The 68073-nt window shown below is 43.2% G+C and overlaps 1 protein-coding gene and 1 pseudogene across 2 annotated transcripts; both read right to left on the bottom strand.

The window, feature by feature from the left end:
• Nucleotides 1-822: 822 nt before the first annotated feature.
• On the bottom strand, nucleotides 823-22938 carry GPRC5A (G protein-coupled receptor class C group 5 member A). 2 transcript variants are annotated; one of them, XM_025455143.3, is made up of 5 exons: nucleotides 22726-22938; nucleotides 22446-22552; nucleotides 7089-8017; nucleotides 4833-4891; nucleotides 823-4509 (listed from the first exon to the last, which is right to left on the bottom strand). In XM_025455143.3, the coding sequence occupies exons 3-5, from the start codon at nucleotides 8008-8010 to the stop codon at nucleotides 4417-4419; spliced, it is 1074 nt and encodes a 357-aa protein (XP_025310928.1). In that variant the 5' UTR covers nucleotides 8011-8017; nucleotides 22446-22552; nucleotides 22726-22938; the 3' UTR covers nucleotides 823-4416. The 2 variants fall into 2 exon arrangements, with proteins under 2 accessions (XP_025310928.1, XP_048958350.1); XM_049102393.1 differs by lacking the exon at nucleotides 22446-22552.
• An 8955-nt stretch (nucleotides 22939-31893) lies between these two features.
• LOC125753795 (U6 snRNA-associated Sm-like protein LSm5) lies at nucleotides 31894-36692 on the bottom strand (annotated as a pseudogene).
• Nucleotides 36693-68073: the final 31381 nt, after the last annotated feature.

Here is a 68073-nt window from a genome sequence, read left to right on the forward strand (position 1 = left end):
TTGCACAGGTGGTAACCAAATTCCATTAAAGTTTCACCTTCTTTTCTGTTGAAGATCATGTTTGGATCTGGTGCTTGAGCCCCAAGGCTCAGGCGGTGACAATAGAAGGGTTACTCGCAAAGATTTTTCAAGGATTGCTCCCTGAAATCTGCCCTCAGGAACTACACAGGGAGGGAGAGATGCTGAGGGCTGTGGCAAAGCCCCCTGAGGGGAACAATGACTCCATCCAACAAAGGAGAATGGGAGGTGCTGGGTATGGGTTTGGACTTGATGTGGGACTCGGGGAAGTTAAAGGATTATCACGCTGGCAGGGAAAATGAAGAACTCCCCCCCACACATACACACACACCCTTTTTTTGAGAGAGAGAACAGGTGAGCAGGGAAAGGGCAGAGGGAGAGGGAGAAAGAGAATCCCAAGCAGGCTCCCATGCCCAATGTGGAGATGTCACAGGGCTTGATCCCACAACCCCTCGATCATGACCCGAGCCCAAATCAAGAGTCCAATGCTTCACTCACTGAGCCACCAGGTGCCCCCTTTTTAACTTTGTGGGTTTTTTTTTTTTTTTTTTTTTTTTTTTTTTAGAATTCTGCCTAGTCTTACAATTCCTCCTTTGACAGTCTACTTTCCCAAGAGGAAAATGTTCATTCAGCTTGGGGCTCATGGGAATGTGACCTGGGGTTAACCAGAATATGCCCATCTCCACCCCATCCTTCTCTCCACAGATTACATGCAGGAGGGAGAGAAAACGACTAGAGAGGAAATCAGGGGAAGAAAAGGCAATTGGGAGAGGGAAAAGGAAAATGAAAGGAGAGCTTAAAGTATAGAGTGACCATGGTCATTTTATTTGATTCTTGACTCCAACACCCACTTTGGGGAAAAAACATTTAAAACTGACCACATAGGTATTGGCAGTAGACAGAACCAGAAATTTGACCCCAGTTGTATTAACTCCATTAAGCCTGAGTTCTTTCCTCTGCAAAACAAAGGCCATGAGGCACCAACCAAAGAAGCTCTGTGACCGTCTCAAATGCCAACATTTTGGGCACTGGATTGTTCCATTCTGAAGGATCAAGAAAGTTCTAGCAATCTGGGAGTTGCAGAACTGAGGGTAGGGCACTTTGATACCCTGCCACACAGACCCATCTGCATACTTGGTACATCCTGAAACCAAGGGGGACTATAAAACATCATCTGCCCAGATGGAAGGGATTCTAGAATATGACCACAGGTTGGACCACAGAACGTGCAAAGGCCCACAGTGTACAACCTAGAAGCTGACTGCCCAGATCTTGGATCTGGAGAAAGTTGGCACTGGAGAAAGATGTTTCTAACGCCTCCACCTCCACTTCTGAAATAATTCCATGTTTCAGATGGGGGCTGGAATGGTGGCAAATCTGCAAACCCTGATAGCAACAGAAGGAAGCAGACCAGGAAGGAAAAGATCAGCTGGGCACAGTTCAGTTCTCAGCAATAATGACAAGTCTAGAAATGAAGGAAGGAAACCCAGAATGCATGGGCAGGGGGGAGCGGCTGGGGGTGTATTTTACTGCTGCATTTCCAGGGCCAGGCTGTACTCTTTGTTTTGGCACACTTTTCCTGCCAGAAAGCAAATGTTCTCACCACATAAATACCCGTCGACATTAATAACAACAGCATTGGAGACCGTTGTCTGTAAAGATGCCAGATTGCCTGCAAATAGGCTGCAAATACCTGGGAGACTTTCACGAAAAACAAGACACCAGGCAATGAAAGTCTGGCAGAGGAGATGGGGCTTCTGATGATGGTGGGAGGGAGCACACGAACAGCTCTAGCATGCAGGCTTTTTTAAATGCGACACTTTTGCCTTGAACCCATGGAACGCCTGCAGGTCTGACCCGGTGCCCTTTACCAAAAAGCAGCTTTAAGAGGTTTGCTTTGCAAAGGCAGGGCTCCCCGGGGGTGATCGCTGAGGTTTTACTGCCATCAAGTGGAAGCATGGAGTATGGCATCTGCCAAACAGCCCCAGCCTGAAGTGGCAGGCAGAGAGGAAGGAGACACAGCCTATTTCCCACCAGACAATGAAAGATGAGGGGAAGGTTGTTGAGCTTCATTTCATTATCACCCATTTAGTTCAAAGGAGATGCCATTTTGGTTCCCAGCCATCAATCAACTGGCATCACTCAAGGACCAGGCTGGGCTAAATTTGCACATTCTATTTCAGCCCAGTGAAAATGGAGATCTATGGGAAATCTCCAAAACCCTCTTCTCCAATATCAGAGCTCATCAGGTGCCAAAACTTCCAGTCCCTGCAATGTCCCTATTCTAACAGAAGAGTTTGATTATGTCCTGAACACATAAGACCTGAAGACAGGGTGGCAGCTGTGGGGGTGACAAGGCTGTTCGAATGGGAAGAAGCATTTATCTACCTCCTGGCAAGATAAAGAGTTCAGTGAGGGGATGATCTCCTTGTCCAAACCCTATACTTCTTAGAAGAGAAGCCAGCAATGGGTGCCACTTCCATGTTTTCTTCTGTTTTCAAAGAGGTTAACAGGAAGACTGCAGTCATGGGAATACAAAGGCCTGGCAGATCCTCTTCCCTAACAAGAAAGAAGATCCAGGGTATTCTGTGGCTTTACCTTTCACTCAGCCCCCTTTGCTTGATCGGTGGGCTAAAGACCAGAGGAGGAAAGAAAAGAGGGAAGGGAATATTTATTTCTTGAGTTACCTACACTGTGACAGATGATATGCACGAAATTATATTGTGTTCCCCTCACAACAACCTCACTGGCCTCTTAAGAAAGACTAGAATGGTCTAAAAGGATCCAAATCATGATTTGTAATTTCTGTTTGCAATACAAAACTAGACCAATGTTAGTGCAAAGCCATGTGAAAAACAACCAAATCTTTGTGGAACGGAAATTCAGAGTCTCATTCAGTTCACCTCTGGCCTCACCTCAATCTTCTTCCCACACCAGGTTTTCCTTTTGTTGAAAAGTAGAGTGTCTTAGGAGGTAACTCCCTAACTCAGCAACAAATTTTTCAATGCCATTTGGTTTCTGTACCTGGGGATTCTACCCCCCTTCACCAAAGAGTGTTTCCTATTGCCCTGCCCCGCGAGCTGTTTCTGGAATTAAGTAAATAATAATTGTTAGGTACTAGGTCTTTCCCAAGGGATATTATGAACCAATTCTGTCAAATAGGGATCTGAATGTATTCCCTCCTACAATTAAACCTCCTGAGAATTGTGAAGCCGGCTTTGAGGTCTCCTCCCCGGCCTACTTGGCCTGCCACACTCCATTCCAAAATTGCCACTCAACTCTGCCGTCCTGTAGCAAAACATCAGTCTGTGGCCCTTCTTGGCTCCCCCCGGCCCCCTTGCCACTCATCTCAGCAACTGGAGAAAACACACGTGTTTTAGACAAAAGGAAGAGAAGGAGAAACTCATGGAAGTGCACCCCCAGTGGAACTGAACATTGTCTTCAGCTCCATGTGAAGACAAGAGCCCGCCATCTCTCCTTCGGGCTCAGTGCCCTCCCCTCGTCCTGCCTCTGCCACAGAGAAAGCTTGCCAGCACATCTTTATTGTGTCTCCAGGTGAGGTGTGGTGAATAACTTATTACAGAAGGAACACTCCCCATTTGTAGACAATGCCCACTTACAGAATGCTGGTGGTGAACATGGTGTGAAGCTATTTACGGGAGCTGAGGAGCAAGGGGATGACAGAAGAATCAGTGCCAGGAATTTAGGGCAAGAACAGTGCACAAATGTCTCCTGGCAGAGGGAAATCAGGCTTGTCCCTGCTAGGGAGATATAGAAGAGGAATTTCTGGTAATGCATATGGGGGGGGGGGTTGCGTATTTCTGGAGATGGACAGCAAGTTTGGGAATGGTGACCTGTGAATTGGTGCTGGGGACCCTCAAGGGCTCTGTGCTAGCACCACATGTGGGTGACCTTTGGCCTCTCCTACCCAGACAAGATGTGTGGGTGCCAGTAAGTTGGCTTCCAGTGTAGATATTGGCAAGGACAGGCCTTTGCTGTTTTTGCTCAGATCTGCAGATCTGCTCTGGGCCAAGCGATCCTCACAAAACCAGCCTTGAGTCAGAAGAGCTAGCTCCTGAAATGAACTGAGCCAGTAAGGGGTCTGATGACCAGAGCTTTAGTCACTTGTGGAATGACTGGGCATAGTAATGGGCACACCCTGAGTTGCCTGAGACTCCCTCCCATTTAAAAGAAGTATCCTAAGTACGGGACAAAGGAAAAACACTAGAGTGCTAGGACCTGGAGTCTTGTTAGCCCCCAACAACTCCAGAAGGGAAGGCAAGTTCTTTCCAAAAGGTTCTGTACAGTTTCCTTGGGCAACTTGGGATTCAGCCCAGATCCCTTTGAACTCCCCGCTGGTGGGCTGACTTGCTGTGCTCGTCCTGCTCTTCAGAACAGCTAACTGCCGTCTTTCCTTCCTTCATAGTCATTGTAAGGGCTAGTCCGAGTCTGGGCCCGTGGAATGGAGAAATCCCTTTGGGCGGTTCGATTCTGAAAAGGAAGCCACCATATTGTTAAACCCATTCCAATTTCCAATTCCCAGGTATTTCAACAGAGCTCCAATCTGGAGCAGGAATCAACTCTCTTTCCTCTCCCACCTCTCCCCGTGAAGCGCTCCTCCCTTTGCCCTGCACTCCAGTCTCCTGTGCTGACCCAGGAGGCAGATCACAGGAAAGGAGATATGGCGTCCTTTCAAGGTGGCCGTCTAGGGGCCTTCAGAATGGCTACATCCTGTTCCCCAAGGACAAGCATTCCTTGCTAGCAGAGCTAACACTGCTGATGAAAAAGGAGAAAAAAAAAAAAAAAACATTTACCTGCAGCTGAAAATGGGTGGAATAAGGAGCATAGAGTGTACCACTTAGCTCTTCAAGACCTGAAAGAGAGGGAGAGGAGAGGTTCCAGCATTAGGGCTCCACCCCACTTCGTGCTCCTGCCTGTTCTCACCCCAATTCAGTCAATTATCAAAGTGTGACATCTATCTGTCTGTCTCTTCGGTAGACCAGAAGTTTCCTGTAGGGAGAGACCGTCCCAAGCCCAGGGCCAGGCACAAAGTAAGCACGGTATTGGATGAATAAATGAATAACTACCAACATAGGATCACTAGGGAAGCACCTTCCAGAAAACTTCACTGGTGGCACAACTCATCCCAGAACCACTTCTAAAGCACATTTGAAACCAGTTTTTTCGAACTAGGGGTGGTAGAAGGGGAGGAGGGCGGGGGGTGGGAGTGAATGGGTGACGGGCACTGGGTATTATTCTGTATGTTAGTAAATTGAACACCAATAAAAAAAAATAAAAAAAATAAAAAAAAAAAAAAAAAAAGAAACCAGTTTTTTCAGATATGGATCCGGCCAGAAGGTGTCGCCTAGAGCGAATCTCACTGAGGATTTACCTACTTCCTTAACTGCCCACCAGGAAAGAAAAAAAAAATTTTTTTTTTCTTTTTACTTTCTTTGGGAGGGGGCAAAACTTATGAGCAACAGTTTTCTGTGTATTTGAGGGAAATTCGAGGGATTTAAACTCTGGAACAGAAAAGCAAATCCATACAATCATCATGGATACCATACAAAGCAATCCATCGATTTCCCACCAAATGTACCTGTTCAGTTTATTCCACACACACCTCAGGTACTTTCTCTATGTAAGGTGCTGTGGAGAAGCTGAGGATTAACCAGAATGATTCCTGGCCTGAGGCTGACACTGGGGAACGAGGGATATATGACAGCTATACAAATAGCAATGGAATGAGACACCCTCTGATAAGAGCGTTTCAAAGTTTTACAGCTTGCAGGCAAAGTGCATGAGAGACTAGGGATTGCATGACTCTAGAAGAGGGCAAAGGCAGGCAGAAGGACATGTCTGGAGCCTGGACACACAGGCGGGGAAAGGTAGTGGCTGGTTACTTTGGACTGAGAGCACAGTTTCCATCCACGGTTGTTGGGTCCTGGCCATGAAAAGCCTCCCTATGTAAATACGGTGGGTACTGGGGAGCCAGCAAGGTATGTGAACAGGAAAATGTGGTAGTCGAAGAGGTATTTTTAGGGAGAGGAAGGTGACAGTGGTCCATAAAATGAATGCAAAGAAAGAAGAAAGGGAAGAATAGTAGTTAGGGAATGAGTCCTAACAGAGTCCAAGAGTATGGGGACAGGCTGAAGCCCTGAGAGTGGATGGGAGTGGACAGGTGCTAAAGTATCCCCTCCAGCCGTCCCTGCTTCCCTTCAGGCTTCCAAGTGTCCAGAAGAGGGACCACAGCCACTGTGAAAAGCACCAGGAGGCTTTGCACCTCGGATTTCAAGGGCAGAGAAAATTGTTAACTAAAGCTAAGAACCTCACCTTGGAGGTCCCTCCCTCCTGTCCCAGACCTGTCCTCTCCCTTGATTAGCCCCAGAGACCAATGAATAGATTCCTTTTGGCAAGAAGTCTCTAGCTATCAGTTTAGCCTCTTTTTGGTTATGAGAACAACATAATACCTGGTTATTCACAACTTTAGGCAAGAGCAAAATCATTTGATTCTTTTATGTCAGGTACCATCTCTTCCCTCTCATGGGACCAGAGACATGCAGTAAGATGTGGCTCTTCGGGATAAATCAGAATCCTCAGTAACTTTATGGAAATACCTGCTGATTTATGATGAAAGGGCTTTCTCCCTTCTCTGTGACCACTGCAAGAAATCATGGCTTGCTTTCTATATTCAAATCTACAAAGGGCTCCACATTTCTGGAAGGAACACTTAGTTATCTGTTATAAAGAACATAATCTCACCTACTTGTCTCTAGAGATTTTTTTTTTTAGTCATTCCTTTGCCATTCCTTTGCCCTATCTTATTTTGGCTTGAGAAACCCATAAGGTATTGTGTAGAAAGTACTAGATTAAGACTCCAGAGGCTGGTTTCTACTTCTACTAGAACTCTAGTTAGCTGGATGATTTTAAGCAACATCTGAGCCTGCGGGACCTTATCTATTCTATCAGAGGTATGACTTGGATCATCTTGAGTGCTCCTCAGAGTTATAATATCCTATGATTCTCCCCCATCTTTCTACAAGGGATTCCCACCCAGCCATCCTCTGTACCTTGAGTGATTTCCTCTTGAGAGTAGGCTCTGTTCTCTACACCATAGCTCTGCCTCATGAGTTGAGGTTTACAAAATGTGTCCTCCACAGGGTAATCCATGGGGTTCCGTTGCTTTGTGAGCAGCTGAAACTCAGGTGCAGCATAGGCCAACAGGAAAACCCAGCCATTGGCAACCAAGGCTGAGCTGAGGACAGTATCATCCCACTCAGGGCCAAAGGTAGAAATCAGGAGCAAGGTGATCCATGTCACCCAGATGCCAATGGAGAGGAGCATGGTGAGGAAGATGTGGGTGCCATGTCTCTTCCAGCCAATGAAAGATCCACAGAAGATGAAGCAGGACATGAGGAAGGTCAGTGCCATCAAGGAGAGGACATAGATGAGCAACATGACAAAATCTTCATTCCGCCGAGGGGCAGAAAGCTCGGAAAAGATGGCAACATTGGTCCTATTCATGGTGAGGATGATGTACTCTGCAGCAATGATGTCCTGCACCAAGCTGAGGCCCACGGCCAGGCTCAGCATCACCATCAAGGATAGGGGCTTCCTTCCATGCACCAGCTTTGTTAGATTGAAAGCATGAGCCAGGAGGCAGGAGAAGCAGAGGGAGAAGAGGACACCAAAGAGGAAGAAGCGGGTGGGCCCTGTGCTGCCATCAAGTTGGATGATGAAAGCGAATGTAAGGCCAAAGATCCCCAGAACACCCAGGAGGAAGAGAAACTGGGTCGGGAGCACTTTTCGCCTGTTGGAGTCTTGCACCTTGCAGATGAGGATCAGAAGAGCAAACATGAAGGCCATCGAGGTCACAGCCCCAACTGCAGCCACTGCTTCTAGGACGATGCCCCAAATTTTAGTGGTATCACAAAGTCTGTGGTACCTGGCATCCAGGTTTGAGCGGCAACCACTAGGGGATGTTGTGGCCATTCTGGTCCTGCATAAAAGCAAGTTGTGGGGAGGAAGAGGTGAATCTCCTAACAAATTCAGCCACAGGACACCCAAAAAGATTAGAAAAAAATCTTTGTATGTTTGGCCAGGATGTTGCCCCTAAACTTGCTACTTAGATAAAGCTACTAACTTTTCTCCACCTTTTGTGGCAAATTCTAAAGGAAAAAAACAAATCTTCCCACAATTAAGTTATAAATATGTACCCTGATGCCAGAGGACTCAGTGCTCTGTTGAAGGGTTCCAGGTTTCATTTTAAAAAACAATTTATAGGGATCCCTGGGTGGCGCAGCGGTTTGGCGCCTGCCTTTGGCCCAGGGCGCGATCCTGGAGACCCGGGATCGAATCCCACGTCGGGCTCCCGGTGCATGGAGCCTGCTTCTCCCTCTGCCTGTGTCTCTGCCTCAATCTCTCTCTCTCTCTCTGTGACTATCATAAATAAATAAAAATTGAAAAAAAATATTTAAAAAAAAAAACAATTTATAAATAAATAAATTTAAAAAAAAAAAAAAGGGATCCCTGGCTGGCGCAGCGGTTTAGCGCCTGCCTTTGGCCCAGGGCGCGATCCTGGAGACCCGGGATCGAATCCCACGTCAGGCTCCCGGCACATGGAACCTGCTTCTCCCTCTGCCTGTGTCTCTGCCCCCGCCCTCTCTCTCTGTGTGACTATCATAAATAAATAAATTAAAAAATAAAAAAAATAAAAAATAAATAAAAAAAAATAAAAAACAATTTGCCAGGGTTCCGGATATTTTTGCCTAGTATTTTGTCAGAATTCATGAGCATGGAAATCTCTAAGTTTAAATTTTAATCATAATTTATCAGTCTGAAGGTTTTTTCCACCTTTGCCTGTTTCAGACATTTGTAAGTATCCCATTTTTTTTTAAGGTTCTATTTATTTATTTGAGAGAGAGAGCACATGTGCAAAAGTGGGGGGGTGCAGAGGGAGAGGGAGAAGCAGATTCCCCACTGAGTATGGAACCCAACGCAGGGCTTGACCCCAGGGTCCTGGGATCATGGCCAGCCAAAAGCAGACACTTAATGGACTGAGCCACCCAGGCACCCCTGTAAGCACCTCATTCTTTCATGCGTAAGAGGAGTTATCTATTTAAACTATAGATTTCTCTATGGAAGGCCACACATCCACTTTGCCACCCCCGGATCCTCTTCTTAGCTCTGTTGTCACATGTTAGAAGGATTTTTTTCCCTCCTTAAAGTTTGTAAGGCTGGCTCTACTCTTATTCCAAAAAGTGATGGAGTCTTCTCTGTCATAACAAGTTCTTTATTAATTATCTGTTAGGAGAAAAGTCCTAGAGAATGCACCAAAAAATAGTGAATAATCTAATGAAATATATTACCAATAGCTAATGCTCATTTTTACTATGGATCAGAAACTCTTCCAATCACCTTTCATATATATATGAATAATATATATATATATAATATATATATTAGTTTAATTTTATAGCAACTCCAGGAGGTAAAAAATATTAGCCCTGTATTACAAATGAGAAAACTGAGGCAGAGACAAGTTAAGTTACTTGCCCAACACCATACATTGAGGAAATGGCAGAAGCAGAATTTGAACATAAGTCATCTGGCTCTAGGATCCATGTTCTCTCATACTACAGGTACCACCTCTAGAGTAAGTTCTAGTTGGCCTTAAATGCAATCTGAGGTGTTCTCATTCTCTCTCTCTCTCTTATGTCCTTCCCTTTTCTACCTCATTAGATGCCTCATTAACCAGCTCTGTTTATGGTCTTGATTCCACTTAGTTCAGGCCCACACAGGCTGGGAGCTCCCAGGTGACAGATGATCCACAAAGCAGGTAATCTGTTCACCCACTCAAGGACAATCAGACTTGACTGGCTGGGGACACCTGGGTGGCTCAGTGGCTGAATGTCTGCCTTTGGCTCAGGTCATGATACCAGGGTCCTGGGATTGAGACCCGCATCAGGGAGCCTGCTTCTCCTTCTGCCTATCTCTGCCTCTCTCTCTCTGTGTCTCTCATAAATAAACAAAATCTTAAAAATATATAAGAATATAAAAATAAAGGATTAACTGGCTGGGAGCAGCCTGGGTGGCTCAGTTGAATAAGTGTGACTCTTGATTTCTGCTCAGCTGGTGATCTCGGGGGTCGTGAGATACAGCCCCATGTTGGGCTTCACCCTCAACTGGGAATCTGCTTGTTCTTCTCCCTCCTGCTCTGCACTCCCCCACCCCCACCCCCACCGTTGCAGCTGGCAGGTGTACACGCACCTTCTCTCTCTCTCAAATAATTAAGTAAATAAAATATTTTTTAAAAAAGAATTGACTGTCTATACCCCCTATATATCTCTCATTGATTTCCCAGATCTGCTTCCTTCTCCACTCCCACTAGCTTCATGTCAATTTTAAACCTAGCTGATGTTCAAACCTCATGAAATCTAATTCCTAAGAATTCAGGGCATGGTGGGAAGATAAATTGGGAAATTGGAAGAGAGAAGGAGTTTATACATCTTAAAATATGTGGGTCTCAAAGTCCAAAGTCAACGTCAGGTAAGACATTGAAATTCAAAAGTGCTAAGGTTTTAACAGTTTGTCAACAAACTATAATTTTTTCCTGGATTACCTGGCCAGTTTATCAGTTTATCTGGTTTATCAGTTTCTATGACACCATTATTTTGGTTTTGTTAAATGCTATTTGTGCATGAATGGGTTTGGGGGGCACAGTGCTTTAGACTTTAGATTTTCTTTTCCTGATAGGATTGCTCACTCAACAGTGAAAAGTTCTGAACTGACTAGAAGAGAAATGCTGTCAGGACAAGGAATAGAGGACAGTGTTGGAGGAAGGAAAGGCTCACTGAGTACCCTTCCACAGAAAATCACCAGTGAAAGAGCTCGGCACCCCCAAGGCCAAGTAGGGAGAGATCCTGCAGAAAGGAACTGGAAAGAAGTAGAGTCGCTAGGACTGGGAAGCAGGAAAAGATACAAAATATTCATTGCATCCTGCCTCTTTCTTTATTAGCAGAGAAAACAGCTCAGAATGTCTTCACCACATGCCCATAAATGCTCATAGACAAGATTTCTCTGGCCCTTCACAGCTCTATGAGATGCTGTGATCAACCCTAGGGAAAAAGAACACCTTTTTCTCTTTTTTCCATTTGATATCTTCAAGATCCAACTACAAGTCAGAGAACAACACAATGGGATATGGAACCAGCCATTGCTCACTAACTGTCCAGGGCAAAGGAGCACCTTCCTCAATGCACACAGAATTCAAACATCTGCTTCCCTTAAAGATACAAAATCTGAGGGCACCTGGGTGGCACAGTCAGTTAAGCATCTGATTCTTGATTTCGGCTCAGGTCACAATCTCAGGGTTGTGGGATCCAGCCCAGACCCACTGGGCTCCATGCTCAGCCAAGACTCAGCTTGAAAGATTCTCTCCCTCTGCCCCTCATCCCACCTCCCTCTCAAATAAATAAATAAATAAATAAATAAATAAATAAATAAATAAATAAACAAACAAACCTTTAAAAAAAAAAGATACAGAATCTCCATTTCAGTTAAATGAGGTAGTTATCGCCCTAGCATTGTTTAATTTTCATGGTAAGTAGGGGAAAAATTATATATATGTGTATATATATGCAATATAAAACACATAATTACATAAATGAATATTATGTATATGTTGGAATATTATAGGTATGTTAGAATACAATAACTTAAGTAATATAAATAACAAATAATTGATAGCTTCAATCTATCTTCCTAACTTTGTTTTTTTAAGATTTTATTTATTCATTCATGAGAGACACACAGAGAGAGGCAGAGACACAGGCAGAGGGAGAAGCAGGCTCCCTGCAGGGAACCCAATGCAGGGCTCGATCCCAGGATCCCGGGATTGTGACCTGAGCCAAAGGCAGATTCTCAAGCACTGAGCCACCAAGTGCCCCTCTTCCTAATTTTTTAATGAAATTTGGCTCCCCAAGCTTAACTTTTTATTGTATAGTCATTCATTCAACCAATATTTCCCGAGCACCACTATGTGCCCATCACTAAATAGCCAGTGGTAAAGGGGAAAACCGGCAAATGCCCTAGCATAGACGGGACAGACAGACAGACATAATCTGCCACTACTTCCACGGCCTTCCCAAGTCCTTTCGTCAGCAGGGGTCTGTCACGGGGGTCTCTACTGCATGGAAATCACACCACAGTCACCCCTACCACATTCACAGAGCAAAGATGGAAATACCTCTTCAGGGCAGCAAAGAGTGAAATATGGGAGGAAGAGGGCGGGCAAGGCCTGAGACAACACACGTGCCCAAAGTCTGGTTTGCCTCGCCTCTGAACGCCCGCTCTGCGGTGGTGAGGGGAAGGGAGGTGCAGACCTTGTCAGTGCGGGTGCTGGGAGGTTGGGAGAGGAAGAAGGGCCCCCTCCCTTGAATGCAAGCACAGTGGGAAGGGAGGGACCCAGGCTGGGCACATCTCCCTGCTCACCTTCGCCTCTCCCCCTCACCCCCTCCCATCAGTCATAAGGGCGGTGTCTAGCTGGAAAGGTATTTCTCCCTCCCGGCCGCCCGCCTGCCGCTCCTTCCCCACCCTCTAGGTAGTGCTGTCCCTTGCCAACTGGTCATGAGCATCACGGGGAATTATATGAACTTTGGGCCTGATGACTCTATCTTGACGGAGACTGATGAGGTGTTTGCCTATAGGAGAGTCGGGGTGCTGGTCAGAGGAAGAGTGAGGCAGAAACCTCCCATCCCCCAACCTGGACCTCCAGGCCCATCTGTTCTGGTGGCAGGTGTGCAGGAGGCGGGTGTGTCTCGAGACCTCCTGGCATCTGCAAACCAGGCCACAGGTGTACAGAGGTGGGGGAAACCAATTTCCCTCCATTTCAATTCCACCTCCCACCCCAATCACGCACAGGAGATGGAGAAGCAGACTCTGAAGTCCCTTTAAAACATTATTTTGGGGGGGCCTGGGTGGTTCAGTCAGTTGGACATCTGCCTTCAGCTGATCTCAGGGTCCTGATATCAAGCTCCAAGTGGGGTTCCCTGCTCAGCGAGCAGCCTGCTTCTTCCTCTGCCCCTCTCCCTCTGCTCCTGCTTGCTTGCTCTCTCTCTCTCTCTCAAATTAATACATAAAATACATTTTTAAAAAACACTGTTTTTAGGGCAGCCCCGGTGGCTTAGCGGTTTAGCGCCACCTTCAGCCGGGGGCCTGATCCTGGAGACCGGGGGCCTGCTTCTCCCTCTGCCTGTCTCTCTCTCTCAATCTCTGTCTCTCTCTCTCTCTAATAAATAAATTAAAAAATCTTAAAACAACAACAACAACAACACTGTTTTTAAAGAAATGTTGACATTTTCAAGCATACAAAGCCCAAGGGCTCATCATTTGGTTCGGAATTTACCAATCTATGGCCAATTTTGCTTCCTCTCCATCCCCACCCCACTCACTAGACTGTTTTTAAACAAACACCAGGCATCCTATCATTTTATGCACAAATACTTCAGTGTGTATCTCGAAAAGATAAAACTCCCTTTTAACCTAACTACATTTCAAAAGTTAAGAATAACCCTGTCATATCAAATACCCACCTGGGGTTCATATTTCCCAATTCTCTCACAAATGTCTTTTTTAACATGTTTCTTAGTAAATACACTTTTATCTAAGTGACTAATTTTTCTGGAATCCTCCTTACTTCATCTCTGCTAGCCTTCCTCCAACCTCTTCCCCCAGCATGACACCCATTGTGTAACAGGTCCAAATGTCCTCTAACTACTTTGAATTTGGTCAGAGGAAAATAAGACTCATCGGACTCATTAACAAGCAGCTCTGTACAGAGAAGGCCCTGTGTCACCCAGATGAGGAAAAGAGAGGGAAACTGGCTCGGGAAAAAGGCAGGGTTCTGGGAAGCAAAAAAGGGCTAATATAAACTGCCAGGAGTTACAGAAACAGCCTTTGGAGAAGAATGTAAGGGCTGGAGCTAGAAAGAAAAAATTGAATGCGACCAGGGATTATTTGGCCATCATTTGTAACCAAAGTCAAGGACACAGAGATTTAGGGTCCTGCCAAGAGAGGACTAGCTTCCTCAAAGACCAAGTGGGAGCTGAAAGAAGCAATTTACTGTTGGACTGCTCTGATGGCGAGAGTCTCCCCACTAACTCATCCTCAACATGCACCAGGTGTGCTTTAATGGGCTCTGCCCTCTGAACCCTCACCACCTCCTTATACTATAGCTCCTATCATCACTATCTTGCCTCCAACTGCAGCGATGGAGGCACAAGTCAGCCCCCTCACCAAAGTCCCACCACTAGGAGATGACAGGGCCAGGATCCAAATCAGAATTCCAACTCCAAAGTTACACTGCGGAGCCCTCTGTCTGGTAAAAAACTTTAAAGCTGGGAGTGGAGCACCTGGTGGTTCAGTGGTTGAGCATCTGCCTATGGCTCAGGGTGTAATCCCGGGGTGCTGGGATCGAGTCCTGCATCGGGTTCCCCATGGGGAGCCTGCTTCTCCCTCTGCCTATGTCTCTGCCCCTTCTCTGTGTGTCTCTCATGAATAAATAAGTAAAATCTTTAAATAAATAAATAAGCCAGGAGGGACCTGCCATCACGGAGCCAGAGGGGTGGGGACGTGACTGCATCAGCACTCAGGCTCTGAGCATGAACAAAATTCACTGAGGCACAAAGCCTGCCCTTGTGAGTTGCTCCAGCTGTTGGAACTGTGTGTAGCCTCAGATTCCTCCCCGGGAACAAAAGGACTGTCCCCCCAGCCTGGCTGCTGGAAGAAGCCCTCCACTGCAGGAGGCAGGCCAGGAAAGGAGGTCTTGAAAGCAGATGAGAACGGGGCAGGGGGCATCACAGGGGTCTCCCCACTTGTGAGCCTGAGGCAGAGGCTCAAAAAGCCAACTTCAGATCAACCTCTGAGTTGGGAAATGGTCTGAGAAATCCCTACCCCACATTTCTGGCCCCAAAGTTCACGTCCTGGGGATTCCATCTCTTCAGGGTCTCGAACATTCTACTTCTCCCAGCCCTAAGGCCAGCCACCCCACTCAGACCACTTCAGATGACCCTCCTCGCTCTCCAGGCTTGTCCTCCCTGAGACCCTCCATTTACGATCGGGGAAGAGCCGTAATCCTGCCCAAAGGTGTAAGGCTCTCCATGCCCGGCCCCTGCCCTCCTCTGGCGCTTCCCACCCAGCACTCTTCACACAGCCCTGCAGTGCCTACTGGTGAGTCTGTGTCTTCCTCTGGGTCTGAAGGCAGGGACTGAGTCGCTGAATGTTTCTCGCCGCTCTCTACACTAGCACCTGACACGTGGTAAAAGCCTAACCAGGATGGTTGAGTGTGCACAGGGATAGAAGCAGAATCTGGTGGGAGAGGAGGGGCCACTCATGAGTTGGGGGGGGGGGGGTGGAGTGGGGTGTCCCTGGCTTCCTCACTAGCTTCCTGTTTGCTGTCCTGAGTTCTAACTTCCCTTTCTGGGGCACCTGGGTAGTTCAGTGGTTGAGCATCTGCCTTCGGCTCAGGGCTTGATCTCCGGGTCCTGGGATCAAGTTCCACATCAGGCTCCCTGCAGGGAGCCTGCATCTCCCTCTGCCTGTGTCTCTGCCTCTCCTTGTGTGTGTGTCTCTCATGAATAAATAAATAAAATCTTAAAAAGTGATAATAATAATAACCTCCCTTTCTCCCCATCCTCCACCTCCTGTGGGCTGACTAAAACATACTTTAGGGCCAATGCTAGGGGGTTTGGGCCATGTCTGGAACCATGGTCCTAACTAAATGACTCCAGGGGTCTCCCAGGAGAGCATGAATCCTGAGATTTCCCAGGAAGCAGAGAGATTTACTAGAATCTGTCCTCTGTTGCTAGCCAATTCCTTGATGACTAAACCCTGCACTTTGGAGGAACACGGTACAGTTTTCGCATGTGTAGCCTCTGACCTGAGATATAAGGACAGAACTTTTCATTAGTCATAAGGGTGAGACACCCCCCTCCTTCACTTACCACAACTGCTAACCACCCCACTGTCCAGGCACCCAACAACAGCGACAACCAAGACCTTGAAGTCACCTGGCACCGTCCTAAACCCTTCTGAAATGAGTCAAGGCATGAAAAAGAAAAGTTACAAAGGAAAAGGACGCATTGTTGGTAAATTGAATTTAAATAAAATTTTGAAAAAGAAAAAGAAAACGGCGAAGTGAAAGGCAGAAAGGTAAGAGAACAAGAGGAGGAGGTGACAGGGAAGAGGAAAGGTAGGGAGAGGAAGGGGGGGGAGGCAGGAGTCGCTGTCTGGGCTCAAGTCCAAGCCTTGTCTTTACCCCACCCCTTCGGAAAGAAGCGGTTTCCGCTGCGTCAGGTGTGGACACTCTCCTGGAACCTCCCTCCTCTCCTCTGTAAGATGAGGGTGGGGTGCTAAACTAGATGGTGGGAGCCCACTTTCATCCCTCTGGGAAGCTCCCATTAGACAACTGCCCGGGGCGCCTGGGGCTCAGTCAGTTAAGCATCTGCCTTGGGCTCAGGTCATGATCCTGGGGTCCTGGGATCGAGCTTCCATGGGCTCCCTGCTCTGCGGGGAGCCTACTTCTCCCTCGCCCTCTGCCGCTCCCCTGGCTTGTGTGCACGCGCTCTCTCTCAGATAAATAAAATCTTTTTTTTTTTTTTTAAAGGCAGTTGCCAAATCTTTCTCTCTCCCCCTTCATTCTTCTTCCTGCCCCACCTCCCATCATTAAAAGAACATGTCCTGCCAACTCCCAACCAAACCCCAAAACAGGGCTGGAGGTGACTAAGGGTCTGAGTGCAGGCCAAGGAGAGGGCCAGCAAGCAAACACACACCTGCGAGACCAGGCCACCAGGTAGTGGAGTAACACTGACCCTAGACCTAGACTTGCTCTTGACGACCTGGGACACTGACCAATACAAGCACAAATGCCAAAACTGATGAGTCCTCCAGCATCCCCGAGACTCCTCTCTTTTCCCTGGGGGTGGAGGGGTTGGGAGTGGTGGGGAGGCTGAAGCCCAGACCTGGAAAGTTGCCCAAGCTCCACTGGACGTGCTGTGCCGCCTTCCTGCCCCATTCCACCCTGCCCTGCCCTGCCCAAGAGTATCTGAGCACGAATAACCTGGGGCCTGGAGCCTTGCCAAAGCCAATCTTATCTTCCTCCTATGAGACATATCTCATTCTGTCATCTGAAAATGAAGAGGACAATACTTACCTGTTAGCACTGCCTGAGGGATAATACCGAATAACTTGTGACTGTTGACGCTGAGTCTTCACGTACCCCAGCTGGGCAAATGTGTGATTTTCTAACATTTTAGTCTTCTCTCTCCTCTTAAACTGCCCCCTTCAATATATTATAATAGTCACAATATAAATTATGAAGAAAAATAGTGAGGACTAGTGCCACATCCTGAGTTCCCTGGAGCCAGGCACAATGCTGAGTGTTCACGTGTTTATAGCTTTTCTCTCATTTACACATTTTTACATCTGTTATCCATCTCATTTACTATTCCTACAACCCATTTTACAGGTGAGAAGACTGACTCTTAGCAGTTACATGTCCAGTGGTGCCTGAGCAGCCCAATGGGTTAAGCGTGGGACTCTTGGTTTTAGTTCCAGTTATGATCTCAGGGTGGTGGGATGGAGCCCTAGCCCCACATCAAGCTCTGAGTCTGCTCATTTATGAACTCTGAAGCTTTTCTCCCTGATTCCAGCCTCTCTCTACTTAAACCAACTCTGAGAAGTTCTCTAGTGAGTGATCCTACACTCAATCAACAAACATTTAAGTACCTACTTTGTGTCAGGTACTGTGTTAAGTGTATGAGTCACATAGATCCAAAGTATGGCTTCTGTCCCTGCCAGGACCAATAGGGTCACACTGACATACAAATAAGGGGTTATGGGGTCTGCAGGGATTGCCAAGGGCACATGGGAAACAGCGAGTCATTCTACCTAATGGGTCTTTAAAAAAAAAAAAAAATGCTATAAAGACCAAGGAGGTGAAGCATGAAAGATGTGCAATGAACACGGAGAGATTTTTAGGAAGGCAGAAGAGACAGGGCTTGGGGAAAAAAGGGGTCCAGGTAAATTCTCAGATTTCTGGCTTAGGCAACAGAATGGAACTTAGAAAAACAGGCTGGCGAGGACCGATGCCAAACGTAGCCGTGCTGAATCTGAGATGAATATGGGACCTGCAACTGGCAGCATCCAGAAAGGACAAGCATGAGGTCCTCCAGAGAGTTTACTCTGGGCTACACGCTGTTTCACTTAATTCCCACAACAACCCCAATTATTATGCCCCTTTTCTTGCAGTTGAAGCACAGAGAAACTAAATAACTTGCCCAAGATCTCATGGTGCTTAGAACCCAGGCTCCAGGGATACCCCAGTGGCTCAGTGGTTGAGCATCTGCCTTTGGCTCACGGAGTGATCCCGGGGTCCTGGGATCCGGTCGCATCAGGCTCCCTACGGGGAGCCTGCTTCTCCCTCTGCCTACGTCTCTGCCTCTCTCTCTGCGTCTCTCGTGGGTAAATACATACAATCTTTAAAAATAAAAAATAAAGAAAAATGATCAGGGGTTGGGAATGAATGAATAATAGTAATAGTAATAATAAGTCCAAGTGGTTTCCCAGAAACCAAGGAGCAATTTCAAAAAAAAAAAAAAAAAAAAGAAGAAGAAGAAGAAGAAGCAGTCAATAGAGTCAAATGGTATGAAGAAGGGAAACAAGGAAGGGAAGAGATCTTTGGATTAACATGTTAGCTCCTTTTTATTTGTTATAACAGATTCAGTCCCCATTTGAGCTTCATGGCTTTTCTCCAACTGGTCCTCCCACCCATCCCCTCCTGCCTTCCTCACTCCTCTCTTTCTTCCTCACTCTTTCTCACTCCATGCAAGGCAAGCCAATCTCCCAAGAGTATTTCTATCCAGGAGGGAATTGGGATTCATCTAAGGCTTTGTGATAGTCATGCTCTCTGCCTCAGCAAGTTTACTGTCCTTCCAGCCAGAAAGACCCTTCCCCTCCTAGACACAATCCATTTACCTCATCACTTCGAAACTGAGCCCAAAACTTACCTGTATCTTAAGGTTTTGAAAAATCATTAGTCCTGTCTCATTCTAAATTTGTGGGTCTCTTCATTATTTCTTAGCACTCAAGTTTTTCCATCTATAGGTTTTATATTATACATTAATATCAATGCTGACTCAACCATCAGATAACAAGCTTCTAGGACTCCTGAGTCGCTCAGTGGTTGAACGCCTCCCTTCAGCTCAGGGTATGATCCTGGAGTCTCAGGATCAAGTTCCACATCAGGCTCCCTGCATGGAGCCTGCTTCTCCCTCTGCTTATGTCTCTGCCTCTCTCTGTGTCTCTCATGAACAAATAAATAAAATCTTTTTAAAAAGAAAAAGATAAGAAGCTCCTTAAAGAAACAGCAAATTTTCTATTTGTTGGTATCCTCCTCACTAGGTGTTCCGCACAGTGGTTGCCAAGTAAATGTTTTGGACTCAGGGTGACCACTGAATATTCACTCAAAGCAAGTTATTTATTAGTAAGTGTGAGTAATGGGGAGGAAGAATTTTTGAAGATGAATATGCACTAATGCTTATCCTCATTTTTTTTTTTTTTTTATCTAGGCTGAATTCTAAGACAAGGGTGGAGTCCCACAGGAATTTCTCTGGCCTTGATGAAGGATTAGTTACAAATGGAAAGTGTCTATAGGGAAATCTCCAGGATCCCCTGTTCTGAGGAGTCATCCTAATTCTGATGACATAAAAGTGATTATGGCAACAGCTTATGAATAACATCACTGAATTGAGTTTCTTTGTAGCAACTGAGAGAAAATGAATCATTGAACCGCTTTAGGGAGATCTAAACAAATATAACTATAGAATTTATCCCTGATTTTTCACTTTCAGGTACCCCTGGGGGCATTACAAACCATCTTCCTCCATTCTAAACAAAGCATATGAACTTCAGATTATTGTAAAATAGATTGCTGGAATATAAAATAAAATACTGGAAATCTTTTATAAAAAACAAAAGAAAATAAGATTTTGAGTGAAACTTCCAAATCTTTTAGGCCTAGGGTTTTAAGAAAGAAAATGTCCAGAAAATAGGTGGATAAAGTCCTTTACTGGTATACCAGCTCCCAACTCTCAAAAGAACCTTCTTTTAAATATTTTATTTTATTTTTTTAATATTTTAATATATAAAGGGAACATATTCATGCTCAGTCCAACACGTCCGAAGCTAAATTTATCATCTTTCTTCATAAGCTTGTGTTTCTAAGCCCTGAGAATAGCACAACCAACCACTTAGCACCCTAGCATATCTAAAGATAAAATATAGACTACTAATGTGGGAAAAGATGGAGAAGGCAGATCATGTGGCTAAAATCTATTTGGCAATAGCAGGCAACAGTTATTACAATAAATATAAATGGTAAATTTTTCATTTTTAAAAAAGATTAAACTCTATATACCTATAAGAACAAGATACAGAAACATTGAAAGTTGGGGTGCCTGGGTGGCTCCGTCTCTTAAGCCTCTGACTCTTGATTTTGGTTCAGGTCAAGATCTCAGAGTTGTGAGATCAGCCCCCTGTCAGGCTCTGCCAAGGGTGTGGAGTCTGCTTAAGATTCTCTCTCTCTCTAGGGATGCCTGGGTGGCTTGGTGGTTGAGCTTCTGGCTCAGATCATGATCCCAGGGTCCTGGGATTGAGTCCAGCATCAGGCTCTTCATGGGGAGCCTGCTTCTCCCTCTTCCTGTGTCTCTGCCTCTGTGTGTGGGTCTCTCATGAATCAATACATAAAATCTTAAAAAAAAAAAAAAAAAAAGATTCTCTCTTCCTCTCCCCACTCTCTAAAAATAAAAACAAAACGTTGAAAGCAAATGAAAAAATTTAAATAAATGCAAAAATAAGTAATCACAGATAGTGTTTACTTAGCAGGTATTATGTATCAAGTACAAAATTAAATAGCTTGCTGAAGGGGGACACCTGGGCAGCTCAGCAGCTGAGTGTCTGCCTTCAGCTCAGGGTGTGATCCTGGAGACCCAGGATCGAGTCCCACGTAGGGCTCCCTGCATGGAGCCTGCTTCTCCCTCTGCCTGTGTCTCTGCCTCTGTGTGTGTGTGTCTCTCATGAATAAATAAATAGAATCTTTAAAAGGAAAAAAAAGACCCCTCAGGAGAAACTCAAGGCCCAAACCGTGGCTGCCTCAGAGCTACAGGTCAGGTCTGGCAGAGCCTGGATGAGGAGTCAGTCTTCTGACTCAAAACTGAGAGCACTTCCCAGTAATGTTCTGCTGCTTTCGATCTGCCCTCTGAACACACCTCTCACCATACCCTCAGAGGAGCCTTTCTGTTTCTTCCCAAGTAAACGCCTCTGCTGAGGCTTCCTCTCATTCCTTTCCTTTCATTCCTTCCCTCTCCTAGAAATAGCCAGCACACAGACCTGGAGGGTGGAATTCAGACCCCCATTCTCACCCCTCCCATGGATCCCAGCCCATGGTATCTGAAGTGGTTCAAGTATTCTCTTTCAGGAATGAGCCCAAACTCATGAGATGAGCACTGGGGGTTATACTTTATGTTGGCAAATTGAATTTTAAATAAAATTTAAATTAAAAAAGGAAAGAAACAAGCCCAAAGTGGTGGCTGATTCAACTGAACCCTTCAAACAGATGTGGCCTCTGAGGAGAAAACCTGCCTGGAGGGGCACCTGGGTGGCTCAGGGGTTGAAAATCTGCCTTTGGCTCAGGTGGTGATCCCAGGGTCCTGGGACTGAGTCCTGCATCCGGGTCCCTGCTGGGAGCCTGCTTCTCCCTCTGCCTCTCCCTCTCTCTCTCTCTCTCTCTCTCTCTCTCTCTCTCTGACTCCCATGAATGAATAAATAAATAAAATCTAAAAAAGAAAAGAAAAGAACAGAAAATCAACCTAGAAAGAGGTCAGGAACAGAAAGTCCTTCAAAATTCCCTGATCCCCAGCAGGCTTCCCCTATCACTAACCCTTCCTTCCCAGTGGATGTTGAAGGAGCTTCTCCAACAGCCTTGAGGCCACACCTGGGTCCCATCTAGTTGCTGCCCAGAAGGTGGGCTGTTCTTGGATATTCAACTTCCATCCCCCCCGCCAAGGTTCCTGAGCAACTCCACGGACAGCCAGGGAGGGAATGCTGTGGAGCCGACAGCCTGACCCTCCCATGGAGAGAGAGGGGTGGCTTCTACAATCGACTTTCCGAAAGGCAGAAGCCTGTGCTTGTTGTGGAAGGACAAAATAGATCAAAACTTCTCTGCACCTGGGTGAAGTAGCAATTAGCACCATCTCCCTCCTCCTACCTCCCCCCCCCCACACCGATTCCCAAACCTCTCCACCCCCAACCCCTTCCTCGAAAATCTTCCTCCGTCTTTTCCCATCCCCTAGGGTGATCCCCAAACTGCTCACCTGCCAGCCAGGGTTCCACCTGCTAAGCGTCGGTACGACGTGTCCGAGCACAGACGACTGCTCTGGCCTTTGAGCCGTCTGCCTGCCTCTTATCTTAGCGGGGGAAGCTGGGGGGGGGGGGGCGTGGGGAGGAACCTGAGTTAAGCCGGAGAACCCCGCTCCTAGCCAGCCAGTCCCCCGCCGAGGAGTCCTCTCCTCCCGCCTCCCACCCCACCCAGCGCCGCCCTCCCCGCAGGATTTGAATCCGGAGGCGGGTTGGCCCGGGCTGCGCCGCACTCACCCTGGGGCCCCGTCCGCGCACGTCGGGGGCGGCCCGGGGTCTCGGGTGCCGGGAAGCCCGGGGGCGCCCAGCGGCTACACCCGCAGCTGTCGCGGGGCGGGGCCGGGCGCGGGGAGCCGGGGGCGGGGGGGGGCGCGCGGCGGGAGCGGGACGCGCCGATTCCAGGCCCGCGCGCCGAGCGCTCTCAGGAAGAGAAGGTCCCGGTGCCAGGGAATGAACCAAAGCCTCCTGACGTCAGCGGCACAGTCACCCCTCCACCGGGGGCAGACGCGGGGCACCTCCCCGGCCCATCTGGAACGTCCGACCGCACGGGGCGCGCGCACCGTCCCGAGGCCCCGGGAGACGCGCCCCAGGGGCCCCGCCCGCCCCGGGCCACACCCGCGGCCACACCCGCGCCCCCCCTCCCCCCGGGCCCGCCCCTCGGCCGCGCCTCGGTTTCCCCCCGCGACCCGTGCGCCCGAGCGTGCGTGCGCGCGGGAAGCAGAGCTGAGCCCCAGGCGCCCCCGCTGCGGGGGACCCCGACGCTGGCCCCTGGCCCCTGGCCCCTGGCCTTGGCCTCGCCGTCACTCCCACCCGCCGGGGCACGAGGCGACGCCAGGTGCGGGCGAGGAGGCGCCGAAGCCAGGCGGGAACCAAAGAAGATTCCTCGGGTGCAGGGGGCTCCGCACCCCCCTCGTCTCGTCGGGACTGTCCCCCCCCCCCCGGACGAGCGCCCGCAGAGCTGCCCCGGGCGGAGGCCTCGTGGTCTCTCCGCGTCCCCAAACTGCCTCTCCGAAAGCCTTGACGATGCAGGGTGATGAGATCGGGGCGCCAGATAAAAATTATGAAATAAGGGCATTTGCCTGTGGTGTCTGGCTCCCCCTCCCGCGCTGCCCACTCCTCTCCCCTTTATCAAGCCAGTCCTCCTGAAACTCGTCTTTGTTTACTTGTCAGACAATCCTGGAGTGGCTGCCCCTCGGTGTCAGGCTCAGGGTGAGGCTCCACCCCAGCTGCCTGGGAGAGGAGGGGTTCTGTGCTTTTAGGGTGCCAACTGGCCTACCCGGCAAACGAACCGGTGTTATGCATGTGAATGAACAGGGGAAGGCCTCAGCCTCCCCAGCTTTGTCCCCACACCCCAAGTTTCCAGAGACTAATGGGCTTTTAAAATGTGATTTTATTCGGTTTTCATTTCACTTCCAAGAAACCACAGCCAGTGTTGTGAGTCTTGGAATATTTCGCTCGAGGCCTGCAGCCCAGGGTTCTGTAGTCTGTCCACTCCTCTCCCCAGGCTCCTAGGGGTGTGTGTGTGTGTGTGTGTGTGTGTGTGTCTGTACCAGCAACTGAGACGTTGCTGGAAATAGCAGTGCTTTTTAGCGTGTGCCATCTGCTAAGCGAGTTCTTCTCTCTGGCCCTCAGTTTTCTTGTATTCAAGGAGGAAGTGGGATGAGACCACCCTTGTCCAATAGATCTACTGTTCCAGCCACAAATTCCAGCCACAAATGCGAGCAACATTTGTGATGTTACATTTTCTAGCAGCCACTGAGCAGAGAGCCCCTCTTCCAGGGAAACAGGACATGGCCAGAAGCCCTTCGGTGGGGGCCTGGATGCTAAACCATTCCTAGAGGGCCTGCTTCTGGGTGGGTTTCCTAGGTAGCAGAGTGGCTCCCTCCCCTTGATCTACTGAAAGTCAGCCCTCCACCAAGAGTTTGAAAAAAAAAAAAATCATTAATTAAAAATCTATTTTAAAAAATTAAACATTTACAATTTTTTTTCTAGCACCCACGTTAAAATAAGTAAAAGGGGTGGATTAATTTTAATGTAGTTTATTTAACCCAGTAGGTCCCAAACATTATCATTTCAGTATAATCAAGCTCTTAAATAATATTAGTGAGCTATTTTACATTCTTTTGTTTCAAACTCAGTCTTCAAAAACTGTGTATTTTATACTCAGCACTCATGGGTCTGGAGTAGTCACACTGCAAGTGCTCAAAAAGCCCTGCGTGGCTAGTGCTCCCAGGACTTGCAGCCTCTAAGGGCTCCTCCTCAGGCATCTTAAGACTTAATCACCATGCCTCTGGCGAGGTTCTAGATATCCAAAAGAAAATAGAGTCTGAGGAGGGAGTGAAAGCAGAGAGGACACAACTTTAGGGATTTCTTCCCTTTTCTTGTCTTCCCTGGGACAAGAAACTCAGGAAAACCTCCTGAGAAAGGGGTGACTGTGTTTTGGTTTTCCTCTTGTTTCTTATTCTCTGGGTGACATGGAGCAGGTCTGAGGCTGTGTGTGTGAGATTTCTGCAGGGAAAGCTACCAGTGACTACATGAACCCATGATTCTTTCTTTTCTTTCTTTCTTTCTTTCTTTTCTTTCTTTCTCTCTCTCTCTCTTTCTTTCTTTCTTTCTTTCTTTCTTTCTTTCTTTCTTTCTTTCTTTCTTTCTTTCTCTTTTTTTTTGTTTTTATTTAAATTCCAGTTAGTTGGGAGTGAGTTCGAGGCCCATGTTGGGTGTAGAGATTGCTTAAATAAACTTTGAAAGAAATCTAAAAAAAAAATTTCCAGTTTGTTAGCATACAGTACAATACTAGTTTCAAGTGTACCATTTAGTGATTCAACAACTACAAACAACAACATCAGACAAGTGCCCTCCCTCATCCCCATCACCCATTCAACCCATCCCCCCACCTACCGACCCTGCGTGGGACCACCAGTCTGTTCTCTATAGTTAAGAGTCTGTTTCTTGGCTTTCTTCTCTCTTCTTCCCCCCCCCCCCATGATCATTTGTTTTGTTTATTAAATTCCACAGTATGGAGGTTCCTCAAAAAGTTAAAAATAGAACTACCCTATGATCCAGCAATTGCACTACTCGGTATTTACCCAAAGGATACACCCATTATTCTCCACTTTGCCACTGACTTCAGATTTCCTGCCTTGTTCTCTCAGCACTCTTCTACCCTCCTTTTAACTTCTTTTCCTCCTCCATTCCCTTTATTAATACACTAGCCCAGCACCAAGCCAGGGGTCCCCAAATACAAAATTTAAGGAGATACCTACACAACCCTGAGAATTAGTATCTCCTTAAATTGTGAGTCCTGGGCACCTTGTTTGCCTCTCCTAGTCTCAGCCCTGCCCCAGAATGCCCTGTGGGATCTGGTTGTGGGGGAGCCAAGAGGGAACAGGAGTGGAAACTGGGAGGATGAGATGGATAGCTGAATAATTTTGAGATGCCCCTCATGGAGACAGGGGGCGGTGGTCAGGAGGTAAAATCATTCATTTGCTAGGTCTCTTGTCCTAGACTAAAATGGTCTGGAGAACAAGGTTGAAGGCCCACAGAATCAATGGAAGAAATGGTATAAAGGGTGTCTGGAGACACAGGTATGACTCCAAATCTGGCTTTGAGTGTTACCTGGCTTCAAGTGACAGGTAGCACTGTTAAGGGACACAGAAGGGAAGCTCACATGACTGGAAATGAGATGAGAAGAGAGAGCCTTACAATAAGGGTGCCTTGTTCCCCACAAAAGAGAGGTTGGTCTGATACTGGAGAGGACCTTCATTCAGCTGCAAGGCCAGCAAGGGGTCTTTTTTTTTTTTAAGATTTTATTTATTTATTCATGAGAAACGGAGAGATAGAGAGGCAGAGACACAGGCAGAGGGAGAAGCAGGCTCCACACAGATAGCCTGACGTGGGACTCCATCCCAGGTCTCCAGGATCACACCCTGAGCCAAAGGCAGCATTAAACCACTGAGTCACCCGGGCTGCCCGAGGGATCATTTTCCATGAGGATGGGCCTGGAGCAGCTTCAGTGTGGGAGTCCCAGAACCCCATCCTAGCTGACACCTCCCTTACCCATGCCACGGCCCAACACTGCCAGGATCCCTACTCTTTTTCCCCTTTTTTTAGGTAGAGTCCGTGCCCAGTGTGGAACCCAACGGAAGGCTTGAAGTCATGACCCTGAGGTCAAGACCTGAGCTGACATCAGGAGCTGGACGGTTAACGGACTGAACCACCCTGGTACCCCATGATCCCCACTCCTGATTGTAGGAATAAACCAGGAACAGAAGTCCTGGTCCTGGCCACTTAACCAACACTACCTCAGAATTCAGGAACCTCAGGCCCAGGACTTCCCCTTTCTTTCCTTTCACTTCTTCATTAGTGAGATGGAAGGTGGCACCTGTCCCCTTCCCTGACCTCAATTAAATTTCATTTCAGAAGCACCTGAGTCAGTAGAAGAAAAGGATGAGAGAATTTTATTTCCTCAGGGCATTACATTAATGGAAATGCAAGTGTCCATGACTCACAGCTCCCACTACCCCTGCGTGCTCGCAAATAGAGGCTTTTTCATTCATTCGCTAAACCACACAGGAAGCATTTGAGAGCCAACTACGCACCAAGCATTGTAAGGCATATAATACAAATACGGTCTCTATCCCCTGAAGGCAACTTCTATGCTTGTTCAGCCATTTAACAGCTGTGGATGATCTTCTGCATCACTGTGGGGGACTCCAAAGATAACTGCCTTTACGACACTTGGTTTGGTTTGGTTTGGTGGCCGGGTGGGCAGTAATGAAGCAAAAGCAACACATTGCGGTAGGTGTTGCTTGGGAGAAACACACAGGGACCACCGCTGGGCACCAGGTGTGAACACTCCCCACTGCATTCGGGTTAGCCCTCACCCAGGGGAGAGGCTTCAATGGTGAGTGGATGCTTTTCACATGGGGAGGGAAGAGGGGTGAGGAATGGGGAGAACTTTCCAGGCAGAGTGGAGGAGTTACACTGCCACAAGCCAAGGAACGCCAGGATTGACAGGTGCCAGCAGCAGCCGGGGGAGAGAGCTGGGAGGGTTTCTCCCCTGGACCTCCGGAAGGAACCACCCCTACCAACCCCTGGATTGCAGACTTTGAGCCTCCAGAACATGAAAGAATAAACTTCTGTTGTTTTAAGGCACCCGGTCGGTGATACGTTGTGACAGCAGCCCTAGGAAACTAATACACTGCAGAAATGTGAGCACTTTTGTATCTGCTGGCTGGTTGTGTGACCTGCTAAAATTATGAGCCTACCCAGCACAGCCCGGCCCAGCCCGGGAGTCTCAAGGGCCGAATGTTGAAGTGGCCTTGGTTTCGCCTTCCCACCTCCGCCAGGTGGAAGGGAGAGGAGTGGAGTGTGCAAAGGGTAAACACATGTGGCTTGGGAGAGATGATACTTGAAGCCCTGGAATGCAGTCTGCGGGGAAGCAGGGCTTAAGGTCAGTCTGCTGGCCAAGCACCAGCTCTGCCTGTCTCACGGCTCTAGGCTCTAGTTATCAGACAGTGGACAAGGCCCTGGTTACAACCAAGGCTTCCCCCACTGTTTCTGGAATTGACTTTTAAGACTGGGCTCATACCCCGGGGTCTTAATTCACGAGGAGAGCTATGAGCTGAAGCTGCCATGCTGAAACCAGAGAGGCACTGCCAGTAACCCCAAGGCTACCTTAGAGAATCTCATCCCATGAAGTGCCCAGACTGGTTCAGTTCTGAGAAACCCAATGCAGCTTCAGGGAGTCTCCTCCTCCCATGAGATCTCGCCCCGTGGATCTGTTCTGACCTCTCTCTCTCCTCTCCCATTCCATTCTCCCTCTCTCTCTCTTTCTTTCTCTCTCTCTTTCTCTCCCTCCTTCCCTATCTCTCCCTCTCTTCTCTCTCCTCCTCTCCCCTCTCTCTCAGGCTGTGCTCAGCCCAAGAACTTAAAATGAACTTGAATGATTGAACTTTGTTGTTAGGAAGACCTGGCCTGAATCCCACTAACAGCTCCTGGTCTGTTTCCTCATCCGAAAGAAGGGAGCCCGTAACATTTAATTCACAGGATTGCCATGCACATCAAATAGAACTACATCCAGCACCTAGCAGGTATTCAGTAATACTCATTTACTCACTCTTGGATTTCGGGCACTGAAGGCAGTGAGGCAACTTCTTGAGTCTGTATGTGAAAGACAAGCAAAATGGTGATGCTGGCAAAATCGCCTTTCAGCATTGTCTTTGTCAGGCCTCCCCCTCATTTCCAGTTACCCAAATGTTCTTATACTTTCCATATGTTGCTCAACCAAAAAAAATTTCATTTAGACTTAAGTGTTAAAGAACTGCCAAGATTGCCAATTGCCCATCTTCGGAGTATTTTCTATTTAATAGAATGGCCTACTGATTTCACTCAGCAGTAAAAAGGAATGAACCACTGATACACACACCACCATGGATGAATCTCAAAAACATTATATTGAGCAAGAGAATGAAGAGTGCCTACTGTACACTTCCAGTTCTATAAAATTCTACAACAAGCAGAATTTATCTATGATGTCAGAAAACAGATAGGTGCTTGTTCAGGATTGAAGGTGGGGGCTGAGGATTTCCTGCCAAGGGACACAAGGGAATGTTTTTGGGGTAATGGATGTGTTCTATTTTCTTCATTGGGGTAGTGGTTACAGAGCTGTATGCCTTTATCGAAACAAAAAAAAACTGAGCCCTTAAAAATGGTTGCATTTGATTTTATGTAAATGCTCCATCCATGCGAATAAGGAGAAAATTAAAAAAAAAAAAGGCCTATTAAATAGGGTGATGCTTAACACTAAAAAATTCATCACTGAGAGTAGAATTCTAGGGAAACTGAGTTAAACAGAGCCAGGCCACAGAGGACATTTCAGGAGAACATCCTGGCCTGGCAAAAAATCTTTCCAGACATAAGAAACTATTTTGGAAGTGTGCCTCAGACCCCTAAACATTTAGGGCTCTGTGGTGACCCACACTCCCACCTATTTGTTCCGCACTCCCTGATTTAAGGATTTGAGCTGAGGATATTTCATCATGCAAGAAATATGTACTGAATATCTCTACATGCCCAGCACTCTTCCAGAAGGGAGGGATTCCACGGTGAGAACCAGACAAAATCTGTCCTCATGGAAGCTTCCTTTTTTGTGGAGGGAAGAAAACAATAACAAGATAAATAGATTATGTTCAGCAGAGCGGGGAGGAAGGATTGGAGGAACAGATGCTACATTTTCTAGGGTCCAGGGAAGCCCTGGAGGAGAGGCTGCCTTTGGGCAAAGACATGAACACAGAAAGAGGAGGTGCCTGGTGGATATCTACGGAAAGCATTCCTGGCAGAGGGAAGAGCAGTGCACACCCTCAGCTGGGTGCCTTCACAGAACAGCAAGGAAGCCCCAGGAACTGGGGAGGAAGGTGCAAAGCAGAGAGAAGGAACTTAAGTCAGAAAGGAGGAGGGGAGGGAAGAAGGTGCAGATCACCTAGGCCCTTGTAAATCCTCAAGGCTTCTTTGGCTTTCACTGAGACAGGAAGCCTGGCGGCGAGGGGTGACATTTACAAGGGTCACATTCCCTGTGTTGAGAGTGCACATGGGTGGGGGGGCGGTAGGGGGTGCTAGGGACAGGGCTGGTGAAGCCTGGCAGCAGGATGCCAGTAGGAGCCTATTGCTAGAGAAGAAGTCCACTTGGAACAGCTGGAACAGTGGGGACAGTAAAAAGTGACCAGATTCTAATACATTCTGATGATAAAGCCAACAGGCCTTAATGAATTGAATGTGGGCTAGAAAAGGAATAAACAAGTCAAGGAGGTTTCTAAGGTTTGAGGCTTTGGATATACAGTTGACCCTTGAACAACGCAGGGGTTGGGGCGCCTACTCCCTGCACAGTCGAAAACCCAAGTATAACTTTTGGCTCCTCCAAAACTTAACTGCTAATAGCCTCCTGTTGACCAGAAGCCTTACTAATAACATAAGTAGTTGATTAACACATATTTTGTGCGTTATGTGTATCATGTACTGTATTATTATAATAAAACTAGAGAAAAAAAGTGTTATTGAGACCATCAAAAAGAAGAGAAAATCCATTTGCAGTACTGAACTGGAGTTATTGAAAAAGCTGCATGTGTAAGTGGAATTGCACAGTTAAACCAGTGTCGTACATGGGTCAACCTCAATTGAGAAGATAATCCTTTTGTTATCTGTGTTATTAAGAAACAACAAGGGCCCTTATTACTACCTTATTCTCTAAACTAAATGACTGTATTTTCAAAATAAAAAATGAAACAATGTGAACTACCAAACAGCTTTGTGCCACACACAAGCACAAGGGGCAGTTTCAAAAATATAAAGATTTAAATGTTGAAATTTCTTAATTTTTTTTAAAGATTTTGTTTATTTATTCATGAGACAGAGAGAGAGAGAGAGAGAGAGAGACTGAGAGAGAAAAGCAGGCTCCATGCAGGGAGCCCGATGTGAGATTTGATCTCAGGACTCCAGGACCATGCCCTGGGCTGAAGGCAGGCGCGAAACCACTTGCCACCCAGGGATCCCCAAATATTGAAACTTCTGAGACATTTTATGTTCTCATTCATTTGGGGAATATAAATAATAGTGAAAGGGAATATAAGGCAAGGGAGAAGAAATGTGTGGGAAATATCAGAAAGGGAGACAGAACGTAAAGACTGCTAACTCTGGGAAACGAACTAGGGGTGGTAGAAGGGGAGGAGGGCGGGGGGTGGGAGTGAATGGGTGACGGGCACTGGGTGTTATTCTGTATGTTAGTAAATTGAACACCAATAAAAAATAAATTAAAAAAAAAAAAAGAAAGGGAGACAGAACATAAACACTCCTAACTCTGGGAAACGAACTAGGGGTGGTGGAATTGGGAGGTGGGCAGGGGGTGGGGGTGAATGGGTGACGGGCACTGAGGGGGGCACTTGACGGGATGAGCACTGGGTGTTATTCTGTATGTTGGTAAATTGAACACCAATAAAAAAATTAATTTATTAAAAAAATAAATAAAGGCTATGGGGCTAGTTGTGGGATGAACATTTGAAACTGGGAGGATCCCATAAAATGTTATAACCACCAACTTTTCCCAGCAGAATTATAGAACTAATTTTTTCATGGATTCTCAAAAGAATCATGAAATCATAGATTATTTCTTGGTCAACCCACTTGCACCATCATGCTGGGTGAATTGGAATACCTTCTCAGTGAAGGAGTTTGGTGACACAATCAGATATTAAGATTTAGAAACTCACATGAAATTTGTCAGTCTTGGAATAGATTAGAATAAGTCAGTCATCATTTAGCCAAAGGGGGGAAATATGACAGGAGCATAAATGATCACTTTTTTTTTTAACCGAAAGCATTTTTATTTTAGTCTTCAGAGGACAAACTGTTCTTCTTTTTCCAAAATAATAATGATTAACTTACAAAACTGGGCATTTACAATGCATCTTCAAAACATTTGCCTTTAATGGGAAACTTAGCTTTACAGAATCCAAACATAAAAAGGGTAACAAAAATCACTTTTGTTGTCATTATAGGACAAAAGAGAGTAAGTTAATCCATTCATACTTCAGGATCTTCTCCTCCAAGAACCAGCATTGTTATATTATTTCCATTTAGCAAAATTTGATCTAATTTAGTGATCCTTCTTCCTTTGGTGTGATTTCAAACTCAGTGACATTCTCCAGTACCATGTTGACAAAGTCATCAAATCGCAAAAGTGTGCCAACAATTTCCTTATCACTCTTCAACACAATGTGAATTCTTGATCCTATACATTTGTCCACAAGCTCTAGAGGCAGTAGCTACCATGAGTTAGCGGTAGCGTTAGCCACCATGGCTACGCTGGAAGAATGGTAACTTTTTCTATATTGCTTTTATTCCCGGGTGCCATCTTCCATGAGTTTAAAGTCATAGGATTTTCTTCACAAGGGCTTGCCAGCAATGATTCATTTAGAGTCCCAGCATAAAACCAGAAATTCTTTCCTCTGCCTTCAATCCACAACATTAATCTCCTGGCAAATAAGATGAAAGGGAAGAAAACATTTCTGCTCACCTGGGTTGGAGTACTCCAGAGTTTCAACTTCGGAAGACACAGAAGACTTTTATTTCTAAAACTGTTTTCTACCAAACTTTCTCCCCAGGTCCCTCATCTGGTAGGCTTGGCTAAGACCCACAGAAGAAAAAGGACTTGCTCGAAATTTATTTGACGAGACAATGGAACCGAGAAAAATATCCCTACCAAAATAAGAAGGTCAGTAAATAAAGTCCATTCTCCTCTGAATTTAGGGGAACTATTTGGCTTTCCAATACAGACTGGTCTGAGGTTTTGAAATATATATATATATATTCCTTAATACAGCCCCAATCATGATTTCCTGAGAATCGGAAGTAAGAATGAAACACCTGAGGGAAGAAACAGGTAAGAACCACATACTGATGGAAGACCTACTTTGCATCAGCTCCCTTTTTAGCACAAAAGCACTAAGGAAAACCATCCATGCATTCTCTCAATAAACTTGTACAAGACACCTATTCTGTGTCAGGTGTGTATAGTGTTTCAGATGAAACTGAATCAATGAATCAATCAATCAACTGAACTGAAACTGAATCAAAAGGGCTTTCTCCAAATCAGTAAACCACCCTTGCATCAAAATGTCCTTAGTATCTCCTCTTGGGTTGGAAGATCGTTACTTTGTGTTGCTTATTCTTTCTTTGCTAAGTTCATTCAATAGTTGTTTGGCACGAGGGGGGGGGGGGGTGGCCCAAGGAACATGGCCAAAAGGGCTAGTGTCTCCTGGGGGTGGCATGAGAGGCATCCCCAGGCTGCTTTCCAACCCCAGACCATCTTGATCTGATTCTGGTCTTATCCCAGAGATGGGCCAATGGTTCCAGTGGACACAGAAGACTACTTAACCGACTAATTCCAAGGACAACACAGACCCAAACCAAAGCGAGACTCTTGTAGAAAGATTATGGGGTAGCACTCAGGGAACACCCTGGGGCCCACCAGCAGGGACAGACTGCCACAGCAGCTCCCAAACCACCTCGGCTGTGGCAGGTGGAGAGCCAGAACAAGGGTACCATTGGGCTTGCCGCTTGCCTGCCAGCCATTTCCTTATTTCTCTTGTACTACCCCAAACCACAACTGCTTGAAACACCTTTTCAAGAAACTGATGGGTGTGACCTTGGGAAGGAACAGTGTAAACAGGCACCTGACAATGGCAAGTATTGAGAAAAGAAGATGATTTTAAGGGAAAGCGGGAAAAGATTTAGCCACTTTCATCTGGCTCAAGATGAAGGCTCTAGCTATTTCTGGGTAAGCCTTCTCAGTTTCCCCAAAGCAAGACTGGATCCTCTGAGAAAGAACTTCTGAGGTGAGGCCGAGGGAAAGTTTATTTTCCCATTGTAAAGAAATATGGCTCTCTTCCCACAAAACAGCAGTGTGTGTGCGTGTGTGTGTGTGTGTGTGTGAGAGAGAGAGAGAGAGAGAGAGAGAGATACATCCATGCTTTGCAATGTTGACTTATTACTTAATACTATGTGGGGGTATGGATAGCACTTGGCATGTGTGTCTGTTCCATGATGGACATTAGAAAAAGAAGCTATGGGTGGGAATAAGCTTGACCAACGATAAACTTCAGAGAGACAACATAGCTTAAGTCCCAAATCTAGTTACCTGGGGAGTCAGGACTAAAACTCCAGTCTCCAGACTCCTGTTCCAGGCAACCAGCTGTTTATCACCCTACTCCCACTTCATGATTTATTTAAGGTTAACAACTCAGACAGAAAATTCTTTTACATTCCGCATTTTTAAAAACTGCATTGTTACTCCTACCCACAAAAGAATGGAAGAAACTTCCTTGATATTCTCAATGACCACCAGCATTCCCTACTTTCTGTAGTGCAGGGGGCTCATAAATTGAGGTCCATGGACCACACGCATACACCAGGGATCCAAAGATGGATTTCAAGTTGAGAACCTCTCTCTGTTGTCAGAAATGTGTGTGTTTTTTCCTTGAGAAAATGTCCATAGCTTTGAATCCATGGAGGGATCAAAGGTTAGAACCACTATTAACCTATATCCCCGGCACTGTACTTGCCACTGTAGATCAGGTTTTCCCTGGCTTTTAGTTTTAAAAGGATGTCTTTACAAATGACATAAAGGGTACAACAGTGATATATCAACAAAGGTCTGGCTGAAAAAATCCAGGATCAGCCTAGGGGATTAACGTTTCCCTATTTTGGCATTTTATTGGAAATGCATTTTCTTACAACCAAGGATTTTTTCTCTCTCTCTCTCTCAACTATGTCAAGGAGGGGCACCTGGGGGCTCAGCCAGTTAAGTGTCTGACTCTTAATTTTGGCTCAAATTGTGATCTCAGGGTTGTGGGATTGAGCCCCATGTCAGGCTCTGAGCTCAGCACAGAGTCTGCTGGAGATTCTCTCTCCTCTCCCTCTGCCCCTTCCCCACTCCTCACTCATGCATGTGCTCTCTAAATAAATAAACAAACAAAGGAATAAATTAATACAATCTTAAAAAAATAAAAACATAAAATAAAATATAAAATAAAAAATAAAATAAAATAAAATAAAATAAAATAAAATAAAATAAAAACATCAGGGAATATTTATAAGAAGGAATAGTTTCTTTTTAACTGGTATGGGTTGGATGTTTGTGTCCATCACAAAGTTCATATGTTGAAATCCTAATTCTTACATGTGATAATATTTGGAGATGAGGCCTTTGGAAAATAATTAGGGTTAGATGAGGTCATAAGAGCAGGGGCCCTCCTGATGGGATTAATGTTCTTACAAGATGAGACACAGGAGAATTTGCTCGTTCTGCGTGTGTGTGTGTGTGTGTGTGTGCACAAAACAAAGGTCATATGAGCACACGGTGAGATGGCAGTCTCCTGCTAGCCAAAAGAAGAGGCCTCAGATGAAACTACTACCCTGCTGGCCCCTTGATCTCAGATTTCCAGCCCCAGGATCCGTGAGAAAATAAACTCTGTTGCCTCAGTCCCCCTCCCTTCGGTTGATAATATTTTGTTATAGCAGCCTGAGTTGACCAGTGCAACCTGTTCAGTTTCTTTTTCATGACAATGACAACTGGCATCCAGAGTTTTCACGGTTTCTATACACTTGTGCTTTCTTTGTTTATGCTTAACCTTTGCAGAAACCCTTCAAAGCAGATGCTATTTTCTTCATTTTATAGATGAGAAAACGGAGGCTGGAAGAGGTAAGCCACCCGGACATGGGTCAGCCTTCAGAGAACATGCAGCACTGCTACACCTACACACCCCAGCCCCGAAACCCACAGGCAGGCCATCCTCACTCTGCGTCCCTCTGCCCTTGGCCCCTGGGCTCAGTGCATGACTGACTCTGCAGGGACCCTGAAGCCATGTGCTCTCTGCCCTGTGTTCCCCAGTGAGCTCTGCCCTGGCCTCCCTGCCAGCCTCACCCTGCTGAGCTCATCTGCAGCTGATGTTGCCCAGCAGCCTTAAACACTCCACTTCTTAGACATGTAGACAGTTAGGTTTGGCAGGGGCTGCAACTCCTCCCTTAATTTCTCTTTCCCCAGTGAAAATAGCTGACAAATTGACTTCATTGGGGCCAGGCTGGCATCTCTTAGCAAATGTCTCCATTCATGGCCTGTTTTCCATGATTCATATTTGGTGCTATTATCATATTTCTACGCCTTCTAAGATACAGGACAGATCTGTCAAATGGCTATACTTTTATTTAGTATCAGTGAGGAGCTTCACCCCATTTTGTGGGTCCCAGATCACCTGTCACGTTAAGAGCTCCTGGCAGACAAGGTCAGTCTAGTCTAGAGCGGCCTGGGAAGGGCATCCTCTCAGTCCTGGGTCTCCTGCACCCCACCCCCACCCCACTCCTGGTAATTCTATATCCTTCCCTCTATCTCCTCTGTTTTCTGAACACCTCCCCACTTCTAATCTGCTCTTTTGTCTTTTTATGTTTTAAGCTAACATCTGTTGAGCACCTTTGTATTCCAGGCACTGCATTACTTGCTTTATATCCATTATCACAATCATTTTCCGCTCCAAGAACCTGATAAACACATTAATGGAGAGCGATATAGAACAGATACGGTTTAATAAGTTACCCTTGGGGCACTTTAGTGGAAATTGGATCTACAGCAAACCATGAGGCTGTCATGGTAAATATGAAAGTATTAGTAAGCCAGGTAAGAAATGAAAGTTTGGTTTATTTTGGTAGATTGGAGATGCTTTCTTATAAGACCTTGAATCATGTTATGAAAGGTTCATTCACCTGTTCCTCTTTTGCAAGACTGTTGGCAAATATCATAACTCAGTTTGATTCCACACAATATACATATTAAGTACCTACTATGTGAGGCCATTTTACTTATCTTGCAACACCAAAGTTCTCTACGCAAAGGAGGCTCCAGGACTCCTGAAACTACAGAAAGTTCATGAATGTCTCTTTATAATTTTTTTAAAGATTTTATTTATTTATTCATGAGAGACACAGTGAGAGAGAGAGAGAGAGAGAGAGAGAGGCAGAGACACAGGTAGAGGGAGGAGCAGGCTCCACACAGGGAGCCTGACATGGGACTCGATCCTGGGTCTCCAGGGTCACACCCTGGACTGAAGGCGACACTAAACCGCTGAGCCACTGGAGCTGCCCTCTTTATAATTTTCAGGAGAGAAGTTTTCCTATCTTTCTGAGGTTTTCATGATTTTTCAACCCCTTAGAGGATAAGAATGACTGCTTTACAGAGTCAAGTTAAAAGATAAGCCCCTAGAAGTTAAGATATTTTGTTAAAAGTAAGAACATAAAAATAGAATATAGAAACACATACCCAAATGAAGCCCCCTCTCTCTGTTACCATCTGTCGTGGAGGCGTGCCATGGCTGTGTGGAACAGAAGGGTCCTGGACCCACCTTTACTCCCTTCTCTGGTCATGCAACATCAATCTGGACTCAAACAAAAGGATTGGCTAAGTTAGTCTACCTTAGGCACTTGGCTGAATTGGAAGGCTCAGGGACTGGACCCATCTCTTTTAGCCCTGTCCACTTGGTGTTCATTTACTATTACTGCTTATAAATCAACTATTTCATTTCCTTGGCTAGATTTGCCTTGAATTAAGGGAATCATCAAGAGAAACAATTTTAAGTACACACACACACACACACACACACACACACATCCATATTGTAATTTAAGACAACATACAACTGGCTTAGCCATTTGTTCATTCATGCATGCATTCAATCAGTATTTACTGTCTTACCTGGTACCAGGCTCTGGAATTAAGGACATAAGTAAAGTAAATCCTGTCTTTGGGGATCCCTGGGTGGCGCAGCGGTTTGGCGCCTGCCTTTGGCCCAGGGCGCGATCCTGGAGGCCCGGGATCGAATCCCACATCGGGCTCCCGGTGCATGGAGCCTGCTTCTCCCTCTGCCTGTGTCTCTGTCTCTCTCTTTCTCTCTCTGTGACTATCATAAATAAATAAAAATTTTTTTAAAAATCCTGTCTTTGAGGCCCTCATAATCTAACAGAAGAAAAAGACATAGAAGCACAGGATCGCAATACAGCAAGTTAAACACAAAGAAGTAAATAAGTTAAGAATTTAAGAGCAATTTCTCCTGGAGTTTAAAAAAAAAAGGCAGGAAAGAGTTCATGTAGAAATGAACTAAAGAATAAGTTGAGACACGACAGATGAGCAATGACACTTAAAACATGGGACTCTCTACAGGGTTGCTTTTCATTCCTGAAAGCATTCACTCAACAAATATTATCCAGCACCTAGCTATGCACTGACTTCCTGACCTTCAACTCTGTGATGGTAATAATGCCTAGTCAAAGCACCCATGGGGTGCTGCCCCCTTCTCCAGACTGAGAAAGATAATTTACATTGCAAACATCTTGGTTGGGGTGGAGGGCACTTTACGAGCAGGGGTTTGTGAGCTTATGACTTTATAAGACAAGTTAAAGTCTACTCCCATGTCTGGCTAAGTGAAAGCCAGCCTTTGATATGAGCTGTCAGGAAGGCCCATCTAACCCCCAAATCTCTTGCTAGAACTCTGTCATCCACTCAAAGGTGGGCCATGAGGATTAATAAGAGTCTTATCTTGAAACGTTCATGTTCATATGCCATGAAATGCCAGTATATGAATCTGGCTATTACTGCTCATAACTTGTGTGTTTTCTAATTCTCCTCTCTGAACAGTTGCTAGACTCTCCCTGCTTTGGAACCCACTTTGCCTGCACTTGTGAAAAGCCAGCAGTACCCAGGAATTGATGCCTGTCCGTGGCGCTGAACCAAAGTCTGGCCGACCACTGATGGGTGCAGGGGTGGGAGCAGAGTGTGAAAGCTCCAATTCCCTTGGCTCCAGCTGGGTCAAGTCTCCTTAGCCCACCTCCCACCTTCAAGCAGGCCAGGAGTGGGGGAGACTGCCCTCTGCAGGGCTTCATCTTACTTGGCTTCTTCCTCTGCCCTGTCCAGGGGTCCCACTGATCTCCCCTGGGGAGCACTTCCTCAGGGAGCCTGACCTACAGGCACGAACAGAGGAGGTGCTGCACCAGGGAGCCACAGAAGGAAAATGGAAAGGCCTGGAAAATAAATTCCCAGTGCTTGATAGTGTTGCCTTGGGAAAACCCTTTGAGAGTTTTCACCAGTGTCAGTATTGCTAGTACTGCTACTCTTCTACATTCCTACCCAGACCTGTAACTGGCCAACAACCATGGCTGCCATCCACTGTGCCCTTTGATGAGGGCCACACACATGTTTTCTTATTTAATCCTCACAACAACACTGTGAGGTGGGCATTACTTGTGTTCTACTTTACAGGGAGTAAACTGAAGCTTAATTAGGTGACCAACTGGACCATAGGCCACAAACCTGGCCAGGGAGAAAGCCAGGACCAGCCCTAAGTCTCTCTGGCCAGGGACTGAACTTTTCATCACCATACCGTTGAGGCTGAGAGAGGGGGCTTCATTTAAGCATATGTTTCTATATTCGTTCTGTTTTTGCGTTCTTTCTTTTTACAAAATATCACCTTCTCCAAGGGCTTCTATGGATTAAAAGTAGATCTCTGCACCAGAAGGGAGGCCCATCGCAGCAGGTCAAAGCCTGCTTGCACTCCCCATTGGAGCTGTTTTTCCACCATAGCACCAACCTCCTCCCACAGGGCTTCCAAAGGAAACCAGGAAGTCACATTTCTCCACACAGTGTTTCTGCTATCACCCTGAGGGGAGTAAAGAATCCTATGAGATCCTACTCTGAAAGCAGGCACAGCAACCCACTCTTCTCAGGGAGACTGCACCAACTTGAACCAAAAATAAGCTTTATCGTTGGCTCTTTATTCACTTAACATTTCCTTAATAGTGATTTTTGGAACCTCAGCTAGGCATCAGGTTCCATGCTAGGCCCAGGGTTACCAATAATAAAATAAAAACAACAGCCTAGCCCCTATCCTTAGATAAGGTAATGGTCTAATTTGCCGAGGAGACAGGTAGGTAAACCGGGGCTACAATGTAGGAAGCCCTGAAAATGCGAAGCAGTAAGGAGTAAGATTGCCTGGGTTTTAGTTCTGGGTGGGTTTGGTACTGAAGTGCTCTGGGGTTATTTTAAAAACCATAAGCTTCAGTCTCCTCAGCCATATAATGTGGGATAATAGGACTTACCTCTTGGGGTTGTTGGAAAGATTCAACAACAAATATATGCAAAATGTGTTCCTGGTTAGCTCTTGAATAAATGCCAACCTTTACAATATTGGGAAGTTGACTTAACACTTTCCTCCTCGGCTTCACAATCTGAGCCGAACACATATTCCGAACCTGTGATCTGCCAATCAACAGAGGTTGCCTCAACACTCCAAGAAGCATTCTGGAGATGAGGGAGAGAAAAACATCAACCCTCAGAGGGCTTCCTGTAAAGACTGGAAAACAATATACACAGCATGTGTGAGTCAGCACTGAGTTGTATGGTGCCTACTCTTCCAACTGGAACAGGGGTGGGTCTGGGAGTGACCCACAAGGGCTAGAATAGTGACGAGAGTCTCCCATAGAAGTGGGATTTGAGCTGTGCTTTGAAGAACGTATGGAACTCTACCAATGAAGGCCCCATATGGACCCAGGAACAAGCATGGGGTATTGGTGAACAAGATAAGAGATTACAGTAAATCCTGTTAAGGGTCATTTAGAATATAATTTTGATCTTCAGGGTCCCCTAAGTCAGTGGATGAAAACATCAGGTCATTCTTTGCTCACGGTCCCAGCAGCCACCCTTGCCTCAGATGTCTCTTCTCAGAAACCCACTCCTCCAAGTAGCAGCCACTGGGGTCACTCATTCCCAGCTGTTTCCAGACCTTCTAAGAATTCTAGACTCCATGACCAACCAGTGTCCACAGAGTTTGTTTGAAACATACTGCTTGATAGGGCAAGGACGCCCCAACAAAGTAGCCCATCAGACCTTACTAGGGTTCCACATGCCAAATAAAATAGAAAAAGCAAATCAACACTCCAAATCTTACCCAAAGGAGAACAAATGAAGCAGCCATAAGAAAACGGGGTGTGACCCTTCAAATAGAGTTGGAAAAAAGCTCTCCTTCAAAGAAAACCACTCTCCCTGCTCAGTTTCCTTTGGATGCAGTGATTTCAGGGTGGGGTACATCTATTTATTATTAGCAGTTGCAGGCATAAGCAATGGAACTGGAAACCATATGTCCCACCTGAACTATCCCTTCCCAGTTACTTGTAGCTACTTATCTGGCCCCAACAAACAGCACATATTACACTTGTGCCTATATAAACAAGTGAAAAAAGTCTAATTTCCTGATAGGAAATTCCTGTGTGATTAGTCAGCAACTCCAGTCTCTGCTCTGTCACTAACTAGCACCGTGACCTTTAGTAGGTGCTCCTCTCTCCATCTCCATTTACCACAACCTTAGGCCAGGCCACTATGTCCTTCTCTTGGACCACAGCAGCTTCCAACTAATCTCTGTCTCCCCTCAAGTATTCCCCACCCTGGAGACCTTTAGTGTAGAAATCTTCCTAAAATCCCAAATCTGGTTAACTCTCTCCTCCCCAAAATTTCCAACGTCTTTTCATTTACTTTTGGATACAATTAAAATACCTCTGTATAACTTACAAAGTCATGCTCTGGCCCCTCCTTACCATTCTAGACTCAAACCTCCCCCTCCCTCATCTGGAGTCCTTTGTTCCAGCCATATTTAACTGTCCGTGTTACCCAATATAATACTAATAATAACCAACTTTCACTGAGTGTTTTCTTTGTACTAGATACTATTCTAAAGACTCTTCATGCATTACTGATTTGTTACAGAGCTAGTAGGTAACAATTATGATTACCTCCATTTCACAAATGAGGAAACCAAGATGTAGAAAAGCTAAATAATTATCCAAAGTCACCTGACAAGTAAATGGTAGATCCTGAATGCCCCAGGCTTATCACCCCCTCTTCTTATCTCCATGTCTCTGTAAGTGAGGTTCTCTCGGCCTGGAAGACCATTTGCTCTCTCTTCCTTTCTCTTCCCTACCCTTTCTTCACTTGGCCAACTCCAAATCTTCATATGAGCAACCCCATGTATGTTTTTTTCCCTCTGGGTTTTCCCTCCCCAGACTGCCCTCTCCCCTCAGTGGTAGTCCCCAAAGACGGCACCCAGTGATGAATGATGCTTTCCAATAGCCTGCCCTGATGTAGTTGCCCTCACATATTGAATCTCAGATGACCGTGTGACTCACAACAGAGTATGGTAGATGTGATCTTGAGTAACTCCTGGGCCTCAGTCATAAAAAGCCTAACAGCTTCCACCCAAATATCTTGGAACACTCACTCTGGAGCAAATCAGAATATATGTAAGAAGTGCCTCATGCTATAAGGAAGCCAAAGTAGCCACATGGAAAACTATGTGGAGCTAGAAAGATGCCCAGCCAGTTCTCAGCTATTTTAGCCATCAAAGGCCATGCACCAGATATGTGATAAAGAAACCATCTTGGGGGCACCTGGATAGTACAGTTGGTTAAACATCCAACTCTTGATTTTGACTTGGGTTGTGATCTCACAGCATGGAGTCTGCTTGAGATTCTCTCTCCCTCTGCCCCTCCCCCTGTTCATACTCTCTCACTTTCTCTCTCTCTCGCTCTCAAAATAAATAAAATCTTTTTTAAAAAAATAAAGAAAGAAAGAAAAAAAGAAAAGAAAAGAAGAAAAGAAAAGAAAGAAAAGAAAAGAAAAAAAAGAAAAGAAAGAAAAGAAAAGAAAAAAAGAAAAGAAAAGAAAAAAGAAAAGAAAAGAAAAAAGAAAGAAAAGAAAAGAAAAGAAAAGAAAAGAAAAGAAAAGAAAAGAAAAGAAAAGAAAAGAAAAGAAAAGAAAAGAAAAGAAAAGAAAAGAAACCATCTGGGATGTCCAGCTTGGTTGAACCTTCAGTTAACACCAGCCCCTCCCACCACCTGACTACAACTGTATGAGAGACCCCAAGAGGGAAACATCAACCCACTGAACATCAAGCCCCATCAACCCACTGAACTTTGATTTGTCATTTTGAGCCACTAATCTTCAGTATGGTTTTGTTGAGCAGGAATAGATAACCAGAACAGTGGGGATACAGTAGTGAACAGGAGATTGTGTCTACTCCCAAGGAAGTCTTAGTCTAATGGCAAAGATTGTCAAGGAAACAGGCAAGTACAGTATGGTATGATGAGTTTGGGTGGTGGAGAAAGAGTAAGGGAATGACAGTTCAGTCCTTAGCACAGCCAAGCTAAAAATCAACAAAAGAAAGCCATATGGTATGGTTGATAAAAGCAATTGCTGGGCTTTTGAGTCAGATGGAGTTGTTTGAATCCTGGCCCTATACTTGCTTTCTGAGTGACTCAAGGAAAATTTCTCAAACTTTCTGAACATCATGTTCATCATTTATAAAATGGGGATAATAATGCTTAGTTTAGAAGGTAGTTGTAAGGGTTAAATTAAGTACTGTTTGTAATATTCATCACATAGACCATTCTATGGTTACATTCTATATATAATACATATATCACATGTGACTAAATATACTTACAGTTAATCACTGAAAAAAAAGAATATATCCCAACAATAACCTGGGCTTGTCAAAGCTCACATCAGACTAACAGCAGAAAACTCCCTCTACACATGGAACTTGTCTCCATGCTGTACATTTTATGACTAAACCATTACTTATATTTCACTTACTTGAACGCTCATATTTTGGGAAGAGAGTGAAGAGGGGGATTATTATACTTTGGTGTATACTACACAAGATTCTGGACTGGCCATTCTTGGAGGGCAGGAAGTGAAATCGTGTTCGGGGCACCTGGGTGCCTCAGTGGTTGAGCATCTGCCTTTGGCTCAGGGCATGATCCCAGGGTCCTGGGATTGGCTGGGTCCCTGGCTTCCCAAGGGAGCCTACTTTTCCAGGGTCCCTGGCTTCCCAAGGGAGCCTACTTTTCCCTCTGCCTAAGTCTCTGCCTCTCTCTCTGTGTCTCTCATAAATGAATAAAATCTTTAAAAAAAAATCATGTTTGTCCTCATTCCTCATGCTGATAATAGCACCTGCTATATGGTAGCTGCTTCCTAAACATGAGTTGAATTAATTATTAAATGAATGGAAAAGAGAACTCACAACAACTGAACATATACTAAGTGCCAGTACTAGGCTGAGCACTTTACCTGGAATATCTCACTGACTTCTCATAACCACCCTATGACATAGGCATAGTTACTTCTGATTGAAACCATTCTCCAGCATTCAACACCTTGTTTAATATTACTTGGTTTATGGTATTAGGCTGATCTATTTCAGAAAGCAAAAGTGTGGCTTGCATTGCCTGGCTAGAGAGAAGACTCTTGCTGTCATGCGAGCTTACCTTCCAATGTTATATAACTATGTGAGTAACTTTCAAAAGCTAAAATGAGCTGGTGAAGGCAATGTAGCTGACATAAGTGCCCAGTAAGTAGAGTAGAATGAGAGCCAGGTATGTGGATCCCTTCAAGACCATAACTGAATTCTCAATTTATGTATGACAGGAATCCCAATCTGGGAGACCAAGCTAGATGTCAGGAGACAAAGAGTCTCTCTACTAAAAGAGAAGTCTCTGCATTTTATCTCCCTGTCAAAGGGGAATGTACCTATGTCAGTCTGGGTCCAGTTAGGAGGCAGAAACCACGTAGTATTTCCAACAGGGAGAGTTTAATGTAAAGAACTAGGAGACTGTGATAGGAGCATAATTATCAGATGTAAAGAGAACTATAAAGAGTGCTTTAGGGCTGAAGGAGAATATCCAAGGAAAGACAAATTTGAAGTGGAGGCCTCATCCCAAGGCTGGGCTTCAGATTTCACTGGAGAAGATGTGTTGTTGCTACTGGATGGTGGGGAAGTTCTCTGGGCTGCCCAGGCCAGAGCTGGTCCCCAATTGCTGGGCAGGCAAGAAGCAACTCCTCAGAGTACACACAAGCTGAGGTTGGTGGGCAGATATGCAGAGGGAGTAGGGGCACCACTGCAGGCCTGGAGCATACAGAGCCACACAGGGAGGGCCACAAGAAGGTGGTCACTGGGCCTGCCTGCATTGTCTCCAAAAGACTTCACATTCTGAGCAAACAGCTAGGACAGAACACCATTGTCTGCACAGATCCACACCACTGACCACCTGTTCAGCAAGAGCAAGAAAGGGAAACCACAGTGCACCAGAAACTAGGAAGAAAAGCTGACAATCTCCTCAAGTTCCCTCCTTTGCCCTCTACTGAGACAACTTATCGTTCTCAGCATGTACAAGAAATGCTTAGAGTCCAGTCTATCGTCACACTGAAGGGTGCAGTTGGAGCTAAGAGGCCATAAAGTAGTAACTGACACATTATGAAAGGAAAGCAAATTAATACTTCATGTGGAGAAGAGAATGAGCAGGTACTCTTTCCCTCCTACTACAAAACCACCGTGAGGCATACTCCTGGTAAGATCTCCGCACAGGGGCTCTGTCTCTGACGGTAGCACACAAAAGTGGGCATGGATTTAGGTGCCAAATTTACCCTTCCTGGTAGCAACCTTAAGAGTTTGAAAACAGATCACAGAATGTTCTGATTCACCTCAGTGATTTCATATGGCTTTGTCACCACCGTTCTACCGACATGCTTTATCAAGCTAGATATAATTTCAGCCAAAACCACCTCCTATCCCCTCCTTTCTTACATAATCAAAATGCAGGGGTGTCTATATGTAGTGATGCTCCCTCATACAATAAATGTAGACTCCAATGTCAAGAGTATCTGACAATTTTTAGAGTTCTATTTTGCCACTGCACTTAAATTTTGCCTGCTCTGGTCTACCAAAACTTGGTCAGGGCTTCTTTATTTGTGTTCTAATTGTTTTCCTGACCTTTGAGGACTACTTTGTGTCCAAAGAGGATTAGCTTAGTTTCCTGGGACCGCCATTAACAAAGTTCTACAAACTTGGATGGCTCAAAATGACAGAAATTTATTCCCTCCCAGTTCTGGAGGCTAGAAGTTCTAAATCAAGGTGTCAGTGGGACCATGTTCTCTCTGAAGGCTCTAAGGGATGTTTCTTCCTTGCCTCTTGTTACCTTCTGGGGGTTGCTAGTAATCCTTGGTGTTCATTTACTCCTAGATGCATACTCCAATCTCTGCCTCCATCATCACATGGCCCTTCCTTTGTGTGTATTCTGTCTCTGTGCCCAAACTTTTCTCTTCTTTAGAGACACCAGTGATTGGATTAAAGCCTTCCCTTACCCAGTATGATCTCATCAACATGATTACAGCTGCAAAGACCCTATCTTCAAATAAGGTCACATTCACAAGTATAGGGGATTATAATTTAAAATAACCTGTTTGGGAGACATGATTGCACCTACTAGAGAGCACTGCTTATCCTTCTGTTTTCTCTATACATAAATGTGACATGTGCAGAAACTATTTCATCATGCATCCAGGAATTGCTAGGACTGGCTGAGAAGTGGAAAAGATAAAGAACTAGAACATTCTGGCTTCTAAAACCAACCACTATATTTGGTTGAGGTCCATACATTTCAGAAGTGTCAGGGAGAGAAGAATGTGTGCAATCTTGAGCAAAGGCATAACTTAGTGAGTAGATTTTTTTGTGTGGATATGCTTTTAGCAATAAATATAACTCCAAAAGTGTGGGAGAGGCTGACTAACCGAATAGGCATTGATACCATTTTATGGGTCTATGGGTGCCATTTCCAGGTTTTGTTTGTTTTCAGCTCATTTATATTGCAAGATCACCTACTAGTTGTCTCACTAGTTTCTCTACCTTAAATGCTTCCCCTCACCTCTCCACATCTCTTCTATTTTAGGCACCCCATGTCCTAGATCTTCTGTGGGACTTTCCTTAACTTAGTCTTCAATTCATTCTACAAATATTCATTGAGTGTCATTATGTGCTAGGCACATTGCTTGGTGCTTAATGATGAGTAAAAATGGATTCAGTCTCATCTCTCATTGTGCTTATAATCTAGTGAGAGAAATAGATACCAAACAGCCAGACAAGTATAATATGATCACAAGTGATACAAAATAGAAATGCAACATGCAATCATAGTCCCCAGTAGGAGGACTTGACCTAGTCAGTGATGTCAGGCAAGGCTTTCCTGAAGAAGAGAATGCTTGAGCTGAGATCTGAAGGATGGGTAGAGGTTGCATAGGTGAAGAGGACAGAAGAGGAGAGTGCAGGTAGAGTAAAATAGCATGTGCAAAGGCCCTGTGGCGAGCAGGAGCTTGGGAACTAAAAAGGTCATGGGGAGGGAGGACAAGTAAAGAGTGCTGGAGAGGTTAGTGGAGACATGTTGAGACTTGCTAAGTGGCTTTGTCTTTATCCTTTCTCCAAAGAGCAATGGAAAGACATGGAAGATTAGGTGGATTAGTTGTTGGTTTGTCTTTCTGAGAGTTGACAAGGGCTGCTTCACCTAGAGGGGAACTCTGGACAAAGACCAGAATTAGTGACAAACATCTACTTGGGCAGACATGGTCTACCTCTTCTAAACTCATTATTCTCTATTATTTGTATCCTCCTTACTTGGTTACCAGCTGTATGAAACCTTAAGCAAGCTACTTGTTTGAGTTTTCGCTTCCTCTTCTGAAAAGGAAGATATTAATAATAGTTACCTTAGAGAACTTCTGGGCAAATTAAATTGAATTAAATCATGCACATAAAACATTTAGAAAAGCATCTGATACATTGCATGGCCTCAGAAATATTAGGTGCTATTTTTTTATTATTACATCTTAAGCTTTAATTATCTATTTATTTATTTATTCTTTTATTACTTATGCCATATAATCAGCACTTCATTTTAATTTTGAATCATACCTTTTAATTGTGCACTTCTTAATTTTAACTCTTCAATTAAGACTGAAATCTCCTTAAAGGCAAAAACTGATTGTTCTCTTATCATCTAATATGCCGCTAATCTAAAATCTTGTTCATCAGTTAGATCTTCAGAGTTTGCTCTGTCTCTACTCTCATTTTTTTTAATTTTTTTATTTATTTATGACAGTCACACACACAGAGAGAGAGAGAGAGAGAGAGGCAGAGGGAGAAGCAGGCGCCATGCCGGGAGCCCGACGTGGGATTCGATCCCAGGTCTCCAGGATCGCGCCCTGAGCCAAAGGCAGGCGCCAAACCGCTGCGCCACCCAGGGATCCCTCTACTCTCATTTATTTTGAATCATGGAGGCAGCATAGAAAGGCGGAAGAGTGATATGGGCTGGTGGAAAAGGTAGGGGGAGGGAATGTATTCTAATCATGAACATTGACCTCCAGGGTTGAGTGGTCCAAAGAGCAGCTGCCAAGAAGGTGTGTTTAGAAACCCCTCAGGACCCAGAAGCAGAAGCAATCATCATCATCATCAGAGTTAACATCTAATGAGTATCTACTATTAGCACCAAATTAGCTCTTAATCCTCACAACAACTCTGTGAGGATGGTATTATTGCTATGACTCCATTTCACAGTAAGGTAAAGTACAGTAGTGTGGACAGCTTAAGCACCCAGTGTGACACAGCCCTCATGCACATAGGAAAGGCACAACATTGAAGGCATATAGCGGACTTATTGTTTCTGTCCCAATCTTGGGTCTGAGCAGGGTATCCCTTAGCCTTGCCTAGTCCTCCAAGTCTCCCCTGCAGCAGGCCTGAACCACAGGCAGCAGTGTGCTGCCCAGGTCAGACAAGGTTGTGTTCTGCTCCACCTAGCTAGAGGCTTAAGGCAAATCACCTGAATTCTCCATTTGCTATTTACTCATCCGAAAAAGGAACAGTGAAAAGAAAGGACTTTCATCAGTGTAGAAATGAACTGCAGCTGTTCTCCCTATTAACCTCCTCTCAACTGTTGGGGTGAGGTCAATCTTCTGTGCCATACATTTCCTGGGTTTTCCTGGCTTCCATATTCTCACAGTATCCCTTGTAGCTACTGACTTGGTTTAATTGCTGTGCTTGTACAGTACACTGTGCATTTTGGCATCTGATAAAAAGTTAAATTAGGAAACCTTCATGTGGCATCACTGCATTTATTTTGGCTTCTAAGTTGCAGAAGAGATCCTCTTTTTAGGTCTTAGTATTTTTCTAAAATCAGGGATGAAAAGAAAAGCAAGCCAAGCCGCTCTAAGTTGAATTGACAGAGAGCTCAAGGAGGACATAAATGAGTATTTTAAGCACTGACTTAGGTAACAATTAAGGGAAGTGGGATGGTCATGCACCATTTAACATGGTGGCACTCCCAGGTTCAGGTTCAACACCAACCAAACCTGTCTTGGATTTACTAGGTGTGGCAGAAGAAAATGCCACCTACAGGACAAACTGAGTTGGAAATAACAGTATGAATCCATAATTTTTTCCTCTTTAAAAAAAGAAGAAAGGGCAAAACAATAAGGATAGAAAGCAAATGGCCATGAGGAAATTCTGAGGGGTGAAGAAGTGTTCTAAAACTGGATTATAGTGATGGCTACATAAATTTGTGAAAGCTCATCAAGCTGTACAATTGAAATGGGTGATTTCAACCTCTGAATGATTTCCAGACCAGAAAGAGTAAGAGTGAGATAGGATAGGAGGGCATGAGGAGAGGGTGTAAACAGAGCATGGGGTTGATTTTAAATTACATGTTGGGTGAGAAGGATATCACAGAGCCCCAATATTGGGTTTTAAAGCCCAAGTAGGATTAGAAGAATGTCCTTGAATGGCAGTTGCCCAGAATTAGCAAGTTGGAAACTGAAAGGTGAGGAAAACATCCATAGGGGACCAGGGAGGGTAAAAGGAAAGATGGTTCATCATGAAGAATTGGAACCTGAGGAGATGAAGAGAGTATCCCCACAGAGGGATGTCACTGTGTGATATGTCTGAGCCAGATTGGTATGAAGAGGGTATGTTTGAAGGGGGACTATCATGGGATATTAGGGCCCAAGCAGATATGTCTATGCTATGAGATGATAGGCTGGCACAAGGTATCAGAGTCTAAGCAGGGTGATATCCCCACAGAGAGGTAACCTGGAGTAGGGTACTGGAACCTGAGCAAGGTAGGGAAGGCATCCACACCTGAAGGCAGCCGAGGATGAGAAATCCAAAATCAAGTAGGGTAAATGAGATGCCCAAGCATGGGTGCAATTTGACACAGTGTCTGAGCACCCAAATGGAGTTATGAAGTCATCTACTCAGAGGTAGGGTTAGTAGAAGTTATGGGATATTGGTTATATACAGAAAGATTGAAATTTCTGTATATGTAATTCCAGAAAAAAAGGAATTAATATGAAAGCTAATAAGAGCCATCACTATTAGAGAAGGAAATTAGAAAAACAGAAAGGATGAAAACTAGAATAAACCCTCTGCTGTTAGATTGGAATTGGAAATATTGGTATGAACTCATGTTTTCCAATATAGAGAGAGAAATAAGAGATAAATGTGAACATATGTCTATATGTATATGTAATTTATATGTACACAAACATATGTATTTTTTAACTCTGTCCACTGAGAGGAACTAAGAACAATGACATCTCATTAGCAATGACCATACATAGAGCTCAGATGTTGGTTTCTAAATGCTATTATTTACTAAAAGGAACAAGGAGGGCCCCTTGAAGAATGACTCTTCCCGAACTGTAGGGGGAAAGTACAAAAACTGCCTGGAATGAATGCCTTGTGGTGCCAGAAATAAAGTATTCAAAGAATGATGGAGATAAATCAAAGGACACAGAAGCCAGCTGAAGGGGGTGGTGCTCTCATTTGGCCAAGTTTGGGATAATTTAAGCATCAGCATAAATAATAAGTAAAACAGGAAGCCATAAATCCATACTGATATAAAGAAATAAATTGAAAGCTTCATGAAGAGGGGGTATTTATATTCTTACAAACCATCTCTCCATAAAAGTTACTAATTACAAAAGGAAAAAAAGTAACTGCGTAGTGAAGAAGCTCACAGATACCACTATAATCAAATGATCAAAGTGACCATATCAGTAATGAGAAAATCAAAACCAGGAGCTACTTCATAAACTTCCAAGTGAAGAACACAGCATCAATTCTCTCACATTCAGTTAAAAGTGCATAACCCAAATCTAATCATAGGAACACATTAGATTCCAAATTGAGGAATATGCTACAAAATAAATGGCCTGCAGTTTAATGGAATCTGAGGATCAGATTGTAATAATGTGTCAATGTTAACTTTCTGATTTGGGTGGTCACAATTAGGTTAGGTAGGAGAATATACATGTTTGCAAGAAATATAAACTAAAGTACTCAGGGATGATGAAAACACTTTTTGCTCAAGTGATTTAGGGGACAAAAGATTCCTTGCTATACTTGCCACTTTTCTATAAACTTGAAATTGTTTCAAAATTATTTTTTAAAATGAGTGGAGTTGTAGAGAGTCACAAGAGACTTACACCCTAACAATGAGAATAAGGGGATTAATCTACAAAATTACAGCTTAAAAAAATCTATTAGAGATATGAGGAGACAAAGAAACCCAAACAAACTAAATTTCAGTGTTATAAGGGCTTCCTAGGAAATAAGGGAACCACAGAAGCCTTCATTTCTGACAGAGTAGTGAAGGATAAAATATCTATGATATGGGAATAAGAAGAGCAGCTGAACTTTCAATGAACTTCTAATGGCTGTGTGTGGCAAGCTACAGAGCAAGTCTGCACCCACCTACCCATGTTTTCCTATGGCCTTCACCATATACACATGGGTAGTAACTCAAATGCTAGGGACAGGACAGGAAAGCTAAGAGAGATCTCCTCTAGTATGCAAGTCTTCCCCAAGCACACAGCTGCAGCCATGAAAAGAGAGCTGAAAGGAATACCTCTGAGTACTCTTGGCCTTTAGGGAGAGTACTTCAGGGGACCTCCAAAGACTAGGGACAGAGCAGCAAGGCAAAGAGAAGTTTTCTTAGGTGCAGAAAGCCAGTAACATGACTGGAAAGCAAAGAGGACTTCCCAGAAACATATGCTGAGCAGCTGAGCTAGAAAGAGAGAAATTTCCATGGTTATGAAGCTGGTGGCTACATACAAAGCAAAAGATGATCTCTGTGGTCTTGCTAGTGTCAGATCCCAAGCTCTGCTAAAGGGAAAGTCCTTATCCTGTCCTTAAAATATTTGAAGCCAATAGTGATCTAAATCAAACTAAAATAGCAAAAATCCCAGACCTATTTTTTTTTTAAGATTTATTTTAGAGAGACAGAAAGAGTAAGAAAGCAGGGGGATAGAGGCAGAGAGGGAGAGAGAGAATCCTCAAGCAAATTCCCCAGTGTGTGGAAAGCCTCATGTGGGGCTTGATCCCAGGACCCTGAGATCATGACCTCAGCCAAAATCAAGAATTGGCTAGTTGGCCACTTATCCAACTGAGCCACCCAGGCATCCTACCCAGACGCATTTTAAATTTCAGCCTCCTATTCAGTGTGCCCTTTGTCGAGGATAAATATTACTCTGATTTCCATTTTCTATTTTATATATATATATAAAATGTCCAGCATGTAATCTAAAATTATGAGGCACATAAAGAAGCAAAAAAATATGATCCATTATAAGAGAGGAAATAGTCAATAGACGCATTTTAAATTTCAGCCTCCTATTCAGTGTGCCCTTTGTCGAGGATAAATATTACTCTGATTTCTATTTTCTATTTTATATATATATATAAAATGTCCAGCATGTAATCTAAAATTATGAGGCACATAAAGAAGCAAAAAAATATGATCCATTATAAGAGAGGAAATAGTCAATAAAAGCAGGCACAGAGTAGGCCTAAACTTTGCAGTTATCAGACAGAGATTTTAAAATATTGTTGAAAAAAAACAAAAAAATAAAATATTGTTGATGAATATGACAAAGGAACTAGTGTAAAAAGTAAACACCATGTCTAAACAAATGAGGAATTTTAGCAGAAAGAAAGAGAGAAAGAAAGAAAGAAAGAAAGAAAGAAAGAAAGAAAGAAAGAAAGAAAAAGAAATTGCTAAAAATAAATGTTATTAGAAATGAAGAAGTCATTTGATGGTCTTAACAGAATTATGGGCACAGCAGAGGAAAGAATCAGTAAACTTAAAGATATCTCAATAGAAATTATCCAAACTAAAACAGAAATAGAAAAATGGGGAGAGGTGATAAATAGCATCAAAGATGCTAGGAGAGGACGCCTGGGTGGCTCAGTGTTTGAGGGTCTGCCTTCTGCTTGAGATGTGATCCCAGGGTCCTGGGATTGAGTCCTGCACTGGGCACCCAGCAGGGAGCCTGCTCTTCCCTCTGCCTTTATCTCTGTCTCTCTCTGTGTCTCGAATGAATGAATGAATGAATGGATGGATGAATAAATAAATAAATAAATAAATAAATAAATAAATAAATAAATAAATAAATAAATAAATCTTTAAAAAAAGATGCTGGAATGATATCAAATGGTCTACCATATTTGTATTTGAAGTCTCAGAAAAAGAAGAGAGATAGAATGAGACAGAATATTTGAAGAGGTAGGTAATAGATACAAATTTTCTAAAATTGCTTAAGGAAATCAACCCACATACCATAGCAGCTCAGTGAAGTCCAAGCAGAATAAATACAAAGAAAATCACACATAGACATATCACAGTTAAAATGCTGAATACTGGGACACCTGGGTGGCTCAGTGGTTGAGCATCTGCCTTCAGCTCAGAGCGTGGTCCCACGGTCCTGGGATCAAGTCCCACATCGGGCTCCCTGCATGGAGTCTGCTTCTCCCTCTGCCTCTGTCTCTGTCTCTGTTTCTGCCTCTGTCTCTGTGTCTCTCATGAATAAATAAAATCTTTAAATAATAATAATATAATAAAATGCTGAAAACCAAAGATAAAAATAAAATCTTAAAAGCATCCAAATTAAAAAGAACAATTATGAATTACAGTTCACTTCTTATCAGAAACAGGGGAGGTCAGGGACACCTGGGTGGCTCAGTGGTTGAGGGTCTACCTTCCACTCAGGTTGTGATCCTGGGGTCCTGGGATGGAATCCTGCATCAGGCTCCCTACAGGGAGCCTGCTTCTCCCTCTGCCTTTGTCTCTGCCTCTCTCTCTGTGTCTCTCATGAATAAATAAATAAATAAAATCTTTAAAAAAAAGAAGAAGAAGAAACAATGGAGGTCAAAAGACAATAGAAAATTTCCCTTAGACAGCTAAAGAAACTTGTCCACCTAGAAATCTACATATATTGCAAACATGAAGGTAAATGAAACACATTTTCAGACAAAGCTGGGGGAATTTATGTTCATAAAGCATTCTTTACAAGAAGGGAAATGATACAGACTGAGTGTAGATCTACAAGGAGGAATAAGAGCCCCAAAGACCATAAATATAAAACTAAATATAAAAGACATCTATATGTTTTTTAAAGACCATTGGTTGTTTACGAAATACAATGACATTGCACAACATGTAGCATGATAATCAGGGCTCAAAGAATGGGAGTTTAGTAAGTGAAATTATAGTGTATAAGAGTCATGCATTGTTTGAGAACTAGAATAATGTTATTTAAAGGTAAATTGTGCAAAACTAAAGATAATTGTAATCTCTAGAAAAGCACTAAAAGCAACAGGTGATGTTTAGCTAAAAAGTCAATGGCATATTATTCAATTTGTCCAAAAGAAGGCAGGAGAAGAGGAACAGAGAAACAAATAATAGAAGGGACAAGTAGGAACAAAATGTCATCTAACCAAGATTTAGAATTAAACCTAAACATATCAGAAGTTACATTAAATATAAATGAGCTAGTCTCCAATAACAAAACAGAAATTTTCACACTGGAGCAAAAAGATCCAAGTATATGCTATTTAAAAGAAACACACTAGAAATATATGGACACAAAGAGGAAGGAGGATTTAGAAAATTTTAAGAAACACACTCCAAAGCATGGGGACTCCTAAGAAGCAGGGTGTAGAGGACCACCTCATTTGTTTAGTTGTAAACTCAGTGCTGTCCAGAAATCACGATGTGGGAATGGTGTGCCCCACTTCATTCTTCTGAGGAAATCCCTCAAGATCGAGGGGGAGTTGGGATGCTGGGAAGTCAACAAAGCAGCAAATGTCAACTCCATACCCATAACTAGCTACATTTCCTGATCAGCATGAGAGGACTGCTCTAACTACTTAGTATTTTTTTACCAACACAAAGCACTTGACCTTTACTTTGGCATGTACAGTCTTATTCTGAGTAAATGTAAGATTTTTTTTAGGCTCTGGAAATAGTGAAAATAGCTCACAAACCTGTGAACTCTTAGAGAACTGAGGAAAAATCTCTGGTTTGAAACTAGAATTTGGAGGCTACACTAAGGTCTAACACTATATGAATATAAAAACATAAGAGTGGGTTTGTTTTCTCATTTTACTTCAACATGTAAGGAACTTGGAAATTACCATTCCATCCTAACAAGAAGTTAAAGCTAAACACACTGAAAAATCAACAGCTCTTCTAGGATCTATACAAGAGGTAAGGATACATGTCAAACTGCTGCCCTCAAGTTTGGTGAGTGATAGGTGAATATAGGAAGTCATGGCTTCCCAGAGGAGAGACTCAAAACAGAAACCACTGTGGGAACCAGTGCCAGGGTAGGAAAAAGGAAAACCTAAACAGTAATTGATGAATGGCTGGATGTTCAGTGTGGACAACTCTGAGAATTTAAAACTCCAGAGGAGGGATCCCTGGGTAGTTCAGCTATTTAGCGCCTGCCTTTGGCCCAGGGTGCAGTCCTGGAGTCCCAGGATCGAGTCCCGCATCGGGCTCCCAGTGTGTCTTCTCCCTCCTCCTGTGTCTCTGCCTCTCTCTCTCTCTCTCTCTCTCTCTCTCTGTCATGAATAAATAAATAAATCTTTTTAAAAATAACAAAAAAATAGGGATCCCTGGGTGGCGCAGCGGTTTAGCGCCTGCATTTGGCCCAGGGCGCGATCCTGGAGACCCGGGATCGGATCCCACGTCGGGCTCCCAGTGCATGGAGCCTGCTTCTCTCTCTGCCTGTATCTCTGTCTCTCTCTATCTCTCTGTGTGACTATTATAAATAAAAAAATAAAATAAATAAATAAATAAATAAAATACAATAAAATACAATAAAATAAAATAAAACTCCAGGGGGACCCAGTCTATAGGAGAGCCTCACAATTTGTGAGATTTACCTCTAGGGGCTCAACCAGGTTCCCCTAATGAAAAGAAGAGAAAAATCTCCCTGTGCTTCTAACAGAGGGAGGGGAAAGGGAACCATTTGAAATATATCAGAGCATGCTGTTCTTCTTAGTAAGGCCTATCTTTAAGAAAAACTAGTTAAACAGAGCCTAACTTGCTAGGGTATTATCAGACCTGAAGGAAAGGAGGTGCTCAACTCCAGCCTATGCTAGCCTTACATGTAGAAGGGAAATACCCAAGATCACCTACTCTAGCCATCCTGTCCCACCTATGGTAGGAGAGGAAAAAAAGACTGAGACACACCTTAAGGTTCACAGTCCAGAGACACAGGCTCACTAAAGGACTGAAACTTAATCACAGAGCCACAGATTACCTTACCACAACTTCCTAAAGGTCCATTATAGCACTAAAGGTCCTATATACTTAGGACATTACTAAAGGTCCATTATAGCACTTCCTTTCATTCAGTCCAGCTATCATGTCCAGCTATCAAGAAAAAATTACAAGACATACAAAAGGCAAAACACACACACAATTTGAGGACACAGAGAAGCATCAAAATCAAACATGGGAAAAATGTTGAAATTATCTGGCTGGAAATTCAAATAACTACGATTAATATGCTCAAGATTCTAATGGATAAAACAGACAGCATGCAAGAATAGATGGACAATATAAACAGAGAGATGTAAATCTTTAAAAAGAACAAAAATTAAACGCTAGAGATGAAAACCATTGTAAAAGAAATGGCGAATGCCTCTTATGGGCTTATCAATAGACCAGACATAGCTGAGGAAAGAGTATTTGAGCTTGAGGATATCTCAATACAAACTTCCAAACCTGAAAAGCAAGGAGAACACAGACTAAAAAAAAATTTAAAAATTCAAGTCCTGAAAATAAATATCTAAATAGACCTATATCTATTAAAGACATTTTATCAATAGTTAATAACCTTCCAAAACAGAAAGCACCAGTTCTAGGTGAGTTCTCTGGTAAAGTCGATCAAACATTTAAGGAAAAAATTATACCAATACTCTAGAATCTCTTTCAGAGGATAGAAGAGGGAATATTTCCTAACTCATTCTAAGATCAGTCTTCCCATATTACCAAAACCAGACAAGGACATTACAAATATTTCCCATGAACATAGAGCAAAAATTCTCAACAAAACATTAACAAACCAAATATAACAATGTAAAAAAGAAAAGAAAAGGATTCTATACCATGACCAAGTAAGATTTATCCCAGTTGTTCAAGGCTGGCTTAATATTTGAAAATCAAGTAAATAGTCTAAAGAAGAAAAATCACATAATCATATCAACAGATGCAGAAAAAAGTATTTAACAAAATCCAACACCCATTCATGATAAAAACTCTCATCAAACTAAGAATATTGGGGAACTTCTTCAACTTTAAAGAGAATATATACCCCCAAAAAGTTCTACAGCTAATCATACTTAATGGTGAGAAACGCAAAGCCTATCCACTAAGATCAAGAACAAGGCAAGGATGTCTCCTCTCACCAGATCTTTTCTTTTCTTTTCTTTTCTTTTCTTTTCTTTTTTTTTTTAAGATTTTATTTATTCATGAGAGACATAGAGGCTTCCCTTGGGGATCCTGATGCGAGACTCAATCTCAGGACCCTGGGATCACCACCTGAGCCAAAGGCAGACCTTCACACACTAAGCCTCCTAGGTGTCCCTCACCAGATCTTTTCAATATTATACTGAAAGTCCTTGCTAACTCAATTAGATAAGAAAAGGAAATAAAAGATATACAGATTGGGGGGACGCTTGGGTGGTTCGAGTCTCACATCAGGCTTTCTGCACAGAGCCTGATTCTGTCTATGCCTATGTCTCTGCCTCTCTCTGTGTGTCTCTCTTGAATAAATAAATAAAATCTTTAAAAAAAAAAAAGGTATACAGATTGGGAAGAGAGAACTAAAACTCTCTTCACTAACAGATGACATGATCATCTATATAGAAAATCCAAAAGAATTGACAAAAAATCCTGGTACTCATAGCAAGTATAGAAATGTTACAGAATATAAGATTAATATTAAAAAGTTAATTGATTTCCTACATCCAGCAATGAACAAGTGGAATTTGACATTAAAAACATTAGGTCACCTGGGTGGCTTAGTTAGTTAAGTATCCAACTCTTGATTTTGGCTCAGAGTCATGAGATTAAGCCCCACATCAGGTTTCCCAGTCAGTGAGGATTCTGCTTCTCTCCCTTTCTCTCTTCCTTTTCTTCTGCCCCTCCCTCCACTCACACACACACTCTAAAATAAATTAATCTTTTTTAAAAACACACAATGTTATTTATATTAGTACTCAAAAAATAAAAAGCTTAAATATAAATCTAATGAAACATATACGAGCTCTATGTGAGGAAAACTACAAACTCTGATCAACAAAATCAAAGAACTAAATAAATGGAGAAATATTCCATGTTCATGGATAGAAGACTCAATACTTTCAAGATATCAATTCTTCCCAACTTGATCTATAGATTCTATGCAATCTCAATCCCATCCTCAAAATGCTGGGGAAGGGAAGAAACTGATCCCCAGGGTTACTACATTATTAAATTTAACAGTGTTCAATAACAACAACAAATCACAAGACATACAAATAAAAAAGTATGGTCCATTCAAAGGGGGAAAAAGATCAACAGAAATTGTCTCTGAAAAAGACCTAATGGCTGATCTATGAGACAGAGACTTTAGAATAACTGTCTTAAAGATACTCAAAGAACTACAGTAAGATATGGAGAAAGTCAAGAAAATGATGTGTGAACAGAACGGAAATAATAATAAAGATACAGACAACCTAAAAAGAAACCAAAAAGAAAGCTGATAGCTGAAAAGTACAAGAACTGAAACTAAAAATTCATTTGAGGGATTCAAAGGCAGATTTGAGAAGGCAGAAGAAAGAATCAGCAAACTTAAGAGAGGAAATGGAAATTACCAAGTCTGAGGAACAGAAAGAAAAAAGATTGAAGAAAAGTGAACAAAGGGGATCCCTGGGTGGCTCAGGGGTTTAGCGCCTGCCTTTGGCCCAGGGCGAGATCCTAGAGGCCTGGAATCGAGTCCCACGTCGGGCTCCCTGCATGGAGCCTGCTTCTCCCTCTGCCTGTGTCTCTGCCTCTCTCTCTCTCTCTCTCTCATGAATAAATAAATAAAATCTTTAAAAAAATGTTTAAAAAAAAAGTGAACAGAAAAAAAAAAGAAAGAAAGAAAAGTGAACAGAACCTAAATCACCTGTGAAACACAATCAAAAAGACCAATGTGCATTTTGAGGAGAAGGGGGGTTCCAGAAGGTAAAGAAAGAGGAAAAAAAGGCAGAGAGAATATTTGAAGATATAATGTCTGAAAACTTCCCAAATTTGATGAAAAACATGAGTATAAACACCAAAAAAAAAAAAAACCCTTAAAGAACTCCAAGAAAGATGAATTCAAAGAGATTCACACATAGACACATTACAATCAAATTTTCAAAAGCAAAGACAGAGAGAATCTTAAAATCAGCAAGAGAGAAGCAAATCACCACATACAAGTGATCCTCAATAAAATTATCAGCAAGTTTCTCACCAGAAATTTTGGAGCCAAAATATAGTAGGCTGACAAAAATACAAAAGAAAAGAGAAGAGGGAAAAAAAAAAAAGAAAAGAAAAAGAACGGTCAACCATGAATCCTGTCTGCAGTAAAAATATCCTTCAAAACTGTGGGAGAAATTAAGATGTTTCCAGGTAAACAAAAGCTAGGGATCACTAGGCCTGCCCTGCAAGAAATGCTCAAGAGATTCCTGCAAGGTAAAATAAAAGTACACCAAATAGTAGCTCAAAACCATATGGAGAAATAAAGATCTTAATATAGGTTAATATGAAAAACAAGAACAATAACAAAACAAAAAGATATACAGGTAAAGAAAACAAAAAGAAAAAGATATACAGGTAAATACATGGACAATTATAAAAGCTATCATTATTCTAACAATGGTTTGTAACTGCACTTCTGTTTCCTATATGGTTTAAGAGACTACTAAATTTAAAGAAAAAATTATTAATATAAAAGCTAAACATACTGTAACTTTGGTTTGTAATTCCAAATTTTCTTTTTTACATAATTTAAGAATCCAATGTATTTAGAAGAATTATTAGTTTATGTTTTGGGGTACAAAATGTATAAGATGTAATTTTGTGACATCAATCAAAAGAGGTGGGAACAGAGCTATAAAAGAGCAGAGTAATTGTATGTTATCAAAATTAAGCTGGAATAATTTCAAATTAGAGTACTATAACTAAAGGATGTTAAATGTAATCCCCATAGTAACCACAAAGAAAATACCTACAGAATATACATAAAAGGAAATGAGAAAGGAATGTAAACATTTCACTCCAAAAAAAAAAAAAAATCAGCTGAACAGAAAAGACCATGTAATTATGGAAATGAGGAATTAAAAAGCTATAAGGCATATACAAAACAAATAGCACAATGACAGAAGTTCCTTTCTTATCAGTAATTAAATGTAAATGGATTAAACCCTTCAGTCAAAAGATAAAGATATGGATAAAATCATGATACTATCAATTAATGCAGAAAAAGAATTTAACAAAATTCAACACCCTTTCATGATAAAAACATACAACAAACTAGGAACAGAAGGAAACTATCTCAATGTAATAAAAGCCATGTATGAAAAACCCAGAGCAAACCTCATACTCAATGATGGAAGTCTGAAAGTTTTTCCTCTAAGATCAGCAACAAGGCAAGGATGCCCACTTTCACCACTTCTATTCAACGTAGTACTAGAATTTCTAGCCAGAACAATTAAGCAAGAAAAAGAAATAAAAGGATCCAAATTGGAAAAAAGGAAGTAAAATTATCTGTTTGCAGATGTTATGATCTTCTATGTAAAAAAAAAAAAACAACAATAAAAACTAAAGATTCCACAAAAAAACTATTAGAGTAAGTGAATTCAGCAAAGTTGCAGGATAGATACAAAGTCAACACACAAAAACAAGTGTCATTTCTATATGCTATCAATGAACAATCTGAAAAGGAAATTACAAAACAGTTGCATTAATAATAGCATCAAGAAGAATAAAATTCAAAATAAAAGAATAAAATTCTTAGGAATCAACTTAACCAAGGTGAAAGACTTGTACAATGAAAACTATAAAATGTTGCTGAAAGAAATTAAAGAATTTATGTAATTTATGAATTACATTTATGAATTACATTCATAAATTAGAACACTTAAAAACTGTTAAAATGTCAGTATCACCTGGTCATCCATGGATTCAATGCAATTCTTTATCAAAATCCCAATTTTTTGCAAGAGTGGAAAAACTCATCCTAAAATTCATATAGAACTTCAAAGGACCCTGAATAGTCAAAACAATCTTGAAAAAGAAGAAAACTGGAGGATTCATACTCTCTGATTTCAAATTTTAGTACAAGCTACAAGTAATCAATATAGTGTGGTATCAGCATTAAGACATACACATAGGCCAGTGGAATGGAATAAAGATCCCAGAAATAAATCCTTTTATATATGATCAAATGATCTTTAACAAGGGTGCCAAACCAGGAAAGGATAATCTTTTCAACAAGTGTTGCTGGGAAAACTAGATATCCACATGCAAAAGAATGAAGTTGGACACTTACCTAAGATATACAAAAATTAACTCAAAATGAATCAAGGACCTAAATGTAAGTAAGACCTAAAACAATAAAACCCTTAGAAGAAAACATAGGACAAAGGCTTCATGACATTAGACTTGGTAATGATATCTTGGGTATGACACCAAAGGCATAGATAATAAAAGAAAAAATAGATGAATTGGACTTCAAGAAAATTGTAAAAATTTGTGCATCAAAAGATACTATCAGCAAACCAAAAAGGCAACCCACAGAATGGGAGAAAATATTTGCAAAGCATATATCTGGTAAGGAATTAATATCCAGAATATACAGGGAACTCCTAAAACTCAACCTCAAAAAATATATAAATGAATGAATGAATGAATGAACGCAAAAAAAAAAACAATTCAGAAATGGGTGAAAGACTTAAATACACATTTCTCCAAAAAAGATATGCAAATGGCCAATAAGCACATGAAAAGATGCTAAACATCACTAATCATTAGGGAAATGCAAATCAAAACTACAGTGAAATTTCACCTCACACCTATCAGGATGACCACTATTAAAAAAACAGAAACCACAAATGTTGGCAAGGATATGGAAAAATTAGAACCCTGTTAGTGGGAAGGTAAAATGGTAGCCACTATTGGAAATAATTTGGTGCTTTCTCATAAAGTTAAAGATAGAACTATCCAGCGACTCCACTTCTGGATTTATACCCAGAAGAATTGAAAGCGGAGTGCTGAAGAGATAAATTTGTACACCCATGTTCATTGCAGCTTTATTCACAATAGCTAAAACTTGGAAGCAACCCAAGTGCCCACTGACAGATTAATAGATAAGCAAAATGTGGTCTATTGCATACAAGAGAATATTATCCGGCTCTAAGTAGGAAGAAAACCCTGCAATATTCCAAAACATGTGTATAACTTGAGGATATTATACCAAGTGTAATATGCCAGTCACAAATAGGTAATACTGTATGATTCTACTTACATAAGGTACTAAGAGTAGTCAAAATCATAAAGATAGAAAATATAATGGTGGTTGCCAGGGACTTAGGATTAGGGAAAATGGGAATTTATTGTTTAATGGATAGGGACTTCTAGTTTTACAAGATGGAAAGAGTTACAGGGATTGTTGGTGGTGGTAGTTGCACAATGATATCAATGTATTTAATACCACATAACTCTGCACTTTAAAATGGTTAAGATAAGGGACTCCTGGGTGACTCAGTGGTTGAGCATTTGCCTTTGGCTCAAGTTGTGATCCCAGGGTCCTGGGATGGAGTCCCACATCGGGCTCCCCATAGGAAGCCTGCATCTCCCTCTGCCCATATCTCTGCCTCTCTCTCTCTCTCTAAATAAGTAAATAAATAAAAATATTTAAAAATAAAATAAAATGGGTTAACATGGTAAATTTTATGAGTATTTTATCACATTAAAAAAGAATGAGGAAAAAACCTGCACAGGGATGTTTATGGCAACTTTATTTATAATTGCCAATATTTGGAAGCAACCAGATGTCCTTCAGTAGGCAAATGGAGAAACTATGATACATCCAAACAATGAAATATTATTCAATGCTAAAAAGAAAAGAGAATGAGAAGGCATGGAAGAAACTTAAGTGCATATTACTAAGTGAAATAGCCCAGTCTGAAAGGGCTACATACTGTATGATTCCAACTATATGACATCTGGAAAAGGCAAAACTTTGGAGACAGAAAAGATATCAGTGGTTGCCAGGGTTTGGGTGACCACAAAGGGATGAAGAGACGGAGGACAGGATTTATAAGGCAGGGAAAATACTATACAGTGTGTTACTATAGTCGTAGATACATTTGCCCAGATGCACGGAATGCACAACCCCAAGTATGAACCGTGAGGTAATATGGACTTTGGGTGACTGATGTGTCAGTGTGGTGTCATGGACTGTAACCAATGTACTCTCTGGTGGGGGGGGTGTTGGTAACAGGGGAGGCTGTGCACCTGTGTGAGAGGAGGTATATGGGAAATCTCTGTACCTTCCTCTCAATTTTGCTGTGAATCTAGGGTTCTAAAAGATGATGATAGATAGATAGATAGATAGATAGATAGATAGATAGATAGATAGATAGATAGATAGATAAAGATGTATCAGAGTTTTGTCTGAAAATGAATTTAGGAATGAAACATGAAATAATTCTTTTAAAGGACTGTTGTCAGAATAATTCTCTAGAGCTTTAGTCTCAAATCTTGATTTAATGTAACATTTAAACAAGCTTCCATATTTGTATATATTTATTATAAATTGTTAACATACTTTATATACAGCCTAAAACACAAAAATGATGTGTTTAAAGAAAATGATGAGTTTAAAATAAATTATAGGGTGCCTGGGTGGCTCAGTCAATTAAGCATCTGTCTTCAGCTCAGTTTATGATCCCAGGGTCCTGAGACTGAGCCTCCACATCAGGTTCCCTGCTCAGCAGAGACCCTGCTTCTCCCTCTTCCACTCCCCCTGCTTGTGTTCCCTCTCTCTGTGTCAAATTAATGAATAAAATATTTCTTAAAACTTAAATAAGGGGTGCCTGGGTGGCTCAGCAGTTGAGCATCTGCCTTCAGCTCAGGGAGTAATCCTGGAGTCCCGGGATCAAGTCCCGCTCAGGCTCCCTGCATGGAGCCTGCTTCTCCCTCTGCCTATGTCTCTGCCTCTTTCTCTCTCTGTGTCTCTCATGAATAAATAAATAAATAAATCTTTAAAAAGAATTTAAATAAATAAATAAAGTATAAATTAAAATTCCAATATCTTCTTCACAACCCAAAAATTGTCACGCACTCCCCTGGATGCATGTGCCCACCATGGAAACCACTCCTATGGCCACAGGGGAGAAAAGTGAGCCCTGGCTACAGGTAACCATGAGTTACCTAGGGAGTGTGGAGAAGGGGCAGGAAGTGACCTTAGTGTTGCTAAGTGCCATAAAACTCTGCTGTTTATGTACAGGTTGTAAATCGCACATGACACACTTCTTTCTGTCCTTTCCTCTCTGTCCCTGTACCCTACCCAAGGGATCAACAGAGATGTGTACTACCCTTCTCACGTAAGTTTCTCAGCCTGACCCTTACCCTATGTCAACTTTTGCCTCCTTCTGGGCCTCCCTTGGTCATCATACATAATTGGAGTTCACCTGGACAAAGATGCCACACTTCCCCCATGAGAGCACCTCGTATCTGGTTAGAGACAACACTGGCGCTCATTAGGAAAATAGGTTATGCTAATCATTAGGGTTTTCTAAAACACTTTTCCACCACTCTTCTCATGAAGGAGACTCTAGTCTTAAAGATGTTAGTCCTGAAAAGCAAGCATTTTATTTTCCTTAGGCAGATATTATGAACAAAATTCCACTAGAACTTTTTTGAAGGAGTCTGTTAGGTCTCACTTTAAATAGTTGTAATCTCCTGAGCACAATGTAAAGCATATCCAAACTTATAAATGCACACATAATTTCCTTTACTCAAAGGAAAAATGAACAATCTCATTGATCGCCAAGAATCCTCTCAACCCTAAAGTTCTGATTGTGTGTGAGGTTGCACACGTGAACATTATGAAAGCATCCAAATGTCAAATTTATTCATTTTCCAGGGATTTGGTGAAAGTACAAAACTATAGTCCAGAGGAGCATCTTTCTTACCTCCCCCTCACCCCTCACCCTTTGAGTTCCACCTAAGTCAATGAAATAGAAACAGAAGCCACAGATTAACTATGATGTGATGGAATCTCTGCTTCATTTCGTCAGCATAAGCCCTCCCTGCAAAAGTTCTTGAACACCCTTGGATGGATGGATGAAATCATGGAAGACGCAGAATAAGGAATGATCAGGTTGTATTTTTAACATATCATAAATAAGCTTTTCTAGGTTTCCTCAAGAAATGAATCATTACTTCCAGTAAATGAATTGGTATATGCCAAGCCCCTAGCAAACATCTAGCACACAGCAGGCTCTCCATAGCCTCATTATAAAGAATCACAAACAAACCATTACAAATGTACAAACAGAATGTGTCAAATAAGAAATCTTCGGCGGTCCCCACTCTCTTGACCCACCCAGAAAACACAACAAGGATGTTGTTTTGAAGTTGGCACTGGATTGAATAGGTTGGGTTAGAATTTCTAAGAAGTCAAGTATTGGGCAGGAGTCATCAGTAGACTCCTCCTGCAAAGGAATGCTTGGAGAAGAGCCAGCACAGAAATCAGCGAGAGCAGGGTTAGCCCGGTGTTTCTGACCACCATGCCTGATTGCTTCTCCTACTCTCATGGAACCAGAGGGACATTTCCTCATCACTGGGAGCTGCAAGATGTCTTTCTAGGACAGAATGGATGCAGAAGTGGCTCACCAGCTAACAAGCACCATGCTGATTCAACGGAGGAGGGGAGGCAATAGGCAAAGCTTACCAGATGGATATGCAGTGAGAGAGAGGGATACAACAGAAAGAGACCAATGGCTCAGAGAATTTATGTTTGTAAACACAAAAAACCTGTAGTGGGGTCAGGGTGGGGGTGGAATAACAGTACCCACAGGTTACAGGCTGGGGTGGGGGGTGAGGCATAAACAGAGGGCAAGTGACTTCATCAAAATCCCAGGAGGGAAGGGCAGACTTTGGAAAGAACAAAGCTGCTTGTAAGAGGAAAAGGAGGGAAGGCCGACTATGGCTGTGGAGCAGAGAGAAGAGAAGTCAACTTTTTCTTCATACTACATCTGAACTTCTGTGTACTTGAGTCTCCCACGGCCCATCCTGTGGGTCAGCCTGAATTTTCTTGAAGGCTGTCATCCTTCAAATACCTGTGGGAAGTTCTCATACCCATGCTGACCTCCATCCCTTAGTCACTGTGGGCCAGACATGACACCAAGAACACTTCTAATGGTCTCATGATTACTCATTCTGCTCGGAATGAGAACTCTCGCCCATTCACAAGTATCTTTTCTTTTTTCTGCCATCTACTGGTGGAAATGAAAATGTCATATTCTCCCACCATATTCTCTCCCAATTTGCAAATAGGTTGAAAGCTCATTTAGGTTAATATTTATTTGCTGTAGAAGAAATGTTTCCAAAAGAAAAAAATATATATTCTATCATAGTACAATTCTTTCTTCAATAAGCACTTAATGAATAATGCGAAGTTACACACACACGTGCAGTGTATGTAGTATCAAGGGTAGAGTCTTGAAACCAAATTTTGCTTGGCCCTTTACCTGCCATTTGACCTAGGCAAGCTACTTAGCCACTCTCCCTCTGTAATAATAGTAACAATAACATACTTATATATTTTTTGGTCCCTGCGCCCCCAATAACATATTTATAATGGCTAACACATACTAATCATATGATGAGCCAGTCTACCTCATTTAAGCCTCACAGCCTTCGAAGGTAGGCCTATTGTTATCTGTGTTTCTTCAGATAATACTGAAACACAAATAGTTGAATAACTTGCCTAAGGAGCAGATTTGACCATCTGGCTCCACAGCTTATAATGGCAACAATAATATCTACCTTTCAGGATTGTTCAAGGAACTAAAGATAACACATATAAAGTTGTCAACACATAGTATATTTCAGAAGATGACAGATATTGACCATTTACTGTGTGCTGGGCCCTACAAGATATTAAAATTACATCCATGGATAAGCCACAGTCCCTGCCCTCTAGGCAAGCATCATCACAATATAATGCTAAGACTGAATTCACCTACAGCTGAGTTAAGCAAAGGGAACATCTGGTTTTTTTCTTCAGAATTGTCTTCCTAGTACCAGGTCCCATAGCTGGGAGGGAGATAACAGGATTTAAAAACACAAAACAGGGATCCCTGGGTGGCGCAGCGGTTTGGCGCCTGCCTTTGGCCCAGGGCGCGATCCTGGAGACCCTGGATCGAGTCCCACGTCGGGCTTCCGGTGCATGGAGCCTGCTTCTCCCTCTGCCTGTGTCTCTGCCTCTCTCTCTCTCTGTGACTATCATAAATAAAAAAATAAAAATTTAAAAAAAAATTAAAAAAAAAAATAAAAACACAAAACATGGGAAGCCTGAGTAGCTCAGTGGTTGAGCATCTGCCTTCAGCTCAGGGCGTGATCCCAGTTCCCTGGGATCGAGTCCCACATTGGGCTCCCTGCATGGAGCCTGCTTCTCCCTCTACCTCTGTGTATCACTCATGAATAAACAAAATCTTTAAAAATAATAATTGATAAATAAAAACACGAAAACTCAGT

The sequence above is a fragment of the Canis lupus genome, chromosome 27 (assembly GCF_003254725.2).
Source record: "Canis lupus dingo isolate Sandy chromosome 27, ASM325472v2, whole genome shotgun sequence".
Taxonomy (NCBI): domain Eukaryota; kingdom Metazoa; phylum Chordata; class Mammalia; order Carnivora; family Canidae; genus Canis; species Canis lupus.

Bases quoted from the DNA above. Each gene is read 5' to 3' on its own strand.
- GPRC5A (XM_049102393.1), bottom strand. From the start codon at position 8,010: ATGGCCACAACATCCCCTAGTGGTTGCCGCTCAAACCTGGATGCCAGG. The intron at 4,892-7,088 runs GTACAGAGGATG...CCTCTCTTTCAG, and splicing joins TCAAGAGGAAATCACTCAAG to GTCTTGAAGAGCTAAGTGGT. The intron at 4,510-4,832 runs GTAAATGTTTTT...CTTCCTTTTCAG, and splicing joins CCACCCATTTTCAGCTGCAG to AATCGAACCGCCCAAAGGGA.